Source organism: Ursus arctos, unplaced genomic scaffold (assembly GCF_023065955.2).
Source record: "Ursus arctos isolate Adak ecotype North America unplaced genomic scaffold, UrsArc2.0 scaffold_31, whole genome shotgun sequence".
Taxonomy (NCBI): Eukaryota; Metazoa; Chordata; class Mammalia; order Carnivora; family Ursidae; genus Ursus; species Ursus arctos.
In genome coordinates, this window is record NW_026622997.1 from 8,561,125 (window position 1) to 8,633,213 (window position 72,089).

General features: G+C 43.3%; 1 protein-coding gene and 1 long non-coding RNA gene across 3 annotated transcripts; both read left to right on the top strand.

Annotated features, from left to right (window-relative positions):
- The first annotated feature begins 2,947 nt into the window (after positions 1–2,947).
- On the top strand, positions 2,948–20,409 carry FAM50B (family with sequence similarity 50 member B). The gene is made up of 2 exons (XM_048225714.2): positions 2,948–3,603; positions 19,013–20,409. The coding sequence occupies exons 1-2, from the start codon at positions 3,519–3,521 to the stop codon at positions 20,116–20,118; spliced, it is 1,191 nt and encodes a 396-aa protein (XP_048081671.1). The 5' UTR covers positions 2,948–3,518; the 3' UTR covers positions 20,119–20,409.
- A 6,737-nt stretch (positions 20,410–27,146) lies between these two features.
- On the top strand, positions 27,147–37,225 carry LOC125283571 (uncharacterized). 2 transcript variants are annotated; one of them, XR_007191470.2, is made up of 3 exons: positions 27,231–27,307; positions 31,669–31,882; positions 36,374–37,225. It is a non-coding gene; the product is annotated as an uncharacterized LOC125283571 (long non-coding RNA). The 2 variants fall into 2 exon arrangements; XR_008956694.1 differs by lacking the exon at positions 36,374–37,225 and having other exon boundaries at positions 27,147–27,307; positions 31,669–36,280.
- Positions 37,226–72,089: the final 34,864 nt, after the last annotated feature.

Consider the following 72,089-nt stretch of genomic DNA (forward strand, 5'->3'; position numbering starts at 1 on the left):
GCACTTGTGCGTGCCCAGCACTGGCACTTGGGGGAGGGGTGTGCACGAGGGGGAGGGTTTCCACAAAAGCAAATACAGCTGCATGTAGGCCTTTGACCAATGCAGAAACAACTGTGATCATGTTTAGCCATTCTCCCTTGCTACATTTTTCCTCCTTGTCTCCACCACGGCATCTCCATATTCCTGCCCTCCGGGAAAAGTGTTGGTAGGAAGGGGGATGTCTAACTAAGTATTTAGACCCAGGAGTTTGAAACTAACACACTGATGACTTATAAATATGAGGATGCACTGGGGAGGGTCAGAGGCAGGAGTTACTCAGACACTCAGCTACCTGAAAGGTGCTCACCTGCTTGCAATCCCACATTGCTAAATTTATTCAGCACTCGTGTGACAGGCTCGGCTCGAAGGGTTTATTTCATCTCATCTTCATAACACCCCCATGAGGTGGATTCAATTGCTCTTGCCATATTACAGATAAGGAAACTGAGGAACTAAGAGGTAACTTGACTAGGGTCACATGGCTAGCAAGTGCCGGCACCTGTCTTGATGCTGAGGATTCGAACACCTGTGGGTGTATGTGTGTCATGTGATATGAGTGTAACAGTATAAACAAGAATATCAGCTTTTAAAAATGTATGTACATATTTCAGAAATTCCACGTATATTTTAGTACAATAACAGTTGGTGTAATGAGATTTGAGATCTAGGTTTAGAGCCACATCGATGTGGTGTGAAAATACACAACTTAGTACATACACAATGTAAATGTGCGTTGTGCACATAATGTTACAGTTTAGCACTCCAGGAGCCTCTGTGTCCCAGCCTGTCTCTGGTTCCTCTGCAAAGGCAGGTGTTGCACGTGGGGAGGGATGAGATCTTTTATCCCTGGTTCTGATTCCACACTCTGGTCCCCCTGGGCTACAATGTGACTTTGACCAAAACCTGCTATTGTCTACAAATGTTGGTTAGGTCCGGCTTGTCCACATTGAACTGGCTTTCTCGCATTCTTTGGATAATAGCTATTTTGAGAAAGGTTGTGACCCCTGAATTCTGACTCTCCCGGCACCTGCCTAGAAGGAGGAAGTATTTATTGGCCAGGAGGACTACGGAAGTCAGACAGTAGCTTACTTTAATTATGGGACCATGAGGCCCCCTTGAGTGGCTATCGGCCCAGTGAACCCTACCTCTCATCCTTCCGTTTCCCCCACCTCTCTGAAATCTGTTCCGCACCCTCCAAGGGAAAGCGAGCTAAATCCAATTTTGATGTCAAATGGGAAGCCGCACATCACAAGTGTATCTCCTGTGTTTATTTTTTGTGTTTAAATACACATAACATTAAATTCACCCTCTTTGCTTTAAATTTACAGTTCTGTGCTTTCAGTACATTCATAGCGTGCAACCGTCACCGCCACTCCAGAACTTTCACTCATCCCAACCCAAAACTCTGTCCCTATTTATCACCGACTTCTCCCCTTCCCTCCCCTGAGGCCCCTGTCAACCCCCATTCTACTTTATGTCTCTGTGAGTTTGCTTCCTCTAGGGACGTCACAGAAGTGGGGTCACCGGTATTTGTCCTTTGTGACTGGCTTGTTTCATGGAGCAGCATGTCCTCCAGGCTCACCCAGGTCCGGGCATGTGTCAGAATCCCCTGCCTTTTTAAGGCCGAATAATGTTCCGTTGTGTGTATATTTCACAGTTTGTTTATCCGCTTACCTGTTGCCGGACACTTGCGTTCTTTCATCTTTCAGTGACTGTGGATAATGCTGCCGTGAGCGTAGAGACACAAATATCTCTTCGAGACTCCATTTTTAATCTTTTTTTTTAAAGATTTTATTTATTTATTCGACAGAGATAGAGACAGCCAGCGAGAGAGGGAACACAAGCAGGGGGAGTGGGAGAGGAAGAAGCAGGCTCATAGCAGAAGAGCCTGATGTGGGGCTCGATCCCAGAACGCCGGGACCACGCCCTGAGCCGAAGGCAGACAATTAACCGCTGTGCCACCCAGGCGCCCCTCCATTTTTAATCTTTTGAGTATACACTCAGAAGTGGAATTGCTGGATCATATGGTAATTCTGTTTAATTTTTTGAGGAACCCTGTTGTGTTTATTTTTTTTAAAGGGTTACAGAAGACTGATACGTGACTTATCAAATTCCTGTGGTTAAATTTTTAAAAAAATCATAATAAAGTTCAGTTTCATTAATTTCTTCAAATCTGAAGTAATTCACTGATGGGGCTGCAGGCTTGCCTTTTCTCTCATTTATCCACTTCTTTGAGACCTTTTATAAGCTTCCTTCTCTTTAAGGATTCAGTCAAATCAGGGTCTATTACTATATTCCCATATGGTCTCCATTAGCAGATATGCAGTATCATAATTTAAAATAAATAACAGAAGCAAGCTCTACTAGACTCACTCCTCAAAGATTCTAAGCCGTTGATTTTTGCTTTGCTCTCTGTCCCCACGGCACCGTTTACCAAGACCGCGCTCCGGCCTTAATTTTCCGGGTCATTCACGCACTCGACAGAAGTTAGGCCCTTTGCCATCTGTGTGGGCACCATTACTCAGTATTTACTGTTTTATTCTGTACAGACCTGTGTCTGTGCATTACTGCTCTAACCCACACATTACAAATGCAAATGCCCCAGAAATGAGACGGTGATGAGGATGGGTCTACGAGCTGGGGAGGCCATGCAGACTTAGAGAGCCCGTATCTCACTGAAGGGGCAGCCACGCGTTACTCTGTGGGAACGCAGGCCCAGTTTTCCAGCTCTTTCTCACTTCCAGAAATGGCAAGAAATCGAGATGTTAAATGTGGAATCTCCCAGTTTTAAAACGCTAACCACTTACTCAGAAAAAAAAATAGAACACACCGCCCAGGCCAAAGAACACATTTGCCGGTCAAATGCAGCTCATGGGTCACTAACTTTGACCTCCCCTCCAGCTGAAACTCTTTCCTGGATCACAAAGCCCATACATGAGGAATATCTTGTTTTCCCAGGGTCTCTATTGAGAGGGGACGAATGAACCAAGAAATGACAATAGAGATGGATTTCCGTGCAGCTAATGCAGCTCTACTTCTCAGCCCTGTGCCTGCCTGGGCTCCTTCTCCCGGGCTATAGATTTAGTGTTTTCTGACGTAAGAAATTTCAACCACGATGGACTAGGACTGCTGTCTCTTTCCATTCTGATTTCCCTTCTGTCACATTTCCCCTTGTCTCAGGTGGCACTGAACTGACCAAGGATCTTCTTGGGAAACTATAAAGGGGAAATGAGTTGAAGATACATTAAGTTTGAGTTGAGAGGGATGTTTTTGTGTGGTTAGGACAAGTAATGCCCGTGGGCCACAGCAAGACTTCCCCACTCGGACTGTGGACTGGCATGGGGTGAGAAGTCTGCAGGACCAAGCTGTTGGACCTGCCCCTGGGCCCAAGCCCCAGATTCCACACTGTACCTGGGATCCTGCAACTTCCTGCCAACACCTGGGGACTTCATGGGCCTCTCATCTGGATCCATCCTCTTATGGATGACAAACCACTGCTGGGTGCGCTCCCCCAGGCCCAAGAAGGGCTCTGGGGTGGCTGTTTCCAGGGAGCACAGCTGGAACGTGAGTATGTGTATGTGTGAGGACCGGACAAGTGTTGGATGGAGCCTGGGATGGATAAGGAAAGGGAGGGGCCAGGCTTCAATGGGAATTCTAAATCCAAACCTAGTCTTCCCAGTCTCTTCTAAGGCATATTTTTCAAAGGAGAAGAAAACGTAACTATTCAATAGTTTATTAGTGTGATTTCTAATATTTAACTTATAAAATCTTTATTTTTTTAAAGTTTTATTAATTTATTTGAGAGAGAGAGACAGAGAGTGAGAAGAGAGCATGAGCGGGGAGGAGAGGGAGAAGCAGGCTCCCACTGAGCAGAGAGCCCGACATGGGGCTCATTCCCAGGACCCTGGCTCATGACCCAAGCCAAAGGCAGACACTTCACCGACTGAGCCACCCAGGCGCCCCTAACTTATAAAATCTTTGAATCTTTAGACCTCCATTTGTACCCAAACCCAGGACCCCACAATATTGGGGGTGTACCTGGATCACAGTAACTTTTGTCCATAGTTGTTTGGGTCACTACTCTGCTGTGTAACTATTGCTCTAAAATTTAGTGGCATAAAATAACCATCTTATTTTGCTCATGGATTTTGAGGGACAGAAATTCAGACAAGGCACAGCTTGTCTCTGCTGCACATGCCTGGAGCCTCTGCTGAGAGGACCCCATGGTAGGGGTGACTCTGCAGCTGAGGGCTGGAATGGTGTCAGGGGGTTAGTGCTGGCTGTCAGCTGGGATCTCAGCTGGGATCTCAGCTGGGCTGTGAACTGCAGCCCCCAGTGTGGCCCAGGCTTCCTTAAAGGATGGCAGCCACGGGGGAATCAAACTCTTTACGTGTTGTATCTGTGCTCGAAAGGTGAGAATCCCCGAGAATCCCTAAGTAGAGCAGTAGTATTCTGTTGGTTACAACCAAGTCACAAGCCCCCCCAAGATCCTACGGGAGGAGACATGAACTCCATCTCTCAGGGGGAGGAGGGTTAAAGAATCTGGAGGTTATGTTTTAAAACTACCACTCAGGTTAAAATATTTTTAACCATCCTCATGTTACAATGACTTCCAAGAATATATCTAATGGCAGTTCAAAGAACATTCTAAGGAAACTTAAAATCTCTTTGAAATTTTAGTTCATACAAAGAAGAGACATAGTACAGGTTTTCCTCATACCTGATAGAAATCCTAAAATTTTGTGTATCAGTGACAAATTTTTAAAGCTGAAAGATATTTTTCTAAAGCATCTATTAAAAAAAGATACTTTTGATAAACCATGTAATAGGAAAGAGTGAATTATATCTTTCTATTCTATCAAAATTATCATGAAATTGTTACCACATGAAGAGACAATACCGTGCTGCCCAAAAAGCGCAGGTGTTGTATACTGTTCGTCCTCATATATACAACTACAAAAATATTCAGGACACAAAGTGGTAATTAAATCCCAGAGAAGGAAAGACCAACACAAGCAAGTGTAGTCTAGGAACACTTCGTGAAAGATGAGGGAAAGATGGGATTTCAACAGAGAGAAGAAGAATGGAAGCTGAGGGCAGAGCTGAGTCAACTGGTCAACTCATAGTGTCAGTTACACATGACATCACTTCTGATTGTCTCAATCTCCATGCTGATTGGTCAGTGCCTCCCATAGCAGTTGGTACATGTTTTGCACACCATCCCTGTCAGTTAGAAGGGGCAACAGTAACAAAGACGCAGAGAAGGAATAATCTTGGCCTGTTTAATCAAACGGTAAGGAAATTAGATTGGCTTGAGTCCAGCTGGGACAGTTATGGGGAGGACAGCTGTTTAATTATGGTAAAACAAATTGTGAAGAATACTGAATGTTAAGAAAAGGAATTTGTATATAATCCTCCAACCAGTGGGGGGTAATGAATCACCCTGTAAAGTAATGACAAAATGGAGATGTTTATTGTATTTTAGGAAGATTGCAGCAGTAGTCGAACGAGGGGAAAACTAGAGAAATCTTTTCAGGAAGTGGTTGTAATAATCCAGGCATGAACTTATCAGATGTTAATTGGTGATTTGGGCCAATTTGTATATGACTTCTTTAACTCAAGTTTCTTATTATTAGCTTATAATGGATTATGTGTTGGAGAGCTCTACTAAAAATGCCCCACTTAAATCCTCTGGTTCCATCTCCTTCCAGCCACTGCTGCAGTGAGTAGCTTTATTCAACCAGCTTTATGCTGGAGCCCCCTTGGAGTGCCTCTTCTCCTTTCCCATCCCTGGATCATCTGATGCAGTGGCTAGCTGGGGTGTCCAACCCACCCCCTGGGCACTCACTTATGTACAACTAAGAAATGCAGGGTTATTAATACCCTATGCAGCAACCGTTGACCACTGGGGATGTGTGCTTTCCCTTTTCTCCCCATCCCACAGTGACATATTTTCATGGAGCTTCCCAAAGTCCCTGTGGGGTCAGATGGTCACTATAGAGATGGCTACCTGGACTGCATTGGCTTTCCTCTTCACTCTCCCACCTCATCTTCCCCGTGCTCCCTGTGACTACATCCCCAGATGGCCCACCCACACATAAGCCTTTGTATTTGGGGAAGCCTGGGCTAAGCTAGTTCTTTTGAAGCCACCACGGTGGGACCTCATATAATGTTCTGCTCCCATTAGGAACATCAATATAGCCAATAGCTAATACCTCCTTTTGACCTTTTAATTTTTAAAAATGAGGTTGCAGAGCTGATGCAGTCCCATATTGCAGCAGTGGTTTGAGGCATATAGGGAGGTAATTTGGAGTCCTGGGATCAGCAGAGAATTTCAGGTCATGAGATCTGGATTTGAGCTTTGCTACCTACTAGGCAAATGAGAGGGCAAATTATATCTTTTCTAGTCTTCCATACCTTCATCTATAAAATGGGGACGTTAGTAACTACCTACCTTCATAGGGTTCCTATAAATACCAAACAGGAACAATATATGTGTGGTACACATTTGCTAATTTGAGTGCTCAGTTTACATTCTCCCTTTCTCTTCGTTATGCCATCCCAACTTTTGTTTGGATGGATATTCACCCTTCTCCAACACATCCCATGTTTCACACTATCTCCACTGCTCTGCCTTGTACGAGAGTATGCTCTAATTGACTAAATCCAAGGAGACCATTTGTCATTTTCCTGGACATGTTGATGGAAAAAGCAAGAAGAAATTTGTTATGAGATTTGGGAAAGAAACTCCCTCACTCTTCTGACAGAATTATCAAAAAACCAATCTCTTTAGCCCTGAATATGAATGAGACAGCACGTAATGCCTAGAAATCACTAGACATCATCTAGTGGCCCTAACGAGGGTCAGCCTAAAGATAAAGCAGAAAGGAGCCATGGTGAGATTAGTGAACTTCTGAACCAAGCCACATCTAAAGCCCACATGACCCCTAGTCATTTCAGATAAGTGAGTCGTTAAATATTTTATTTAAGCCAGTTTTAGTCAGGCTGTCTCTTACCTGGAATAGAAGAAATTCCCAACTGATAGAGTATGTGAGTAAGCTTTGTAACTTGAGATCGCTATAAAAACATGAGTTTTTACTATTTTTACTCCTACTAGTTAGCAAGAATACCCATAGTCCATGGAGCAGGTTGAGAAAAATTCCTAAGTTTTCATTTTAATTTAGTACCAACTTTTGGAAAAAAATTTAAGCCACTGCCTTACAGTATGTGCAGAAATAGATCCTAGCTAGATTATCTGTATATATAGAAAGAAACAAATATAAAAAACACCCTATAAAACGGACTGAATTTTAAAATATATATTAAACTCACAAGTCATAAAAGAAAAGACTGTCAGAATTGGCTACATAAAAATAAAAATACAAAAACTGCTATAATTCAGGGGAAATTACCATAAACAAAATTAAAATGGAAAGACAAACTAGGGGGAATGTTTGAAGCTTATGTGGCAGATAAACTCACAATATACAAAGAATTCTTATAAATCAATAACAGGAAAGCCCTTCAATAAAAATAATAGGTAAAAGATTTCATGATGAAATTTGAAGGCCATAAGAAAAGATGTTGAACTTATGATCAAAGAAAGTCAAGAACTATCATTAAAAGAGATTACTAATAATTGTAATAACTAACACATATAATAACATGTAATAACTCGTACCAGGCACTGTAAGATTTCTCTAACAGATGTAGGTATAAGAATGATCATTATAGAGTTCAAACAAATGAAAACAAATATCAAGCAATAGAAAATTGGTAAAATATGTTATGATTTATTCCTATACTGAAATACATTGATGCCATTAAAAAGGATTCAATAAGGGGGTGCCTGGGTGGCTCAGTCAGTTAAGCATCTGACTCTTGATTTTGGCTCAGGTCATGATCTCAGGGTCCTGGGACCGAGCCCCGTGTTGGGCTCTGCTCTCAGTGGGGAGTCTGCTTGAGGATTTCCCTCCCTCTCCTCCTGCCCCTCCCCCTCTCTCAAAAATAAATGACTAAATCTTTAAAAAATGGTTAAGAACATAATTTTTAAAAAAGAATGTAAATTTAAAAGAAAAGGATGCAATAGGCTCTTGAATGTTAACATGGAAAGAAGTATGATATGTATTTTGAGTTTATCAAAGTATAGAATGATCCCATTATAATAAAATACATATTTACATATACATTTACAGTCTAGAAATAAATGCCGACTACTAATAATAGTTACCTCTCGAGTGTAGGGTTACCTTAAGATCATTTTATGTAAAGTTTTTATAAAATTTATATAGTATAAAAAAATATTTGTTTATAAAATAAATAATTAAATGAGCACAAATGAGAAATAAATCAGGGTTGGGTAATAAGTGGCCACCTTAGCGGTTGAATGCATTCCCCTCGTCCTTAGCTTCCCAACGTGATGAAGCATGTGGCCGATGATAGTGACTATCATGGAAGGCAGGAGGAGGGGCAGCATTGAGATCCACACTCCACTGTCTCAAAGTAGTGCATACAGTGGGGTTGGAGGATTAGAGAGGACATAGAGAAGGGCTTCCACGGAAGTATGAGACAAGTAAACAGAACTTCCCCAACCAGGAAACTAGGAATGGAGAAATTTCACAATCAGCTCCAGTTGAAGTAAGGGATTTCATTTCTCATGTTCACTCTCCTAAACTCCTACCTGTGGTGTTGAGAATTGGCTGCTTAAAAAGTATGAGTAGTCATTTGCCAGGTTCTGGCTATGAAGGCCAGGGGCTGCCTGATCTCCTCTGCCACTAACCAGGAATTTCTTGTACCTGATCTCATCCCTTCCTGGTCCTTTGGAGTTACCTTCGGACTAATTTGGTAACAGGTCAGCACTGCTAGGAACAGCCAAAGCCTGATACGATCCTATGAACTAAGGCCCTTGGCTAAGTTGACATCTCCCTGCTCCCACCCCCAGAGCCTGAAGTTCGGAGTTCTAGATAACAAGCACAAGGAGGCATTACACAAACGAATAAGCCTCAGGCTCCCTTTATCTCAGCCTTGGCATCAACTTTGATGAGTTACGAGAAAGTTTTCTGGTTGAATCCTAGGCCATACAACTCAAAAGGATCAGACAGTTCCAGCTTGTGATTTTTCAGATGAGAAAACTGAAGCTTAGATAAGTTATCTGAATTCCCCTGAGGCCATGACCAATTTTAGAGCTGACTTGAGAATCCAGTCCTCCTTATGTAGCATAATTTCCATTCTGCCATGCCACATCTTTGGCTGCCACATTTCCAGTGGCAGGGTTTCAAAGTTTCAGGGGTTTGTAAATATTTGGGTAAATATAATCAACTGACTCCTTTTCTTGAGTTCTTTAAACTGTGGGTGATAGTTGAAAGCAGCAACTGTAACATTATCTAATGGGATCGTCAATGCATAGAATAAAAATTTGTTTCTTCAAATAGATCAATGAAATTCAATAAACTTCTAGACAGACATAAAGAAAAAACAGAGAAGACACAATATAAAGAATAAAAAAGAGGAAATCACTACAAACTCTACAGGCAGTAAAAGGATAATGAATAATACAAAACTATATACATAAGTTTGACTGCTTAGATTAAATGAACCAAGGCCTCAAGGCCACAGTCAAGACTCGTCCAAGAAAAAATAGGCACACCTGAATAGTTCTATCTGTATCTGTTAAATAGATTGTTGTTTAAAACCTGCCAAAAAGGAAAACTCCAGGCCCAGATGGTTGTATTGACAAATTCCACCCAATGTTTAAAGAAAAACACCCAATTCTACACAATCAACACCATACAGGAGGTTTTAGTCAATGCAACAAGGCAAGAAAAAGAAATAAATGACATATAGATTGAAAAGGAAGAAATTAAATTGTAGCTGTTCTCAGATAATAGTTGTTGTCTCAGGAAACATGATGTCTATATAGAAATCTCAAGGAATCTATCAAAAAGCTTGTAGAACTAATACTAATGAGTTTAGCAAGATGGAAAGATACAAGGTCAACAGAAAAAATAAATTTTATTTTTATATATTGGCAATGAGTAATTAAATGCCATTTACAATAGCTCTAAAAAAAGATAAGTAGTTGGGTATAAAGCTAACATGCAGAATCTGTATGCTAAAAACTACAAAGTGCCAATGAAAGAAATCAAAGAGACCTAAATAAATGGAGAGCCATACAATGTTCATAGATTGGAAGGTTCAATATAGTTAAGATGGCAAATCTGCCCAAATTGATCTAAAATTTAATGCAATTCCAATAAAAATCCAAGTATTTTTTGTATAGACTAGGTGACTCTAAGAGTCTATATGGCGAAGCAAAAAGACTAGAATATCAGGAAGTTATTTAAAAAAAAACAAGAATAATATTGGAGGATACATATCAACTAATTTTAAGACTTGCTGTAAAGCTGCAGTGTGATATTAACAAAGGAATAGTTCAATGAAACAGAATAGAGTCCAGAAATAGACTCACACAATATAGCCAACTGATTTTTGATGAAGGTACAAAAAAATATTCAATGGAATAACAAATAATGTTGGAACAATTTGATACCAATATGCATACAAATATGCATACAGTCTTAACAAATAATGTTGGAACAATTTGATACCAATATGCATACAAATTAACTTTGACGTAAACCTCTATCTCAAACAAAAAAATTAATTAAAAAATAGACCATATGGGCTCTTTCCATAATTTGGCTATTGTTGATAATGCTGCTATGAGACCAAGAAACAGACTCTTAACTATAGAGAACAACCTGGTGGTCACCAGAAGAGCAGTGGGCGGGGGAGGGGTGAAACAGGGATGGGGCTGAAGGAGAGCACTTGGTGCGATGAGCACCAGGTGTTGTATGTAAGTGCTGAATCACTAAATTGTACACATGAAACTAATACTACACTGTATGTTAACCAACTGGAACTTAAATAAAAATTTGGAAGAAAAAAATATAAAGTGGGTTTCATAATTGGGGAAAAAAATAAATAAGGTGGGTTTCCTGTAAAAAAAATAAATAAATAAAAATTGAAAAATAATAGTAATGAAATTTAAAATAGACCATAAATCTAAATGGAAAATGTAAAACTGAAATTTGGAGAAGAAATCTTAAATCACAACCCAAGCCAAAATCAAGAGTCAGACACTTAACCAATTGAGCCACACAGGTGCCCCAATAACAGAGATTTTTTTTTTTTTAAACCACATATGCCCTGACCAGTGCCTCTGGAAGAAAAGGAATTTGTCAAAATTTGTAGGCATTAGTTATTTATCAAAACTCACAGAACTGCACACCAAAAAGAGCAAATTATATTTAGCATAAGTAAAAAAAAAAAAAATTAACCTTTGGGAAAAGCCTATCCTCAAATTGTAACTAAAGACAAATTTTAAGCCACTAGCTCGGGTCTTTTTATTTTGGGGGGCTCAAATTAAAGTGATGGGTGGCAAGAATATATACCACGAGGCTGGTTCTTCTTTTGTGATTTAGTTTATTACCAGAAGCAATAAACACACGTCTGCAGAGGGGTCAAAAATGGAGGGCAGGGAGCGAGTCTGATCCGTTAGGAGCCCGAGCACTGAATGTTCTGTTTACGTATTTCACAATCACGCTGTTGATCAGGTCGTGTCATCCACGCCTACAAGCTGTTTAAGGACTAAATCCTAATAGGGATGGACCAACGTATAATACATCACGGTCACCACAGGGGATGTCAAAACTCCCCTGGGGCTGCCGGAGCCCTGGAGGATCATAATGGCTTTAGGAAAATTATTACCCAGCCTGGCTTTCCATGAGATAGAAGCCCACAGAGTGCTTCACAGCCTTGGAGTGTGAGTGCGTTTTTACAGAAAGCTCCAGGACGTTGCAGGGCAGTGCTTCCCTGGGCAAGCAGAGGGGACATCCAGGAGCTCTGGCTGGTATGAGGGTCTCTAGAAAGTGGTTGCAGAAGAAAACAAGTGCACATGGAGCTAAATATTTAGTACTTTCTGTCTGTCGGTTGTGATGATGTTGTCAGTGACACCATAATTGATTTAATGAGTATATTAATACCATAGAAGATATTTCTTGGTTTCTGGTTTGCTTTTCCTTCAGGGTTCCTCAAGAGTGTGTGGTCCTTCCCTGTTCTCCCAAAGTCAATATTAGGTTCAGATATTTTCTTATCTCAGAACCTAATTTTCTGAATCTATTGGGCAATCATTTCCTGTCTACCTCCAGTGCCAAGAAGTTGGTATCTCAGGGCAATCTCCCCTCAACTGACCTCATTATCCATGAATCCTATAGGGGCCATCTTAGAAGCAATCCCAGGCACAGGTTTTCCTGCTGTAAACTCTGTCTTCCTGCGTGCTGGACCCCATGGCACTACGGGGGACTCAGTGTTGGCTGTGCACAGTGTCAGTTATGGCTGTCACTGACCCCCTGCCAAAGGTCCTGCAAAGTGGCAGGTGCTGCTCTGACTGATGAATTTTCCAACCCATGATCACTCCTAGTTGGGAGAAAATAAAGACTTTGAGATAATCAATCGATCCCACTATTGTCTCTTTGCTATGATCTGAACCAGCCACTTTCTTTTTTTTTCTTTCTTTCTTTCTTTTCTTTTTTCTTCTCCCCTCCCCCATGGGCAGCACAGGAAGGTTTATTGAGCTCTAACAAAGTGATAGTACACAGCTCTCGGGAGGGGAACCGAGGGCATCGCCCCTGAACCATCCTTTTTCAACAAAGCAAGAAGAACGGGTGGTGTTTAGATACCGGTAATCTTCATTGACAGCAGTACCAAAAATAAGAGGAGACACCGACCAAGGGCCGGGGTTGGCTCTAACACCTACACGGCTGGTGACTGAACTTGGCCTACCTCTGACTTGGCGCTGTCTTCTAAGATCAATGTAAAAGAACCACATTCACTGCACTTTCAAAAAAAAAAAAAAAGCATCCTTGGAAAAACAGTGACAGTGTGATATTGTAATGCCTTCTACATGTTTCTGCATAAAATAGCACTTTCCTTTACTACTTTTCCTTTAAGTGTTCAGTGGAATGAGAGACAATCCTGATTTGTTTAGAATATGTTCCTTTCTGGGAAGACATTTGACTTTTTATTTCTTTTTTTTTTTTTAAAGATTTTATTTATTTATTTGACAGAGATAGAGACAGACAGCAAGAGAGGGAACACAAGCAGGGGGAGTGGGAGAGGAAGAAGCAGGCTCATAGCGGAGGAGCCTGATGTGGGGCTCGATCCCAGAACGCCGGGATCACGCCCTGAGCCGAAGGCAGACGCTTAACAACTGAGCCACCCAGGCGCCCCTGACTTTTTATTTCTCACTGACTTTTTCTATAGGTGTGAGCTCCTTACCACCCATCCCTCAGCCCTGCTTTCCATCATGCCCCTTCACTTCCCTGATAATACTTCTAAAATCTGTGTTTTAAGTGACACTATGCAATTTAAAACAAACGATGTATACCTTTTTATTTTTAAAAAGATTGATTTATTTATTTGAGACAGAAAGAGTGCAAGTGAGCAGGGGAAGATGGAGAGAGAGGGAGAGAATCCCAAGCAGACTCCACGCTGAGTCTGGAGCCCGACATGGGGCTCGATCCCACGACCCTGAGATCATGATGAGCTGAAACCAAGAGCCAGATGTTCAACTGACTGAGCCATCCGGGCGCCCCACAATGTATAACTTTTGAAAGATAAAGGGAATCGGAGCTTCCTCTCCTCTTTGCCCTCACCTCCCAAGTGCCCACACAATCCTGTTTGCCCCCACCCAGCCCACTGCCAGGTAGGTACAGGCCCAAACTCACCACGATTCTATTTCTGATTAAATTGCAAAGAACATAAAAGTATATTATTACATGTGACATTTGCCATAGGTTTCTCAAAAATAGCTTTTATCAAGTTAAGGAAATTCCTTTCTAGGTCTAGTTCGCTAATGTTTTTGTTTTGTTTTGTTTTGTTTTGTTTTGTTTTGTTTTAGTTTTATCTGCAAGTATCTGAGATGTTATTAATGTGGTGAATTACACAGGTAGATATTTTAATGTCAAACTATCTTTGAATAAAGCCTACTTTCATATGTATATGTTCATAGACTGCTGGATAAAATTTGTTAATATTTTTTTGAGATTTTTGCCACTATCTTTATAATTAATTCCTTGCATTTTTAAAAATCTGGTTTGAATACTGAGAACTTCTGTAATGCCTTCTTCCTCATGTGACTCGGCCAGATATTTCAATTTATTGTAGGGAAAAATTAAATCTTCATCCACCATAAGAAGAAGTCAATAATAAAGTAAAATTGATTAGCCACAAAATATCAATATAAGAATTACTTAGGAATAAGAAAGTAAATACGAGAAGAAACTTCCAACAAGATTGAGAGGAGTTGCCTCTAGAGAAAAGAGCGACAAAACTGGGAACTGCTCGATTTGCTTTCATTTTATTTTGTTTTGTTTGTTAAAATAACCCTTTCAGTATTACTTTTCTTTTTAAACCATGAATATGTATTACTTTGATAAAAACTAAGGAACACATTTAGGTCTCACAAAACTCAGAGACGTTTCTGGTGCAGAATCTATTTTGAAATCTGTGACATCTTCTTTCTTTTTTCTAGTGAACATATATTGCAGGCATGGCTTATTTATCGAAGCTTTTTCCAACCAGTTCATTTTGCTCTTCTCTTTCTCTGAACATGTGAAGCTTCTTCCCTCCACCTTGTAACATACCCAAACACTGGACTTCTCCCAAGCAAATATTGGAAGACATTTTTAACTACACACCGTGCCCCCCCATTAGAAAGCATCTAATGGAATAATCTTAATAGTCATTTTAAAACGTCCTATGAAGGACTTTTGGTCTGGGGACATAATTCCATAGAGGTCATTCATTGGTTGGTTGAGGGGTTTTTCTGGCATCTGGTTGAGTGAGAGAGGCTATGCTTTGCTTGGACAACTAATTCAGGGTACATGATGGCTGCTGGAGGGATCCTTGAGTGATGGTGCTGTCAGGAGGCACGTCTTAGACCCAATGTGGGCTGATGGGGAAGGGCTTCCCTTTACAGACACTGGTCTGCCATCGGCAGTTCATGGCAAGGCTAACTCTGGAGAAGAGAGGATACCTACCATTTGTAGGATTATAATTTTAAATCAGGAGGCAGACTGATAGAAGGTAGGCTGCAAACCAATCATGACACAAAGTATTCTTTTTTGATTTGTTTCTTCTTGTTTGCAATGGAAACGAGAGTCTCTTTTTTTTTTTCTGTTAAAATAGTTAAGGCAGTAGCTTTTGAGTTTTGTGGGATTTTTAAAAATTGCCGCTGTTTGCTTGCATATTTGGTTTACCTTATGGCTTAGTTGGAAGGAGGTGACATTTTCTCTGAATTAAATTTGTATATTTAATCAGCATTTCGGATTCCTTGGAGCAGACTGTTGCTCCCTTCCATCTATTGTTGCTATTGTTATTATTGATAAAGTTTAGAAGAGTTGAAAAAGTAGCTTTTAGCTTGGTTCTGTACTTTTCATTGAGAATTGAGGCCACAAGCAGCTATCATCTTGGAGCCTCTGGGGGAAACTCTTAAAATCAGGATTTCAGACTCTAAGGATAAATCTGCTTCCTTCTGTTATTTGTGTTTCTTGTCAAGCTTTTGGAAGAATTTCAGACTAACCTTTTTAATTCTGGAGGCTGGCTGGCTATGGTATTTGAAGACTGTGATTGAGTTAAGAGGATGGATGCTAGATGCTAGATTATAGGAATAGGAATGATGAGGTTGGGGGACTATATTGACATTTGGCTTCTGATTAGATTGGAAAAAGGGCAATTACAGTTGATGTGGCCATATTATATTTGATTGGATTAAAGTGTGGCTGGTTGAATTATGTAATTGAAAAAGGAGGTGGCCAAGCAATCTGATTTATGTTATATCTAATAGAGGTCATCATACAGGGAGCCTGGAAAGAAGACAGTATTAGTAACTTTGCGTATCCGCAGGTGGTGGTGGCAGTGGAGGCTGCTGGAGGTTTTCTGTAGGAGATGACCTTGGAGCTGATCTTGAGGGCTGGCACCAGGAGAGCAGGGTTCCAAGAAGAGTACGTCCAAAAGAAACAGTTTATGAAAGGGCCTCCTGTAATCAGGAACATTGAAATGTTCCAGGCGGCTGCTGCGTGGTGTGGAGTATTGGGAAATGGGTGGGTGGGTTTAGTGATTAGGACCCGGTAGGAAAAATTTAACATTCCAGTTTTATCTTAAAAGAGAGAGTGGGAGGAGATTTTCAAGAAAGGGAGTGACATTATCAGGTATGTTTTAATTTCTTACGAGGATCACTGGATAGTGTATAGAAGATAGACAATAAGAATAGACTGATGATGGGGCACCTACGAAGAGGCTTTGGGGCGGGGAAGCACAATTCCTGCATTAAGGCCAGTGGTAGGAAAGGAAAGAATAGGAAAATATACGAAAGATTTTTTTTTTTAATTGGCTATGTGTGAAGGGCAGTAGTCTAGGAAAACACCTAGATTTCTTGCTTGGCCAATTTGGTGAGTGGTAACACAGTATTTTCTTCTTGGCATGTAGGTGCCATATTTGACTGTCATAACATAAAAGGTTTCTTCTTGAGTTTGTGTCCACAGGCACCACTGCTTTTAGGAGGGGCTAGCTGAAAGGCTGGCATAGAGTTCAAAGCCCGTTTTTCTGAATGTGGTCCCATGAAGCACTGGTTTTGAGAAATGTGAACAGATACTTTGTAGAGAAAGAAATGTTGAATAATCCAAACTTTTGGTAAACGTTAAATACTATACCCTTCTTGGAGGGTCACCGTGGAAACATAGAGACTCCCAGTAAAGAGACTCTTCAACTTTCTTTAACTCAGAATTTCCCATAGTTACTTCAGTGTAGAACCCTTTCTTCACAGGACACATATTTGGGGGGATCTAACTAGACTGAATGCAGTTTTTATGTTACGAAATTTGGGAGGGGGGAGGATTCGATTATCCAAGAATCACTGTGTTTGAATCAGAAGACAGAACTATATCCAGTGGTGTGCTGTAAAGGTTTACCCACCAGCCTGGGGGATGTGGGGGAGGTAGGAGAAAGCAGAGGTGTTCGAGACACAGGAAGAAGCACGAACTAGTTGTCTTGGAGAGCGAGACAGCAGACTCGCTGGGGCAGCGTGCTAGAATTGCCAGACAGTTTTGAGTCCCCTCTGGAGGTTTGAGGTCATGACTGAAAGTGAGACTAGCCAGCAACAGCAGCGCTATTTCCTCCAGCTGCCTGGCTTTAGGAGTTGAGAAGACGGGGGCTAGGTTTAACCACCATGAGAGCTTTTCCAGGCAAGAACAACAGGAAGGAAGGGAGCGTGAGAGATTGGGAATCTGGGCAACCTGTGGTGGGTAAGGAAGCAGTGAGCACAGGGGGGTCTGACGATAAGGGACAGGTGCTGGGTCTTTGGACCAGAGGTCTAGAGCTATCAGAGGACACTTGGAGTTGGGGTACTGGAGTGTTTTGAAAATAAAGGAGGTGATAGAGTTCCCATTTGGGGGATGGGGCACTTGCTGGTAGTGAGAACTAGGGTGTGGCAAAGGAAGAGGTCATTACAGGAGGTTTGGTGTCAGGTGTTTCCGCGGATGGCGCCCAGCATTAGGATGGATGGAGGGGGGAGGGGGGAGGCAGCTGAGCCAGGTGCTAATCCTCAAGGGTTCAGGAGGACAGGGAATTCCAGAGATGACAGCAACAGCTGGGGTGGTGTCACTGGGTTGCATGAGCTTCAGGGGAGCTGGGAGTTAAAAAAAAAAAAAGTAGAGGAAATGTTCTGGGAACTGCAAGACACTCATTGCACTTTTAGACTTTGAGGTGATATGGATGCCAGAGGAGAACAACCTGTACTTTGGGGAGCTGCAGGGAGAAACGGCCTTCTCGGGGAACAGCAGGCTGCCGGGTAAAGGGAAGTTTCCCCGAGGTGGCAGAGGATTTAGAAGAGTTTGCTGATGAGGGGCTGCCTTCTTGAGGGCAGAGCGCAAGAGTTTAAGGGGCGGGGGGGATGGTTGGAGGAGACCTTGTCTGGAGTTTATAGGGGTGAGGGTCCAGGGGATGATGGAGCTGCGGTGCCTCAGGCAGGTTGAGACTGGTCCCGAGGGAGGATGGTCAGCTCAAGTTGAGTCCAATAAAAGTAGGGGGAGGCCTCGCTCCATTCAGCGGCAACACCAGCAAGGCAGCTTTGTACTTAGGTCTCTTCTGCCTTCTAGTTTCCTAGATGGCCTGTTTTCCGCCGCAAGCGGGGCTGCACCCACACTGCTTCTGCACACCTCAGCACCAGCATAAGGCCGCCTCAACAAATACTCTGCAGACATTATTCTTCAAGAAAGGACAGCAGCTACCATGCTCCTGCCTCACTGCTAACTTATTAACAGGAACTTAGCTAACATTACCACCCTCTGGGAAAGCACTAAAAGATGCTTCTGTCTGACCCCTCTCCCCTCACTCCCTTGTATCCCCAAGAAGAGGTGTGTGTCTGATTGAGGGGATAGCTGCCTACCCCCCCAGGGCCAGCATGGACATCTTCCTCTCAGACCCTGCTTTCCCCTGGTCAGCAGCCGAATCCAAGCCACTGCAGGCCTGCTTTCTTGGTGCCCTGACTCGTGCATGTCTGTGCTTGACAGGGTACCTGGACGGATGAGGGGACCCAGACAGGAAAGAGTTTGCTATGTAAACCCACCCTCTCCACGTGCAGCTCTCAAACCTGGCTTGCACTGTCCAGTATGGGAGCTCCTCGTCACAGATGGCTATTTAGATTTAAATTAATTAAAATAAAACGAAAAGCCAGGGCCTCGAAGGCAGTAGCCACATTTCAAGGGCTCAATGGCCTCATAGGGCTACACACTGGGTCAGCACAGCTAGAGAACATCATCATCACAGAAAGTTCCATTAGAATCCGCCGCCGGGAAGTATTCGAGTACTCATCATTTTGGTCCCTTTCTAACTCCGGTGTTTCTCATTGCTGCAGAATCCATAAGCGAGCCCCGAGACCCCCAGGCGTTGGGAAGGACCTGGAAGCGGGCGTGTCTGCGCGTGTGCGGAGCCGTGAGCATGGCTCAGTACAAGGGCACGATGCGCGAGGCCGGCCGAGCCATGCACCTGATCAAGAAGCGCGAAAAGCAGAAGGAGCAGATGGAGGTGCTGAAGCAGCGGATCGCCGAGGAGACCGTCATCAAGTCCAAGGTGGACAAGAGATTCTCGGCTCATTACGACGCCGTGGAGGCCGAGCTGAAGTCCAGCACGGTGGGCCTGGTGACCCTGAACGACATGAAGGCCAAGCAGGAGGCCCTGCTGAAGGAGCGGGAGATGCAGCTGGCCCAGAGGGAGCAGCTGGAGGAGCGGCGGCTGCAGCTGGAGGCGCTGCGGGAGAAGGAGCGCAAGCAGGAGCAGAAGCGCCAGATCTGCAGCCTGTCGTTCACGCTCGACGAGGGCGACGAGGGCGGCGAGGGCGACCGGGACGCGGACGCGGCGGCTGGGGAGCGGCCCCGGTCCGCGGGGGCGAGCAAGAGGAAGAAGAACCTGGGGAAGAATCCAGACGTGGACACGAGCTTCCTGCCCGACCGCGAGCGCGAGGAGGAGGAGAACCGGCTGCGGGAGCAGCTGCGGCAGGAGTGGGAGGCCAGGCGCGAGAAGGTGAAGCGCGAGGAGATGGAGGTGACGTTCAGCTACTGGGACGGCTCGGGGCACCGGCGCACGGTGCGCATCCCCAAGGGCGGCACGGTGCAGCAGTTCCTGAAGAAGGCGCTGCAGGGGCTGCGCAAGGACTTCCGCGAGCTGCGCGCGGCCGGCGTGGAGCAGCTCATGTACATCAAGGAGGACCTGATCCTGCCCCACTACCACACCTTCTACGACTTCATCGTCACCAAGGCCCGCGGCAAGAGCGGGCCGCTCTTCAGCTTCGACGTGCACGACGACGTGCGGCTGCTGAGCGACGCCACCATGGAGAAGGACGAGTCGCACGCGGGCAAGGTGGTGCTGCGCAGCTGGTACGAGAAGAACAAGCACATCTTCCCCGCCAGCCGCTGGGAGCCCTACGACCCCGAGAAGAAGTGGGACAAGTACACGATCCGATGACCCTCTTTCCGCTCCCCCGAGGCTCCCGGTCCTACCCCTCCCGGGTCCTGCAGAGCCCTGGCACGTGTCGCCTTCGCAGCCCCCTGGTGGCCTCCCGCCCGCCTCAGGGCAGCGACAACCAGCATAGGCAACTCTGTACCCTCTGTACCCGGATCTCTGTACCCTGTAACTTCCAGCTTAATGGGGTGACCTTAATTTCTTGCCCAAAATTTAATAAAGAGCCGAGGTTTCGCATTATTTTCGAGTGTGGGGGCGTTCTATTGCTGATGTTATTTTGGGGTGTTTGGTTGTTTGGGGGGTGGGTGGGTATTTTTAATGTTACTGTGTGGATTTATTAGGTGACTCTGTTGCGCTATGTTGAAACCATCACTGGGCACACTGTGGGACAGAATGAGAACAACGCGTGCATTTTTAACCTGGGTCAAAAAAGTGTTAGCAAGTAGTCACAAGCATGGACTTTGGAGCTAAACTGTCTGGGTTTGATTCCCAAGTCAGCTTCTTTACTTGCTGTGTAATTTGGGACAGATTAATTGAACCTCTGTGCCTCGGTTTCCTCTCCTGTAAGGAGGGATAAGAATAGCACCTCCTAAGATCCATGGGAAGATTAAATGAGTTAGTATGTGTAAAGCACTTAGAACTCAATAAATGTCTGCTGTTATTCTTCTGATGGTCTTGGTTAATTTATTTAAAGAACTGCTATGACCCATTTCAGAACCATGTGAGAACAAAGTTTGACCTGCCCATAACTTTTCCCAAGATCAGGGGAGGGGGGGTGGCTCACTAACTGGGGGGGCAGCCCCCTCTTGAGCGGCCCTTAGCTGGGTTGTTTAGCCCCAGGGGTTAAGGGTTGGTTAGTATAGCCCAGAGATGAGGATGACTGCTATGTCTTGCGCCTCAAGCTCCAATATGGCTCTGCGCATAAAGATCCTGTCAATATTTAAAATTTTGAGATTTTCTTCATGGTGTATTTCCTTGCGTTAATGTTGATTTTTAAAAAAATATTGTGTTGAAATATTTATCTTAAAATTTAATTTTTTTGAGAGCTGGGGTGGGGAGGGGCTGAGGGGGAGAGAGAGAGAGAGAGAGAGAGACTCCCAAGGAGGCTCCATGCTCAGTGCAGAGCCCAACACGGGGCTCAATCCCATGATCCCAAGATCATGACCTGAGCCAAAATCAAGAGTTAGAAGCGCAATTGACTGAGCCACGTAGGTACCCCTAAAATATTTAATTACTGAGCTTTGGGGTTTTTCCACCCCACTCCGACAATCTCTGTGTTTTAATTGTTGCATCGGGACCACTGATGTTCAAACCGATTGTTGATATAGTTGAATTAATGGCTACATATTTGTTATTATTTTCTATGTGTTGCCTCTATTTTTGTCTTCCACTCTTTTTCTGCATTTAATGGTTTTTAACTGAGCACTTTATATAATTCTATTTTCTCTCCTTTCTTGGCATATCAGTTATAGTTTTTTTTTAAACTTTTCTTAGTGGTTGCCCAGTTTGCAATACACATTTACAGCTAATACGAGTCTACTTTCAAATAACATTATATTGCTTCACAGGTAGTGGAGGTAATTTACAATAACTAAGCAATCCCAGTTCCCCCTTCCAGGCCCCTGTATCATTGCCGTCACTCATGTAACTTATACACATATATATGATATATACATCATCAAACACACGGTTGCTATTATTTTGAACAAACTGTTACCTGTTAGATCAATTAAGAATAAGAGAAACAAAATATTTAATTTTACCTTCACTTATTCCTTCAACACTCTTCCTTTCTATATGTAGATCTGAGTTTCTGTCCTATAGCATTTTCCTTCTTTCTAAAGAACTTCTTTTAACATTTCTTACAAGGCATGTCTACTGGGAAACAAAAATTCCTCAATTTTTGTTTTGTCTGAGAAAATCTTTATTTCTTCTTCATTTTTGAAGGATAATTTTGCAGATTACAGAATTGTAGGGTGATGTGGGTTTTTTTTTTCTCTCAACATTTTAAACATTTCACTCCACTCTTTTCTTGACTGCAGGGTTTCTGAGAATTAAGATGTAATTCTCTGTTCCTCTATAGATGAGGTGCTTTTTTTTCCCCTTTGGCTTGTTTTGGGATTTTTTTTTATCTTTGATTTTCTGTATTTGAAAAATGATACACCTAGGGGGTATATACATATATATATAAGGTTTATCCTTCTTGGTGTTCTTTGAGCTTTCTAGATCTGTGGTTTGGTGTCTGACATTAATTTAGAGAAATGTTCAGTCATTATTATTTTAAATATTTCTTCTGTTCCTTTCTTTTTTCTCCTTATGGTATTTCCCTTATGCACATGTTACAGCGTTTGTAGTTGTCCCACAGTCCTTGGCCATTCTATTATTTTCTCTTTTTTTCTTTATTCCCTTGATTTTCAGTTCTGGGGGTTTCTATTGAGATGACTTCAAGATCAAAGATTCTTTAGTCAGCCATGTCCAGTCTACTGAGTAAGCCCATCAAAGGCATTCTTCATTTTTGTTACAGTGTTTTTGATCTTTAGCATTTCTTTCGGGGTCTTTCTTAGGATTTCCCTCTCTCTGCTTACATTGCTTAATCTGTTTTCACATGCTGTTTACTTTATCTATTAGAGACCTTAGACTATTTAAATTCCCAGTTCCGATAATTCTAACAGCCCTGTCATATCTGGTTCTGATGCTTTCTCTGTCTCTTCAAATTGTGGTTTTGCCTTTTGGTATGGCTTGTCATTTTTTTCTTGAGAGCTAGACATGATATACCAGGTAAAAGTCGTTTGGTGAGACTGTGCCCCTGGATTGTGAACTTCAGAAGTGTTTCTCAGTTTTTCTCTCTCCCCCCTTAAGTGAAACAGGATGGCAAAAGTGGGCTGGAATTGGGTATTTCCTTTCTCTCAAGTCAATAAGCTCTGATAATATCCCAGCAAATTAGGCTCTAGTTAACTAGTTTCTTCTGAGGGCAGACCTTGTTAAGAACAGAGTGCTCTGTTGTATTCAAAATTGTTTCCTTTCTCCTCTCCTTGCAGGAAGCAGGAAGGAATTTTTCTCTAATATTTACTGTGGGGACCTGGTTGACCTCCTGAAGGTAAAACAAAAGTATGAGGTCCTTGGAGTTCTTAAGAGTTGACCACACTGAGCCTGAAGTAATTGTCAACTACAGTTCGGGTTTCTGTACACCAGCAAGATTCCTGCAGGGGTTTCTGCTCATGGGTTTCTGCTTTGGTTAGTTGGAATTCTTTTTATCTGTCTGTTTCTCTAGTTCTGGGGCAGCAGTCTCTTCTGTGACCTTACTTCTCCAATGGTTCCAATGAGAGTTGTTGATTTTTCAGTTTGTTTGACTTTTTACTTATTTATTAGGATGAAATGGAGATTTCTAAGCTCTTTACATGCCCAAACCAGAAACCAGGAGTACTCCTAGCCCTTCAATATTAGGAAGCATTGAGCATTCTAATAAGTTTGGCCTCTTGAAAAAGAGATCCTCTGCAGTCTTCTGATTTGTTTCAGTCAGGGTTGGTTTCTCTCCGTGGTCCGTGGCTGACATTCTGGAACCTCCCTTCACCATTATCCTGGAAATACCCTCTACCTGCCTTATATGTTAAATTCCATGTTTCCTATATCTTGGGTCTTCTTGTCTTCTTTCTGGATTTACTTTCTCTTTTTGACAAAGTACATTCTCCCATTGCTTGTTGATGAAGGATGTTTGAGAAGTATTTGTTTTTAGAGCTTGAATATTTATTTTTATTTCCTTATTATTTTTTTAAATAATCTTTTATTATGTTATGTTAGTCACCGTACAGTAAATCCTTAGTTTTTGATGTAGTGTTCCATGATTCATTGTTTGCGTATAACACCCAGTGCTCCATGCGATACATGCCCTTCTTACTACCCATCACCAGCCTATCCCAATCACCACACCCCTCTCCCCTCTGAAGCCCTCAGTTTGTTTCCCAGAGTCCATAGTTTCTCATGGTTCATTCCCTATTCTGTTTAGCCCCCCTTCATTCTTCCCTTCCTTCTCTTATCAATCTCCCTGCTATTTCTTATGTTCTATAAATGAGTGAAACCATATGATAACTGTCTTTCTCTGCTTGACTTACTTCACTTAGCATAATCTCCTCCAGTCCCGTCCATGTTGCTGCAAATGTTGGGTAATTGTTCTTTCTGATGGTTGAGTAATATTTCATTGTATATACGGATCACATCGTCTTAATCCATTCGTCTGTTGAAGGGCATCTCGGCTCCTTCCACAATTTAGCTATTGTGGACAATGCTGCTATGAACATTGGGGTGCATATGGCCCTTGTCTTCACTATGTCTGTATATTTGGGGTAAATACCCAGTAGTGCAATTGCTGGGTCATAAGGTAGCTCTATTTTTAACTTTTTAAGGGACCTCCACACTGTTTTCCAAAGTGGCTGTACCAACTTGCATTCCCACGAACAGTGTAAGAGGGATCCCCTTTCTCCACATCCTCTCCAACATTTGCTGTTTCTTGCCTTGTCAATTTTTGCCATTCTAACTGGTGTAAGGTGGTATCTCAATGTAGTTTTGATTCAAATTTCCCTAATGGCTAATGATTTTGAACATTTTTTCATGTGTCTGTTAGCTGTTTGTACGTCTTCATTGGAAAAGTGTCTGTTCATATCTTCTGCCCATTTTATGATTTGATTATTTGTTTCTCGTGTATTGAGTTTGAGAAGTTCTTTGTAGATCTTGGATACCAGTCTTTTATCTGTAGTGTCATTTGCAAATATCTTCTCCCATTCCGTGGGCTGCCTCTTAGTTTTTTGACTGTTTCCTTGGCTGTGCAGAACCTTTTTATCTTGATGAAGTCCCACAAGTTCATTTTTTCTTTTGTTTCTCTTGCCTTTGGAGTTGTGTCATGAAAGAAGTTGCTGTGGCCAATATCAAGAGGCTACAGCCTATGTTCTCCTCTAGGATTTTGATGGATTCCTGTCTCACATCGAGGTCTTTCATCCATTTGGAGTTTATCTTTGTGTATGGTGTGAGAGAGTGGTCAAGTTTCATTCTTTTGCATATAGCTGTCCAATTTTCCCAGCATCATTTATTGAAGAGACTGTCTTTTTTCCACTGGATGTTTTTTCCTGCTTTGTCAAAGATTAGTTGCCCAAAGAGCCGAGGGTCCGTTTCTGGGCTCTCTATTCTGTTCCATTGGTCTATGTGTCTGTTTTGTGCCAGTGCCATGCTGTCTTTGTGATCACAGCTTTGTAGTATAGCTTGAATCAGGCAACGTGATGCCCCAGCTTTGTTTTTCCTTTTCAACAATTCCTTGGCGATTCGGGGCCTTTTTTGGTTCCACACAAATTTAAGGGCTGTTTGTTCCAGTTCTTTGAAAAATGTCATTGGTATTTTGATCGGGATGGCATTGAAAGTATAGATTACTCTGGGTAGCATAGACATTTTAACTATGTTTATTCTTCCGATCCATGAGCATGGAATATTTTTCCATCTTTTTGTGTCTTCTTCAAGGTCTTTCAAGAGTGATCTGTAGTTTCTAGAATATAGATCCTTTGCATCTCTGGTTAAGTTAATTCTGAGATAACATATGCTTTTTGGTTCTATGGTAAATGGAAAGAGCTTGAATATTTAAAATTTTTCTTCATTTTACCCTACTACATGATTGAAAGTTTGGCAGATGGAACTCACTTTCTGTCAGAAGGAATTGTTCCATAGTCTCATAGTTTGCTTTCTTGATTATTCCATTTAATATATTTAGCAGAAGGTCAAGTGTAGGGGTAGTTACATAAAATCCAGGGCGACTATCCCAGAGCCTCCGTGGGGGAATGGCTGAGACGAGGCTTCCTCCATTTTCTTGTCCCTCACTTCCTCTGTATGTTTCAAGATGCTCTGCTCCTGCCTGTCCAAAGAGGACTTCTCAAAGGAAGAAATCCCTCCTTTGTTGGGTCGTTTGATTTCCCAGTCCTCTCCCTGGCAAGTCTCCAGAGTAAGTCCTCTCCCTTTATTGTCCAAATCACTTTGTACTTGTTATATATTCTGTATTGTGCTATGCTTTCCCCCTTCATCTCCATGTATTCCCTTGTAAACTCCTTAAGCCCATGGGTCAAGTCTTTATGATTCCTGTCTCCCCAGAGTGACTAGACCACAAAAACTTTGTTTACTTGCCTTGGATGGAGATGAAATTTGTTCCAGGAATCAAGTGTACATGCACAGACATCAGCTGGCCCAAATCTTTCTGGATGGAATTCAAGACTGAAGTAGACAGAATGCATTATTTTGGAGGCTCCCATCCAAACAAATTTAGGAGAAAATTGTTACCTCCTTGAGTGGTACAAATGGTACAGAACACGAGAGACAACCCAACCCCCTTCTTCTGCTGCTGACCCCAAGCTAACACCATGGGGACACACTTGTCATTGCACCACCTCTAAGATAAAGTCTGTGTTCTGACTAAAGTGCTGCATTTCAACATCCTCTATTATTGGCCTATGTATTATTAGCCAACTGCCTATTATTCAGCCTGGAAAACCTTGTAGAAGACTATTCATAATGAGAGCTAACATTATGTGATTATGCTGGAAACTGTCCTAAGTACTTCAGCTATTTTAACTAATTTAATTTGTATGGGGATCCTATGAGACAGGTTGTTATTCCCATTTTACAGATGAGGAACAGAGAGACTTAAGTAATTTCTTCAAAGTTAAACATCAGTGAGAGCAGAGTTGGGCACTGCTGTGTTTCTTCCCTTTGCCAACTAGAAAGCACTTGATTTATTGTCACTTGCTTTTGGGGATAGACAACACGATCCTCACGCAATGAGGGCAAATATGCTTTTATGCAGGTTCAATGTGACGACCACTCAAACTTCTACATTTCCCTATAAAATCACACGGGAGAAAGCCAATGTACAAATAAGCTCTTGGGGATCATCACGCGATCTCCCATCTTCTTTGAACACCCTAATTGGTTGAGTCACTTAGGAAGGTGTTAATAAATGAACAGGAAAGAGCGTCAGCTAGCTTGACACAAGCAGGTGCCAAGCAGGTATATTGATTTGAGAGCCATTACACGGATCTCAGGGTCAGGGTCTCATTTGTGTTTTTCATTATTTCTCAGAATGAGGGACCAGAGTTTCTGCATTCCTAACTGGCGGATTGCAGCAAGGAAAGACATTTCTTATGGATTCATATATTTTTGCCAGGTAAATATAATAATAAATGATATTAAGATGAAAAAGAAAAGCCAGATGAAGAAAAAACAATCCCATGCTGGAAATTTATAGACTTTTTGAATAGTAAGATATATTTATATTTATATTTGTGTGTATATATGTATCTGTGCATGTACATGGCGTGTGTGTGTGTGTGTGTGTGTGTGTGTGTGTGTGTGTGGTGTGCATGTGTGTATGTGTTTTTATTTGGATCTCCAACAGAAAAGAAATGCTCCTTCACGGGCCTCAGGGATCACAAGATACCGAGTGTATTTCATTAGGGCAGTATTGAGTAGTAGTTATGGCTAATGAGCTGGAGAAGCTGAGGTCACTAGGAAGGCAATGGGATTTTAATCTCCACATGTGGGAGCCAGTTTCCAAGAGGGCCCCCAGTGATTTTTCCTTCTTGATTTCATACCCTTGTGTAACCAATAAGATTTTGATAAAATGACAGTGTGTAACATTTAAGACTGGGTTATAAGAGGCATTGTACCTTTTTTCCACTTACTCTTTTGAATAACTCACTCCAGGGGAGGCCAGCTATCACTTTGTGATATTTAGGTAGCTGTAGGAACAGGGCGACCTGGCAAGAAATAAAGAACCAAGGCCTTCTGCTAGCAGCCAGCAAAAACAGAGCATCCAACTTGGAGTCAGATCCTCCAGCCCCAGTCAAGCTTTCAGATGACTGCAGTCCAGACCAGCAACATGACTGATCTCATGAGAGATCCTGAGCCATATATAACTAATATAGATGTATTGAGACATATTTTATATACCATAAAATATACTCATTTAAAGTTCCGTGATTTTTAGTATATTCATGGTTCTGTGCAAACATTACCACAATATGATTTTGGAACATTTTCATCACTCTCAAACCACACCCTGTACACATCACCCTCCTTCCCAGCCCTAAACATTTACTAATTACCTTCTGTTTCTATAGATCTGCCTATTCTGGACATATCCTATCAATAGAGTTATACACAACGCAGTTTTTGTGTCTGATTTCTGTCACTTATCATAATATTTTCAAGATTTATCCATGTGGTATCATGTATCAGTGCTTCATTCCCTTTTATGGCCAAATAATATTTTAGTGCATGGGTACACTACATTTCCTTTATCTATTTATTGGACATTGATGGACATTTGGGTTGTTTTCATTTTCTGTTTTTTTTGTTTTGTTTTGTTTTTACTGTGATCATTTGTGTACAAATTTTTGTGTGGACATGTTTTCACTTCTCTTAGGTATGTACAGAGGAGCAGAATTACTGGATCTTATGGTGACTATATGTGTAAACTGTTGAGGAACTTCCAGGCTGTTTTCTAAAACAGCCACACCATTTTATGTTCCCATCAGTGATGTCTGAGGGTTTCAAATTCCCCCACATCCTCACCAACACTTATTATCATCTATCTTTCAGATTAAAGCCATTCTTTTAGGTGTGAAGTAGTATCTAGATTATGTTGGTTATGACGTGCATTTCCTGGATGGCTTTTGACATTGAACATCTTTTCCTATGCTTATTGGCCACTTGTATATTTTCCATGGAAAATTTTCTGTTCAGATCTTTGGCCCATTTGTAATGGGATTACTTGTCCTTTTATTATTGAGTCTTAAGAATTCTTTACATATAATAATCCAAGTGCTATGTCAGGTATATGATTTGCCAGTATATTTTCCATTCTGTGGGTTGTCTTTCCACTTTACTGATAGTATTATTTGAGCACAAAAGTTTTTAACTTTAATGTAGTTCAGTTTATCTACTTTTTTTATTTTGTTGCTGGTTCTTTTGATATCATATCTAAGAAACTGTTGCAGAATCCAGGCTTATATAATTCACTCCTGTTTTCCTTTGAGAGTTTTAGAGTTTCACCTCTTACATTTATGTCTTTTGATCCATTTTAAGTTAATTTTTATATATGGTTTGAGGTAAGGGTCCAAATTAATTATTTTGCATGTGGCTATCTAGTCCTAGCACCATCTGTTGAAAAAGCTGTTCTTTCCCCCATAGTCTTGGCACTCAAATGACATAAATCGGTTGAGTATAGACACATGGACATATATCTGGACTCTCAAGTCTATTCCGTTCATCTATGTGTCTGTTGTTATGCCAATACTACTCTGTCTTGGATACTGTTGCTTTTAGATAGTTTTGAAATAGGGAAGGACGTGTCCTCCAACTTTTTCTTCTTTTTCAAAGCAATCATTTTCTCAGTTTTTAGTTTACCTGGGAGTGTCTTTATTTCACTTTTATTTTTAAAAGATTGTTTTGCTGATCATAAGCTTCTTGATTCACAGGTTGGTTGGTTTTTCCATCATATTGGTTATGGTCTTTGGCCTTCCTTATTTTTTTTTTTAAGATTTTATTTATTTGCCAGAGAGAGACACAGCAAGAGAGGGAACACAGGCAGGTGGGGCAGGAGAAGGAGAAGTAGGCTTTCCGCTGAGCAGGGGGCCCCCTCCCTTATTTTTGATGAGAAGTCAACTTATTGAGGATTCAGTCAGTCTTATTAGTGTTCCCTTGCGTATGATGAGTCACTTTTCTCTTATGGCTTTGAAGACTGTCTCTTTATTGTTGGCTTTCAGCACTTTGACTATGATGTGTCTGGGTGTGGCTCTGTGCTTTAATACTACAGAGAAATAACTGAGCTCCTTGTATGTGTAGATTAATTCTTTTCAGCAAATTTTGAAGTTTCCAACCATTATTTCTCTTAATATTTTTTTCAGTTCCTTTCTCACTATCTTCTCCTTCTGGTACACCCAGTATGCATATGTTGATGTTGCTTAAAGATGTCCTATATTTCTCTGAGGCTCAATTTCTTTCTTTTTTTTATCATTTTTTTTCTCTTTTTTCCTACTGCATAATCTCCATCTCTCTGCCAGTTTGCTTATTCTTTCTTCTACCAACTCATACCTGTAGTTAAGTCCTCTACTGAAATTTTCATTTCAGTTATTATATTTTCAATGCTAGAATTTCCATTTGGTTCTATTTTATAATTTATATCTCTTTTTTTATATTTTCTATTTGTTGAGACATCATCATCACACCTTCCTTTAGTTCTTTAGACATGCACTCCTTTAGTTCTTTGAATATATTTATAATAGCTGCTTTGAAGTTTTTGTCTGCTATGCCCAAAATCTAGACCCATTAAAGGTAATTTCTGTTGTCTGCTTTTCTTCCTGTGCGTTGGTCACACTTTCCTATTTCTTTGCATGTCCTCATATTTTTTGTTGAAAACTGGACATTTTAGATAATATGTTGTAGCAATTAGGGATACTGTTTTTCTCCCTTCTGAGGACTGTTGCTGTTGGTGTTTGCTTAGTGAGTTGTCTTGGCCAGTTCAGTAAATCTATTTTCCCTGCACTGTGCAGCCTCTGACATCTGTGCTCAAACTTTTCCCCCTCAATTTTATCTTTAAGCCTAGTTTCCTACCAGTCACCCCTGGGTCAGCATAGGTTATCAGTGAGTCTCTGATGGGTCAGAGGTTGTAATTAATCCCCCAAACCAATGATTTTCACTTGTTACCATGGGGTCTGTGTGTGGCTTGGAGACTGCTTTCACTTCAGGGCGTTTATAGGTTGCTCCATTTTCAACCAGGGACTAGTGCAGAATTTCTGTTTCCATTTACTATTTGAAGGACTCAGCCTTGGGCACACACGGAGTTCCCGATCACCAGGGGTGACTGCAGATTCAGCTGAGCTCCATCTGACTGTCTCTTTCCATGACCTCCTCATTAAGCTTCTGGCTAGTCTGCCTCTATATGTATCATACCAAGTTGTTAGCCTCCACTAATTGCTGGTTCATTGCCCCATTGTTTTCACTAATGACTGGGGCATAAATTGTTCCACAGTCTGATCCAGTGAAAGTAGAACCCCTTAGCAGGGTCAAGGTATTGCCAGTCTTAAGGCTTGCTCCAACATTTTTCCTGGGCAGAATCTCTGTGCTTTGGATGAAGTCAGGGAGGTGGGGAGATAGGGAACTCACTCTTTACGAGCTGCACCGTCCTTACCAAGCAGGAGCTGTGTGTGGGGAAGGTAGGAACAGGTGCCATCAGCAAGCTACCACAGCCCAGAGGTGAGGTTTGGGGGTTGGAGTGGGAGATGGGATTTGCCAGTATTCACCAGCTGCCAAATCTGTCTGCAATAGCTCTTCCACCCCAGGAATGTGATCTTGTATCTCCTCCATCAAAATGTGATGTTTATTTCCCCACCTCCTTGGGTGGCTGGCGGGCCCTGTGTCTGCTTTGACTAGTGCAATATTGGGGAAATAATGCTGTTCCCGTGGATGGAGTTTAAACCGGCCTCACATCTTCTCTTCCTGCCTCTCACGATACTTGTTCCCAAGACACACATAAGATCTAGCTGTCACGCTGTGAGAAGCCAATCTTCGTGCAGAGGCCATGTCGAGGTGCTTCAGTTGGTACTCCAAACCGAGCTTCCAGCCTATAGCAAGCATCAACTGCCAGCCGTGTGAGTGACCCATCTTGGATGTTCCAGCCCAAATGAGGTCCCAAATGACATCAACCCCCACAGATAGCATGCCCAGGAGAACCACCCAGGTAAGCCCATAGAGCCACAGAATCATCAAAGGTAATAAAATAGCTGTTGAATATTGTTGTTTTAAGCCATGAAGTTTGGTGTTCACCAATCTGGAAGTCCCCAAACCCCATTATTCAGGGGTTTTCATGGATGTTTCATTACATAAGCATGATCGATGAAATCACTGGCCATTGGTGATTGAAATCTATAGCCCTTCTTCTCTCTCCAAAGGTCAGAGAGTAGAGATGAAAGTTTTAACCCTCTAATCACATGGTTGGTTCCTCTGGCTGCCAGCCTGCATCCTAAAGCTTCTAGAGGACCACCAAGAGTCACCTCATTAACATAAAATCAGGTGTAGTCTAAGGGACTCATTATGAATAACATACACTCTGATTACTCAGGAAATTCCAAAGATCTCAGGAGCTCTGTGCTCCAGGGACAAAGACCAAATGTATATTTTTTTCTTATACCACAGCCCTATATAAGTAACATCTACCTAATAATCAGTAACTTCCAAACTTTTTGGCCATGACCCTGAAATACATCCTACATCCTAACCAAGTATGCAAACACCGCAGACATATATACGTAGGGGCATATATAACACATATGTAGCATATATAAAACCAAAGTTTTACTCAATTTCTAGGAAATCATATTCACCCTCATTATATGCAATATACTCTGATATTTTCAATTCAGTTCAATTCATTCATGTTCCTTTCTGTTTCTCCTTCTTCCTTTTTCTTTCAAATGCTGACTCCAATGCATGAAATGGCTTTCTTGACCCACTAATGTGTCTTAAGCCATAGTCTGAAAGATACTGTGCTCTCAATAGCCAAGACTTGCTATATCTCTAGATCTCTGAGACTTTAAGGAGAAGAGGGAGAAACAAAGACACACTTTGCCAAGGGGAGTCACCTCCTGGACCAGCAGGTAAAGATACAAATATGCAGAGTAAGAGAACAGAGACCAGTGAGTGTCAACATAAAGAAGAATGAGAACAAGTGATAGACGCCAGAGGAAAGACGTACAGACAGCTCTCCCTCTTGAAACTACTGAACACGTGTTTTTCCACCAGTCACTTATTTCAGAAACCCAAATTGGTGCCCTAGGACCCTCGTAGCCCCATACCTGCCCTCAAGCTTGTACTTGAGTCTTTGTGTCCCATTCTGCCAATTGCTCCTCCGCTCTGAGCCTTCGGACTAGTCCTTGAAAAGGCTGACTTCACAGAGTCTGAGTGACCTCATCACCAGACACCAATAGCCAGTAGGCTGACCACTATAGAATCTCTTCCAGAGCTGTGAACATAGTCGGAAAGGGAGTCCTAGCCCAGCACTGGAAAAGGGATTCTGGCTAGAAGAACCAAGTATGTCCCAGAAAGGATGGCAAAGGGCTTTGTTCTTAGAGATGTCATACCCAGCCTCGTGAGTTTAAAGACAGATGTTCTTTGTGATTCTAGAGAAGCATATGGCTGTTTACGCTTTCTTTATTCTTCCCTGGGTTAAATTGCTATGGCATTGTCTCACTTCTTCTAATGGACCGTGTCTAACATCTGTGCAGTTACAAATGGGGCATGCTCATTTGTGGGTTTATGGAGCTTGAATAACCTCAAGTCTGCCAGGGACCTGCTGCCTCTTGCAGACAGAGGGAAGCAGGGGGCACTGCTGGAGGGTGAAGTAGGTCAGTTCACAGGGCAAGGGAAAGTAACGAAGCAACGGGTGTTAAGGACAAAAAGAATCCTAACTTAACTGTCCTGTAATATTGTTTAACCTGGATTCATTTGCCCTCTCTAATGCTTGTATATGATATTTAAATGGCATTTATTGGGTTTTATTTTTTATATTATAAATGTAACATGCATATTATGGAGAACTTTTAATATAAAAAAGGAAACAAATCACTCATAATTGTGCCACTCAAGAAGACCAGTTACTGTTGTGATTTTTTTCTTTCATTTGTTTCATCCCAGGCATATGCATGCTTGAGATACATTTGAATCATTAAGCCATATATGCAATTTTGTAATCTGCTTTTAAAACTTCCCATTATATTCTCCATGTTTTCTTCAAAAGCATCCCACAGAATATATTTTTAAATTTTTTATTATGTTGTGTTAGTCACCATACAGTACATCCTTAGTTTTTGATGTAGTGTTCCATGATTCATTGTTTGCATATAACACCCAGTGCTCCATGTGATATGTGCCCACCTTACTACCCATCACCGGCCTATCCCAATCCCCCACCCCCCTCCCCTCTGAAGCCCTCAGTTTGTTTCCCAGAGTCCATAGTTTCTCATGGTTCATTCCCCCTTCTGTTTAGCCCCCCTTCATTCTTCCCTTCCTTCTCTTATCAATCTCCCTGCTATTTCTTATGATCCAAAAATGAGTGAAACCATACGATAATTGTCTTTCTCTGCTTGACTTTTTTCACTTAGCATAATCTCCTCCAGTCCCGTCCATGTTGCTGCAAATGTTGGGTAATCATTCTTTCTGATGGTTGAGTAATATTCCATTGTATGTATGGACCACATCTTCTTAATCCATTCGTCTGTTGAAGGGCATCTCGGCTCCTTCCACAATTTAGCTATTGTGGACAATGCTGCTATGAACATTGGGGTGCATGTGCCCCTTCTTTTCACTATGTCTGTATCTTTGGGATACATACCCAGTAGTGCAATGGCTGGGTCATAGGGTAGCTCTATTTTTAACTTTTTAAGGGACCTCCACACTGTTTTCCAAAGTGGCTGTACCAACTTGCAATCCCACCAATAGTGTAAGAGGGTTCCCCTTTCTCCACATCCTCTCCAACATTTGTTGTTTCTTGCCTTGTCAATTTTTGCCATTTTAACTGGCATAAGATGGTATCTCATTGTGGTTTTGATTTGAATTTCCCTGATGGCTAATGATTTTGAACATTTTTTCATGTGTCTGTTAGCCATTTGTATGTCTTCATTGGAAAAGTGTCTGTTCATATCTTCTGCCCATTTTTTTATTTGATTATTTGTTTCTCGTAAACTTGACCACCCTCTCACACCATACACAAAGATAAACTCTAAATGGATGAAAGACCTCGATGTGAGACAGGAATCCATCAAAATCCTAGAGGAGAACATAGGCTGTAACCTCTTGACATTGGCCACAGCAACTTCTTTCATGACACAACTCCAAAGGCAAGAGAAACAAAGGAAAAAATGAACTTGTGGGACTTCATCAAGATAAAAAGCTTCTGCACTGCCAAGGAAACAGTCAAAAAAACTAAGAGGCAGCCCACGGAATGGGAGAAGATATTTGCAAATGACACTACAGATAAAAGACTGGTGTCCAAGATCTATAAAGAACTTCCCAGAATATTTTTATCTCAATTTCTCTTTCATTCTTATAGAAAAAAGTATGTGTGCTCCACTGATATATTCAAAGATAAGCAGATTTAGAACATGCAGTATTTTGGTGTTCTAGCTTTTTAAAATTAGTGTCCTCAGTAATGACAGGCCAAAGTAAAGAAAATACAGGCCTCTTTTATTTCTCTGCAATTGCTTTGAAATTAGGCTTTCTCTGTATGGCGGCAGCACCTCTCATGCATTCCTTCGTGGTAACTGAGATGTGCAATCGTAAATCCTGGGAAAGAGGCCTAGAACCCATTTTGAAGGATTAAAATCCTACTTTTTAAAAAGTTGAAGGTCTACTAATCTAAACACTGAATCTTTTAGAAGGGGGAGAGTAACAAAGTCTCTTTTCAAATCAAGTAATTATCAAGTTAAGTTTCTCTCTGGGACCATTAAAACACAGTTTGTAGTCCCCTAACCCTGAGGCACAGCCTTTTCAAACTTGCAGACAGAGGGCTCTAGAACCCTCCATAATTCCATAATGAAATGGAAATTCTTCTGAACTCGATGGATTTTACTGGGGGTGGGGGGAATATCTGATTTCAATTTAGGCATAGAAAGTGGGAGGGGGGAGGAAACTTTTAAAAAATTATAAAACTCTTCCCTGTCCCCACCCAGCTCCCTTTGTGCGCTTACAATACTGTTCTGATTTTTTTTAAAGAATTTAAACCGGCTCCCCACCAAGTCACACCTCTTTTCCCAAGAGCCCATTAGAAGCCTAGTGTGGGGCCCAGACTTGATTCCCTCCACCTGCAGAGGACAGAGGGCCTCCCTGCTCAGAAATTGCACCGCTGGCTTCCTTCCTGTTAATGAGGCAATAAACTGCAAATGTCTCATTTATCATTTATTCTCTGCGTCCTCCCTATCAATCTAGCCACCTTTTCCAGCTACCCTTGAACGTAAAGCAGCTTTACTCCTGTCTCTCCGACATGAAGTTGACTTCAAATAAGAGAAAATAGACACTAAGTCCTCTGGGCCATTTTATGGCACCCATCAGAAAGCTGATGGGGGAGAATAAAACGCCATTCAAACGGGTCCTTTGTGTGGCTTCGAATGAGTGTGTTGAACAAGGCGGTACTTGGGCAGCTCCGGGATCACGAGATCAATTCCTTCCGTGTTTCTAGGGATGCCGAGGAACCCAGGGCCTGGGACTGCTTTTGAGAGCTGGTGCAGAGCACCATCCTCCGAGGACGTTCTTGTCTGATCAGGGCTGCAAGATACCAAGTCTTCCTCCCTCTGCTGGCACCTGAGGACTAGGCTATGGCGACATTGCTGGGGCCTGAGCGACAAGGAGACGAGCTGGAAAAGGCTGTTTGCAGGGAGGAAAGGCAACCCAGAACCACCAACGTTCTGCACACAGGACCCTACCTGCTCGGAGTCACAGGGGACTCAGACGAGGACACGGCGGCCGGTCCTGGCAGAGTTCCCAAGCATTGCTTCCGAGAGAATAGTGACCCCAGGAATCTGTGTTTTCCTGCCAATGCTGACCTCGGGCTCAATCGGCCTCCGGGTCTCCACCACAACTGCATCCCCGGCTCTGTCAGCCACCAATCCAGCCACCAATCTACAACCTACAGATTTAAGAAACCTTTACCCAGGAGATAAGGGCATTGGTTTGGTTTGACACGATAGTTTAGTTTTGTCTTCTCAAGGAAGCTGTGATTTTCAAGACACCAGATCTGTAACTGTATCAACCATTTAATGTCACTGATGGAAGTCCCATGCTGTAGGTTATGAAGTGACAGACAAGAGTTAAACACCTTGATCTTCCAAACCTACTTCCTTCCATCTTTGCACCATTGCTCCCTCCCCGAGCTACACTCCCTTGTGCCGAATATTAGGTGAGTCATTCTGGTCTGTGTTATTTCGTAGAGATTCAAATCTCCTCCACCTCCGTCTTCATACTGAAAGTCTAAAGAAGCCAAGATGAATCTCAATTTCAATTGTAAGTAACTAGGGGAAAAAAAAAAAAAGGAAATGAGATCAAGCTTTAAAATTTTTCTCCAGACCAAAAAAAAAAAAAAAAAAGCGTGTGTGTTTGTATTCTCTTTTTCCTGTCTCATTGTATATGATTTCACGTCACAAGAATTTCTGTTACAAGTCAGACCCACTTCTGCCTTTGAAAAAGGCACCACAATGCAGTTATAGAAAGGAAGGTATTTCATGTACGAGGCCAGAGTTGAGGGATGAACTGTGGCTCTTAAGCTTTGGTGAACATGGGTCACAAGAGCTTCTTAAAACTGTGAAGTCCTGCCGGATCTCCGCTCCGAGAGATTCAGCTCAGTACACCTCCAGGGGGTTCTGAAGCAAATGAGCAGAGGTGGGGGGAAGTCTCCGAGAAACACTGCAGAGTAAAGCAAAACACCTCTGGCTTTAGCAGCCTGTTGACCTTGGGGAGGACCAGAAGGTTGGGGGTGAAGAAGTGAAAGCCGTAAGTACAGACATCCTTTTAAAGATGTTTAGAAAGGGAAAGGAAGAAACTGAACAGTAGCTAGCGGTAGATGTGGGAAAGCGGGAAGATATTGTGTGTCCTTTTCTTTTCTTTTTAAAGAATGAAAGATTTAAGTGTATTTATGTGCTGAAATGAAAGTGAGAGAGGTTGAAAAAAAAAAAAAACAGGAGAACAGAAGATGACCGGAATCTAGGCCCCAGAAGAGGGAGGAAGACCTCAGATCAGTGCCTCACCAGCGTATGACCAGCCAGCGTTGCAGAGGAAGAAGGGAGTTTATCCTCTGAGTCAGGAGGCAATCCCAGTAATAACCTTCTGAGATGAGAGAAAATAGATGGACTTCTCAAGTTTCTCTATAACGGTGTTGCTTAGTAGTTTGAATTTACTTGAAGTGCTGAAATAGGGAGATAGGACTTACAGACAAAATGCATACCAAGGAGAGCTCTCATTGTCAAACCCCAAATGGTACTCTCTCCTAAGAAGAAGTGGTCCCTAGATGTTCGGGAGAAACAGCTCTATCGTCTCACCATAAAGGGGACGATTGGAATCTTAACTTCTCCTCGTGGCTGCTGTCTAACCCTTATTAAAAACATCCTGCAATGTTCATTGTAACTTGGGGCCAGTGACCCAGTGATTCTCAGTGGACAATATCTGACAAAGCACTAGGTGGTGGTAAAGGGATCTGATACATTGTTTTCTGATGTTCATTTTGCATTATATGCAAATTTATGTGTATTTATTATTATAGAAATGTACATTCTTATTCCAGCAAATAGAGACATGCTGAAAATGGGGGGCGGTGAGTCACAGTCACACAAAGATGTGACTTTAAGACTTGGGTGCTGTATTAGCTAACCCCCAGGAGGCCCCCAATAATCCTTGCCTGCCAGTATCCCCACCCTTACGCTGTCCCCTCCCACACAGAATCAGAACTGGCCCTGTGCGCCAATAAAACACGGCAAAAACGTAACTTCTGAGGCTAGGTCAGAAAGCACATTGCAGCTTCTACCTGTAACCAGCGGTTTTCAGTAGCAGCGCTATTAACATTTTGGACCAGAGAGTCCTTTATGCTGGGCGGCTGTTCTGTGCATTGTAAGAGGTTTGGCAGCAACCCTGGTCTCCACCTGTTCGATGCCAGGAGCACCTCGTGCTCAGCTGTAAGAATAACAAATGTCTCCAGACATTGCTGAATGTCCCTGGGGTGAGGGGGCAAAACTCCCCCCCAGCTGAGGGCCACTGACCCAGATTGTTGACCTGCTGGCTCTGGGGGAAAGCAGCTGCCAAGCATTGTGACACATTGTGTGTGACCTCCACACTGTGGAGGGAACAGAGGCCTCCCCCACCCCCCGGCTAATAGCAGGTACCAAGTGGCCATCACTGTAAGAGAGCCCCCTGGAGAGTGGATCAAGTCACCAGAAGACTGTTGACTTGGCCAAAACCGACGGCAAACTTCATGGGAGCCAGAACGACCCAGGTGGACCGCTCCCAAATTCTTAACCCATGGAAACCAGGAGAGAGAATCATGATTATGTTTTTAAAAATCACTCAGTTTTTGGTTGATTTGTTCAGTTGACTTCTTTGTTTAGCAATTATCCTTGATGTTTGAATACCGAGTACATATAGAGTAGATGGGCATTATTCTCAATCCTTTGTCTTTCTTGAGAACATTTCCCTCAGGTCTAGGTGAAAAATGGAGAGCAGCATGATTGTTAACTTACTACATAAAATTATCTTGTGAACTTGAATTATTCATAAAATTTCAGTTAGTGGGTAGAAAATATGTTACAAACACAAGCCCCAAGGCCCGTGGTGAAATGAGATGCTGGCTCAAGAGAAAGTCTTAGCTATGGCATCCTAATTTTTGTGAACTCAGTTCCTGTCTCCAAAGTGATGACAGTATAATTTGTAGGAACCCCCACTCCCTGCATGGCCAGATCTGCAGAAGAATTAATAATGTATCTTATGGGGCCTCAGTTCCTTGCTCAGGCATACATCATGAGGCGAACTCAGGAGTCATAGCGGTGATTATGCTAATTCAGACTGATTGTAGACGGGTCTACCTCCCTCTGCAAGCTTAAAGAGAGCATGAATATCATTTACTACTTAAAAAAACAAATCTAGATGTCTTTCCTAAACAGGCTGAATGCACTGCTCCCACAGTGAGGCACTTACTGAGGTGGGAAATCAAATTTGTCAGTCCTGGGAACAACGAATCAGAGGCCCGGCTCTTGCTCGTCCTGTTGTTTTGATATTAAGCTCTGGGGCCAGTGTGTTGCCCTGAGATCTTGGCAAGGTAGCTCGGGGTTTTTGTTTTTGTCATTGTGTGTTTCCCATACGATTCTCATTCTTGACAAGGGATTAAAGTCCCTGTATCTCCCCCGCCTTTTTTTTTTTTTAGCTGCCATAGGCTTGAAAGGGTTACTCAGTTTGGTTTTCAATATTGTTAACAAAAATGTATACTCCACTTTTTACTACAGTCGACAATTACAGATATTATTCCATTAGCAAATTGCAGATTTTAGATTACTGAATCCAGTTATCCAGTTCTAGAAATATAAATGCCATGCCAGTGATTATCCTGAAAATTTATTAGGGGAGAGAAAACTGGAAATTAGGGAGCAAAGAACTATTAAATTCTTATTTCCTTGGCTTGATTTTAAAGTTCTACCAGCCGGGGCACCTGGGTGGCACAGCGGTTGAGCATCTGCCTTCGGCTCAGGGCGTGATCCCAGCGTTCTGGGTTCGAGCCCCACATCAGGCTCCTCTGCTATGAGCCTGCTTCTTCCTCTCCCACTCCCCCTGCTTGTGTTCCCTCTCTCGCTGGCTGTCTCTATCTCTGTTAAATAAATAAATAAATCTTTAAAAAAAAAATAAAAAAATAAAGTTCTACCAGCCAACAGATCACCAAGGATTTATTTGAGGGAAAAGGACAGAAAGGAAGGAAAGAAGAATAAGAAAACCTTTTTAGAACCTAAAATGAGCCAGATACTTTGTAAGACTCTGCATTTTCTCACTTAGGCTTCATTAAGAAGGTAGATACCATTCTCCTCAGTATCAGATGTGGAAACTGAGGCATTCAGAGCTGTAGCAACTTGTCCTGATTTTTAAGTGGTCGAAGCAGGATTTGACCCTAGCTCTGCCTTCTTCTTAGCCACTAGGCTAAGCCAGATAGATGACATTTCTCTTTGTGTCAGAATTATTGACTCTAAACAATGAAAAACAGCTCTGATAAGCAAAGAGGAATTTACTGGATGGAAAAGGGGTTGGTGGGAAGTGGAGGAGGATATGAGTGTGGCTCACCGGATCAATAGGAGAGGGAAGGACCAGACTTGGGAAACAGTAGAAAAAAGGAGTCTGAAATCCTAAGATACAGCAATAGTGTCCCTACAGAGGCAGGTAGCCAGGCCTGCTGGCTCTGCTTCTGAGAATGACCCAGCCCTTTCCCCCAAGAGTCAGAGTCCCAGACAGTGTGTCTAATTGGCCAAGCTTAGGGCTCATGTTCACCCATACAGATGCATCCCAACATGAGGAAGTCTCTGAATTCACCCTCTACCAAGACCTCATATGGTAGGGGAGATTTGGGGTCATGGACACCAGAGAGTAAAGCATGTCAAATGTCCACCAAGCTCTTGAAAACTAAATGTCTTGTCTTATGAAAAAACAAAACAAAACAAAAAACCCTGTAGAGTTGCAATATGACAGATCAACGTGGGATGAACGGGTCTTCCTGGTTAGAACATACCCTCCATGAGGGGTGGGACTGTATCTGCCCTGGTGTCACCCAGAGTCTGGGACATGATGAGTATCCTGGTAAATATTCCTGAATAAATACTGATAAATAAATCCTGAATTTCGTGAAGAAATTTTGCTTACTGTTTCTCCCACTACTTTTTCCGGGGACACCACACTTAGAATTCTGGACAGATGAGAAATACTTTACTCTATTTGCAGACAAAATATTACAAACCAAGAGAAAGAAAACTCCCCAGGATTCTTGCACAGCATTATGACGAAATGTCATTCAGGGCATACGCAGTAAAGCTCAGGATCAACCTTGCAGGTTACACTTTCCTGCAGAAATTTCACAAATCGTGTTTCTTTTTTTTTCATTTAAAGATAATGTATCATCAAAATTAAATGCGTTTAAGAACATTCAAAGCATATCCCGCCATGTTTGCATATTATCTTTACCTCTTTCTCCGATACGTGTTCAGCATAGTTATAATCCGAGTACACATGCCTTTTAGTAGGTATTATTTTTTTCCACAAGATATTAATGACAATGTTCTAGGTTTCAAAATCAACTACATAAATTACAATGTTAGTGGTGGCATCATATTCCATGATCTTGATGTACCATAATGCAATAAGCCATTTCCTTATTGTTGGACATCTGGTTCATATGAATCAGACTTTTAACAAGATCTGTCTTCGGAGAAGATCAAGAATATGGCCAACAGATGGCTTGTGAAAGTGATTTTGATATTACAGTATACTGATGAGTGTAGTCAATAAAACGTAACTAAGGATTGCTCACAAATTGGCTGGTGATGCGTGCATTTCATACACAAACAGAGTTTAAGGCAAATTAGAGGGATATGTGAAGTTCAACAGGATGACAAAAATTAGATGTAGATGAGAGGGAAAGAGCCAAATAAGCATGGAATGAAATGGAGCCAAATACACAGAAAAAGAGATTTTAGTCCCATTACTCATTGATACGTTAGAATTTTCACGCGCCAGGGGTTTCTCTACTTGAATCCATGATTCTGTGTAATCATGAAACATTCGTGTTTGAGTGTACTGACCTAACATCCTCGGTAATGATAAATCCTTTTATCATTATCATCAGGTCTCCCTAAGATTATTTTAAATCCATATACTTAGATTAAAGCAGCAGTTTTTGGAGTCAGAGGCAGGAATGGACAGCAATGGGAAAAAAAACAAAAACAGGAATCCCCGGGGTGAATTTTGACTGATGGGCTTGTGGAGGTTTATGAAGATATTTTGAAGAGAAATAGAAAAAAAAATTAAAAGAACTATTTCTGTAGAGCGTGTTTTTATTAGGAAAAAAATTAAAAAGCTATATCAGGCCATTTATGCCTTGTACCAGACACACTCTCTCACGCATTCAGACTATGTCTTAGGTCTTAAGGGGCTGAAGTTGTCTGTTTATAAAAACCAGATCCTCATCCCTGCCCACACTGTTCCCAGTTAAGCAATGGGTCAGATTCCATGTTCCTGGAATGTTTTAGCACTTGGAGCGACAAACTGGAAAATTATTCACATTGATTTGGCTCTGATAGGAACAAATATTTCTTCATCTTTCTTCCTTCTTTCCCTGGGCCTGCTGCGACGTTGCACCAACCTTGAAAATTCACCCAAACTCTGACACAATGAGACGATTCTGTCTGATGGAAAAGAGTCTTCAGAGACAGACAGCGGCAGCTCCTGTGACAGTACAAACCCCAAGTCCCAGTTCTTGGCAGGGGAATGGCCCATGTCATTCTAGGTCCCTTGGAGAATGTGTCTATAATAGAAACTACAGCCTGATTCCTCAGGCTTTATCTGCTCTTTAAATGGCAGCTGCTTCAGCTCCTATGCTAAGGAAGTGACCGAAGTCTATCATGCAGATGAATAGAGGTAATTACATAACTGTGTATGCTTAGTAATGTTTCAGACTGGATTGATAGCTAGATGATAGATAGATACATAGTCCCCATCACCCCTTACACACTCCACCATGTACCTCCTAAAAACAAGAACACTCTCCTATGCCACGCTCTCCAAGTCAGGGAATCCACACTGACACACACAGTTCTCCAATCTGCAGACCTCGTTCAACAGTCTCGACCGTGTCCCTTTTCCTTTGTCATGCAGGCTCCCCCACAGGGCACACGTTGCATTGAGCTGTCCATCCTATTGGCGTCCTTCCGTCTGGAATAGCCCGTGGTTCTGCCTGCCTCTAGTGTCCTTGATCTGTCTTCAAGAGCACGGGCTTTTCATTCCATGGCTGGCCCTCCACCAGCAGGAATACCACCAGCGTGATGCCGGGCTCTGCTCAGCACATCACCTCAGAAGGTTCGCGGCGCTGTCCTTTCCCACCTGTGGTGGTGTTACCTTGATCCCCGGTCAAGCTGTCTGCCACCCTTCCCCTTGCATTTGACTAATATTTTGTGGGCAGATAGTCCCGTGTTTTGCCAATATCCTATTTCTTACGAAGTCTCCACCCACCAGGGACATACACATGTATCAACTACTAATATTATTGTTGCCTAACGGTCATGATGTATTTCCACTGTTCCCCCTACCTTTATTAGTTGGCATTCTACTATAAGGAAGAGATTTCCCTTCGTCACATTTGTTTGTTTATTTATTTATTTTAGAGAAAGAGAGGAAGAGAGAGAGTGTACATGTGTGGGTGGGGGGAGGAGCAGAGGGAGAGGGAGAGAGAATCCCAAGCAGGCTCCACACCCAGCAGAGTCCAACGCAGGGCTCAATCTCACAACCCTGAGATCACGACCTGAGCCGAAGTCGAGAGACCATCTGTTACAACTGAGCCACCCAGGCTCCCCTTTTTACTAATTTTTTCAGTATGGACTCATTGATTCCTATCTCATACAGTGGGTAATCCAATTATCTATTTTGATACTTAAATTATTCCAAACTTGGCCAGTGAGAGCCCCTTCAAGCCAGCTCTTGTGTCTTTCTGCCATGTTATTCTAGACGTGATGCAGAATCCTGGGGAAGTAGGGAAACCACGTTAGGTCTGTTGACCCGGGAAGGCCTCTCTGAGGAGGTGAGTCCGGATGACAAGGCCACAGGGATGGCAAGGGCAATGCCTCAGGAAAGGGCAGGGGGTTAGGAACAGAGGAGAGGCCCGTGTGCCTGCAACACAGACCAGGGAAGGAGTGGGGGGTCATGCTAGGCGAGATGGGAAGACACTGGAGGGTTTTAAGTACGGATGTGCCATGATTTGGTTTCTATGTCCAAGCATCGTGTGGGCCGCTGTGAGGTGACGCGCTGCAGGAGAACAGGAACGGAAGCAGACAGCAGGCAGCAGCGGAGCACATTGCGTGTTCAGTAAGCCACAGACCAGCTTCCCCTCTCCAGTCTGACTTCTCGCCCTCGAAGCTACGATGCCTGATTAATCAAGAATGCGTGTTGGCTTGCTCACTCGTTCAGCTTCTGTTCTGTACGAGACACTGTCAGGTGACATGTGGGGTTTGATTTCACAGGCCTCTCTGTCCAGCATCCCCCCCTCCTGGCTCATGGCCCAGTCCCTTCTGGATGAGTCATAAGCATCTGTGAGCACCTCAAAGTCTGTATGTGGGACGAGTCCCTAGCACGGAAATGCGGGCGACCTCAGCATTACGCATGCTCCGTTTCGATCCTCTCAGGTTCTGGGTGACCTGCCTGGGGTAACAGGCGTCACCCCTGTCCTCTTGCTCCTGGCTTCCACCCTCCATGCCAATGTCTCCCAGCTCCAAGCACTCACAGCTCAGCTCTCTCCGTTGTCCTTGGCATGCCTCTTAACATACACACAAAATTAAAATTGCATGCCTGGCCACACCAGGAGAAAAGATCCATCCCTGTGGATCCACACTTGGAAGAGTTAGTGTGATTTATTAAAGTTGGATTTATTAAAACCCACGCCTTTGTCTCCCTAGAGAGGCGAAGGTGTTTCCTAGAACACAAGCTCTGAGGTCCCTGGGGCTCTTCCTCTGGCTCCCCTCAGCTCTCTATCTAGTGAATCGAAATAAAACAAGGTCATCTGCACTTTGTCTGCAGCACACTGCTTCCCTCTCGCCTTTGGCCCTTCCCCGATCCCAGTCCCCAGCACAGAAGCTACTATGACATGCGCACACGGACGGTGCACCACGGCAGACGTCTGGTGGAAACATTCCAGGGACCATGAGGTTGTCTTCGTCTTCTCCTGCCACCAAATTTACCACAAACTTAGCCCCTTACGGTGACACAAAACTTATGAACTCGTGGCTCCTGTGGGTCAGGAGACCAAGTACGAGGTAGCAGGGGCCCCTGCAGGGACTCCCCAGGCTGAAATTCAAGAGTTGGTCTCAGGCTTTAATCTCACTGAGATCCAGGGTCCCCTTCCAAGCTCATTGGTAGAATTCAGGTCCTTGCGATGATTTGAGTGAGGCCCCAGGGGCCACCCCTGTTCCCTGACATGTGGCCCCTCCAGGATAGAGCAGCTCCGGGCCAAAGGGAGCTGCTGTTTCAACTCTCTCTCTTCAGGCTGTCCTTCTCTAAGGGCTCAACTGGGTTGGTCAGGCCCACCCAAGACAATCTTCCTGCTAAACTCAAAGTCAACTGGTGAGGGACCTTAATCACATCTCAAAAATCCCTTTATCTTTACCATAGAAGCAACTCCATGCCAGGAGTGAAATCTCATTGTATTCACAAGTCCTGCCCACACTCAAGAGGAGATTATATAGAATGTATGTGTGGGGGAAGGACTCATGGGCCATCTTAGAATTCTGATTACTTGAGGAGACTCTCCCCCTAGCTTGTTTACATTTTATTTTTAATTGTAATAAAATACACATAAAATTTATTGTTCCTCCCAGCACCCCCCGCCACCCCCAGCTTCTCAATGTAGTGATGGCAGGAGGAAAATCAGGTAAAATGAAAAATTTGCCTGTCTCACTTCAAAGGCTTGCAATTTCATCAGAGCTTAGTTTTGTGTGCGACTCAAATTAAAAATGCCTCTGGGCTGCTCTTTGAAAGCCTTGTGTCCTCAGCCCCAGGGCTGGGACTGTAAACTCTGATCCCTTTGCTGGGCAGAAAAGAGAGGAAGAGAGGAGTCAGATGATAGAAATAGGACCCACTGCCTGATCCCATACTGCCCACAACCTCAAACAGAGCATGCGTTAAAATCAAAACTTCTCACAGTCAGCAGTGTGGTCCATTTTCTTTGGTTTGGAGAAGGAACTGAGTCCAGACCAAATGAGGAAACCTCGTGCCTCTTCCGTGTCTCAGTTTCCCAGCTAACAAATGGGGTCTGCAAAGTCAACTTTTTTTAAATCACATGGCCCCTGTATAGGTAGAAGTAACACACTAGAATAATCTACAATGCTTCCACCACTATGAGAATTATGGCTTTTAATTTCACAATAAAAGATAATTCTTTAGTTGTTTTTTTTTTTTTTTTGAAGCTTTCCTACTCATAAATCTGCCAATGGTTAATAGGGTAACAAACATGACTTTGACTCTAAGGTTTCTCATTGAAGCAGTGGGTTGTGGGTAAAAACCTGCATTTTACACCCCAGGAGTCTTAGGCACACCTGTGTCCAGAACACAGGGGAATTTCGTTCCCTTCATTTAGGTATGGACGTTTTATTTTGTACACTGTAGTCTTCTACAGCTCTGTTCACAAGGCATAATTATTTCCAGACAAGATGCTGGCTCAGACGACTGCCTCGTTGCTAATGTGGCTTTTGAGTTTCGCAAGCAGCAAACTCAGAGCTTTCCTCTCACTGTGCTTTCTGTGCACACTGGTAACGTGGCAGAGAGAAATCATAACTACACAAGAGGTCATAATTTTAAGCTATGATAAAGTGTTTCCAGAACAAAATAACTTGTTGTTCGAATTCCAAACCCACATGTGTAGAAACTATAATTTTCTGTGTGGATGGCAACTCTCTTCTACTAACAGAATGAGAGCGATGATGCTAATGGCTTCTGCTTTTGAAAGAGGCCTTCATCCGGGGCAGCAATGGAACATTCAGTGGCCCCTCTGCGTGGTCAGCCCTGCAGGTGAGTGCAAAACAGCCAAGTGCAAGCAGTTGTGAGTCCTGACACAGTGAAGAGCCACAGCAGCGGGTTTCGGTTGCCCAGGTCCTCTGCACAGCTGGGAAGGGGAGTTAAGTGGAGTGCAGGCCCCTCATTGGGAACCATCAGTGGGAAGCCTTGGTGTCTCTGTTGAGCGACCACAGAAATGTGTTGAGTATCGCAGAACTTGTATGTGCATTGGTTTCCCTTGGGGGCTTGGTTTTAAATAGCAAAACAAACACCAATGCAAGAGACTTCTCACTTAAAAAAAAAAAAATCGGGTTCATTTACATTGCCCCGTCAATATCTTGAATGTACTTGAGGGTGCAAGGAAACCCCATGGAGTGGAGAATTCCAACTATCAGCTCCTAAAGGGTCCTTTCCCACCTCCTCCAGAGGGAAAGGAATTCCAGCTCCGTGATGTCACTGCATTAGCTGATGCTTCTGAAGGACGCAGCTATTCAAATGTGCACATGTTCTGTTTCTGTGATTTCCTCTCGTGTGTCCCACAGGCATGGGAGGTGAACGAGCCACGGCGACACGCAGCAAGCTGTGTCTGACCCCGAATGCTCCCTACACACACCCACGCACGGATGCACGTGGTTATTGGTGCCCTTCTGGCCCTGCCTGGTCTCCCTCCACGGACTAGCTTTGAGCCTCGTTTTTGTCCCGGAACTTCCTCTTGTCTCCCCTACACCCTGTTGGAAAAAGTGCCCCAGCCTCGTCGTTGTTCCATGCAGAAGTGCCCCGGCTCCTTCCCAGCCCCCCCGCCTGCTTTTCCTCTCGCTGGTTCTTGCAGAGGTTCCCAGCTCTGACCTCACTCCTGCTCTCCAAAGCGCCAAGGAGCTTGGTCTCCAAGGAGCTCCCCCTCACCCACCCGCAGCGGGCTCCTCTCTTCACACTTCATCGCAGAACTGAGGCAGCAGCCCTTGCATCACTGGTCCTCGCCCTGGCAGACGGATCTGCCTCCGAGCTGGAGGCCCCACTTAGCTGTGTCCTCGCCCTTCCTCCCCCCACATCCAAATAGTCTCTAAGACTTCCCACTCTGCTTCTCTCCAGGCCCTTCTGATTCACTTCCTCCTTTGTCTTCCACACAAGCCCACATCTCTCCACTGGCCTGACTTCAAAACTATGATTAGGGTCAGACAGAGCCTTGCAGAGACAGGGAAACCGATCCAAAATCATGTAAATAACTGTGAGTTATGGTTGCGGCACATTTGTAGAATATGAAAAGAATTTAGAATAGAAGTCAGCCAGAAGTAGCATTGCAAAGTCCAGTCACGTGGTACAGAGACCTGGCAGGAAGAAGTAGGTAACACGTAACCGAATGCGGGAGGCCAGGCTGTGCACCCAACCAACTGCAAGACATTGACAGAGCACTCATGGGACCAGGCTCAGTGTGGCATCGAGAAAAATCATCCTGACATCTTGACCTCTAGCCCACACTTCCTCCCTACTATCCTTGCACATGATAAAACCTCAGCAGGCTGGTAAGGAGTCCCCCCAAAATTCACTGAAGAATTCAATCCCAAATGTATTTGGAATGATGTAATTGTTACCTTAGTGGACACATGACTTTCAATACTGAAAAAATTGCAGAATAAAGTATAAACATGAGAAAGATAAATCAAACCTATTTTTTATATATTAAAGTTGAGAAATAATTTGCAGCTATTTGGTATTTTTCTTTATGTTAGGTTTAAGAAGATGCTGTGTGTTGGAATGTCAAATCAAACTTGTAATTCTAATTTGAAGTGTGCAGGTAAATAAATAGTTGACTTAGATTATGATTTTTATGTTGACATTTTAAGAGAATATAAAAGTCATCCTGGGTCCAGATTTTCTTTGTTATCAGGAATAATAATTACTTAAGTGTTTGGGAAGATTTGTTTGTTTATCAGGCAATTAAGGAAGTCACATGATTATAAATACTGTTTAAAATGTTATTTAGCTTTTGTTAATAGAACCAAGGATTAATCAAAGGCCCCCTTTTAAAAGGTTTTTAATATTACTAGATTCATTGTTTAAAAATAAGATTTTCAGGCTGAGTAACATGTACAAATGCCATTGTGTTAAACAACATTTAAAATATTCACCGATTTGGGGGCCCCTGGGTGGTACAGGTGGTCAAGCATCCGACTCAGGGTTTCAGTGCAGGTCATGATCTCAGGGTTCTGAGATGAAGCTCTGCACTCAGTGGAGAGTCTGCTAGAGATTCTCCTCTCCTCTCCTCTGCTCCCACCCCTGAAATAAGTAAATCAATCTTAAAAAAATTTTAAATAGTCACCAATTTTTATTATAAGAGGATTTCTTATAAAGCACTTTGGCAAGGATCATGTTTTTTTCTACTGAAAAAGTCATTTTGGCCACTAATGATGGGCACACGCTCACAAGAGAGGTAAGAGAGGGTGTAGTTTAGGCTCAGTGAGCCTGTGAAACTGAGCCTCGGGTTTTTTCACCCATAAAATGGCATAATGACAATTACGCCATGCAGCCATTTGCAAGGATGGAATGAAATAATGTGGATAAAGCAGGCCCCTTGCCAAGCACCTACTCATAGCTGAAGCCCAGCAAACAGTACTTAATATTGTTATCTCCTTCAGGACGACCTATGGTAATAGTAAATGTAATCATCTTTTCCTGTGTCACTGTTTGCTTGGATTTTATTGGAAATTTATGTTGTAGGGGAAACTTGCAGAGTGACCCTGGTAGCATGTAAGAAATACATCACTTGCTGGCTTGAAGCCTTCCCATGGCTCTACTCGTTTCCATTGCCATCTGACCTCACCACCCACCACTCCCCTGCCTCCCCACAGGGCTGTTCCCAGGACACGCCCAGCCCACCTCCATGGCAGGCCTCTGTGACCCTCCTTCCCTCCGCCTGGAAGCTTCTCCTCCAGAGCTCTGCATGACCCACCCCTCCAACTTCCAGGCCTCTGTTCCAATGTCACCTGAGCCCCCTGTTTAGAACCACACCCCACCCCTCCCACCACTGTGTGCCCCATTTCCCTGCTTTCTTTTTCTCCAAAGCCCTTCTCCCCATTTCATAGGACATCTATTGCCATCACTGGCCCATGTATTCGCACCCCCCCCCCACTAGAATGTAAACGAAAGCAGAGATCTTGTCGATGTCACTTGCTGCTGTGATCCTAACAGCTAGAACAGTGCCTGGCACCTAGAGACAGCAGAGCAAGTAAAGAAAAGCAGGAGCCAGGATTCAGGCAACATAGGTTTTTATTCCAATTCTGGGACTCCCCTGTTCTGTGACCTTGTACAATTCGCTTGGCCTGCCTGACTCCTCCTTTCCTTCTGTCTGCAATGGGCACGGCTGTCTGCCTGCTGACCGCCTGCTGGGATCGCTAGAGGACTCATCGCAGTGTGAGGGCACATTTACTGCAAGGCGGCGCAGAGACATGACAGACTGTTGTCATTAGTTGGTGACATTTGGAAAAATCGCCTACACGCACCCTGTTTCGAATGTTTTCAACTTGGGAATTGTTTTCCCTGTAGCATTCACAGGGAAGAAGATTGCTCTGTCAAGTAGGACCTCCGCCTCCAGCACCCCCGAGCCTGCCCTGCCGCGAGGCGGAAGCAAGGACAAAACCCGGGTTGACCTGAAGATTCCAGAGCTCTGTCGAGGTCGGAGTAGCATCTTTGGAATTTGTCTCATTGTTCTATGAAATGCCTGGACACCGCTCCCTCGGGGGAGTTTGAAAAACTGTATGAAGGGCAGACACGTGACGACATACGTTATCTCTGATAACGGAACAATTCTACTCGTGCTCCCCTTATATCCAAAGGGGTGGTATCACAGTTCAAGGGGTAGTAGGGGGACTCCCCTCATTGGTTATGCTGGGTTGTTCAGTCTGCATGTTTAAAAATTCCTCCCATGACGTTGGGAGACCCAGGATCTTTCTCTTGTAAATGGGCACTCTTGAGCAGGTGCCACAGGCGTGTTTCTGGAGACAGGGTCAGTGCGAGAGGTCATGCTGGCAGCACCGAGGAGTAACGACTGTCCCACCAGCGGAGGCCACAGCATCCAACAGAGCTGGTCACTCTAACCAGTCACCCTTGCCGGCGCCTACAAACACCCGTGCTGAAGCTAACTGAGGGTCCAGGCTTAATGGTTCTGCGGCAATTTGCAAGTGCCAAGTTCCTCACGGATGGGAAGGAAGAAAAGAGATGAGCGCCATCTTGTGGAGAGACCCGCAGGTGCGCGTGGTCTCCTGCCCGCCCCTAACCTCTCTTCCCAGGAAGCACCTGCCAAACTCACCCCATCTTCACCACCTTCTGACTCAAACACGTTAGGGACAGATATTGGACAACATTCCTCAACTTTTCCAAAATAATAGTCATGTAAAAGCAAATAACTCTAATTTCCCCTGCTACGGTCTACCAGAGGCCGTGTGCCAATTCGTTCTCCAGGAAGGTTGCACTAGGCCACTTCTATCTTCCCACAGACTCCTTTCTCCTCAGTTTGTTGGGGTTCCCAGCTTGGGACGAAAGGAGTGACTGTTCTTTTGCTCATGCAGCCCATCCCCCACTTCACTGTCACAACGTTTGGTTTCATGCAGAAATATTTATTATATACTACAAAGCACCCAGGCACCGGGGACACTCAAACAAATAGGGAGAGCCATTGGCTTTGAGACACAGGCAAATGCATCTATGTGGTAAGTGCTATGACTGTCGCACAAAAAGCAGTAAGTACAAAGGAGTTGGAGAGAGAAGAAGAGAGACCATGGCTGCTGTCAACGCCTCCAGTGTCCACCTCCCTCGACCTCGATGCCCCTCTCCAGACTCCTCAGTGCCACGTTGACAAGCCCGTCCTCTGGGGCCTTCTGCCCTCCCTGGCTAGCCTGGCCTGGGTGTGGACACGTTGCTTTTCCTCTTAGCTCATCCAAGGCAAGGTTGGAATTTTCCAGTAGAAATGTTTACTAGGCAACTAAAGGAAAAAACAAAAGCAAAAAAAAAAAAAAAGAAAAGAAAAGAAACAGCTTGCTGAGAGAAGGTGCCTTTTATCAATGGCAGCCACCTCAACTTTAGAGCAGACTGGTCTGGGGAGAGCAGCTTCTCAGCACACAAGCCCCTCTGGCCCCTTCACGTCACATGTGTTTTCAGGGATGCAAAGCCAGGCTGAGGCAGATTGGCTCCCGGGCCTACTGAGATCTGCAGTACCTTCCAGAACCTGCCTCCTAAACTCTGCTCTTAGCTGAGCTCATGGCCTGGGGATACCAAAGCACAGAGAGTTTAAGCAACTTGTCTAAAGTCACACAGCTGGTCATTGGCAGAGCCAAGCTCAGTCCCAGGCTCTTGGTTCCAGACCCCGGACTCTTAACCACAATGCTCTCTGTTCACCAGAGTCATGTCAATTTTTCCAACCCCCAGGCAACTCTCAAAATCAGTGTTTTCGGGGTGCAATTTTTGAGCATCAAGTTCCCAGGGCCCCGGGTTCTGTGGTGGTCTACCTCAGGTCCTCAGGCAGCTGCACAAACTCAGCAATGAGGACACGGCCTCCTCCCAGACCGTGGGGGCAGATGCTCTCTACCGGGCTCTGGGGCCTGTCCTCATCCGGGGTTCCTGCCAGAGTCTTGTCTGCACATTTTGTAATGTTCCTTGTACAAACTTGCTTACCTGACTGCTTTTTTAAATTAAAAATCTAGTTATTTTGAAGAGGCAGGGCTTGAGTTTTCTTCCTGGCATGCTTCGTTCCATAACCCACGTGACGGCCAAGACTCTGGGTTTGATTATTTCATCTCCGCGCCCTACTAGAGTTTTACGCACAGCTGCAAAGGCTGTAGGCCCACAATACGGCCTTCGCACATTCTCTTTGTATATTTTATCTACAAAGAAAATTATAATAGCAATTGCCTGCTTACTACCTTTTGAAACTTATTAAGCAGTACTGATAATGCTTAATTATACACCGTTAGTTAGAGTTGCAACACCTTCTGTTACAATTCTCACCCAACTGAGGGAATAAAAGCCAATTTTACCGAGTTAACATGAAAATGATAAAAATTCGTTTTCGCCTCATTCTGAAATCTTCAGCTGGAAATGGAGTGTGTCAAATTATTTTAGTCAGCTGTGGCTTCCTCCTTCCTTTTGGAAGAGGACTAAATATGCCTCCTTAGTTAGGTCCATTGTTTTGTAAAATCACATCTATTTTCTCCGACTATTATTGATGTGAAGCGCGAATATAGCACGCTGCCTGCTGGGCTGGAAATACACTCATAGAGCCAATCCCATACTTCATTTATGATCTATTATTCCCCATTATTCCTGCAGAGTTTCTGATTGCATTCTTATTAATCGTTCTAATTTGCCCTTCATTGTGCCGACTACTTGCCATTCAGCGCTGGGCCTCTACTCAGCTGGTTTCCAGCGTTTAGTAACTTATGCCTCGATGCAGCTTCTTTCGACTGGTGCAGCACGAGGAAACCCAGACACTCAGCATCTCTTCTGCAGCCGAAGAGGACGTAGCAGCGGCCTCATATGCCCACATCTTAGGTGGCCTGCACTTAGGTCCCTTCTCCTCTAACCAGTACTCATTCCCTCATCATGCCGCTATTTCTTGAACATCCATTGGCTGCTAGGCCTATGCCAGGAGCTTTGATACTAGGCCTGCCCACGCTCACGGCCTGGTGAGGGTGGAGGGCCAGCAAAGCCATCCACCACAGCAAGCAGTGCCAAGACCCAGGAGCCCATCCTCCTGGGGTCCCCCAAGGCCCCTGTACTGGTTAGGACACTTTCAGGTGTGGGTCACAGAAACCCACTCTCAAGGGATCAGCAGCAGGGAAAACATCATCTCTTAAAATGAGAAGTCAGGAGACAGGGCTCATGACACAATAGTGTTAGAGGCTCACCACGACCTGGGTCATTTTCATCTTCCTGCCCCTCCCCCTTGGCATGCTGGCTTCCTCCTGGGGCTGATTATCCCCATGTGCTCACCGGACAGCTGCAGCACTTTCAAGGGACACTTCCGGTCATGACTCCTTCACAGAAAGAGGAAAGGGGCTTTCTCTTCCTGTTGTCTCTTGCTAAGAGTAAAGAAATCATTCCTGAAAGCCCCCCCCCAATTATTCCTTGGGTCTTCTTGGACAAACTTGCGTCATCCCACTCTCGTGTTTAAACCAGTCACTGGCCAGGGACATGGGGTCGCCCTGATTTTCTCAGACCCATCAGGACTTTGGGGTGATGAAAGTACCCATCCTCCCTAAACACATGGCTGCATGGGAGGTGGAATACTAAAAAAAACTTAAGGTTCTGTTAGGAAGCAGAAAGAGAGAGGTAATGGCTGTTGGGTAGACTGCTACTGTCACTTTCTCTCAAACTTGAGGAGTGATCAACTTCTTCTTCTAAATAAAAAAAAAAAATTCTTAAATGGGTGTGGACTTTGTTATCTTTATTATAATGTTCTTCCTCCTATAATCCTATAGCTGTAAAGCTAAAGCCAATTTATAAATTCAGTGCAAACATACAAGACCAATGAAGTTAATGGTCAACATTAATTTAAGGGGGTGGGCAAATGACGTCATTTTACTGAAGCTGATAGCTACCCCCAACCTGAGTAAGCTGCTAGAGAAGCATGTGTTGTATGATAACCAGTCCTCTCTTCACTGTCCCTTCACTCACACCACTGTGGGGTTCTGTTCATCCTTGAAACTGATGCCACTTAGCTTATGGCCGGCGTGAACAAGGTCTACATCTGTCCCTTTCCCATGAGTCAGTGACTATGTAATGGAGTGTTACTTGATGCTCACAGACTACATTTTAAGAAACACTGGCTTAGAAGGCTTTGTACCTAATATCCTACCTGTGATCAGAAATTCTGGGAATTGAACAATAGCCAAAATATGGAAAGAGCCCAGATGTCCTTCGACAGATGAATGGATACAGAAATGTGATAATGGAATATTCCTCAGCCATCAAAAAGAATGAAATCTTGCCATTTGCAATGACTTGGATGGAACTAGAGGGTATTATGCTAAGCGAAATAAATCAGAGAAAGACAAATATCATGTAATTTGTCTCATATGTGCAATTTAATAAACAAAACTGATGAACATAGGGGAAGGGAAGGAAAAATAAAATAAGATGTAAACAGAGAGGGAGACAAACCGTAAGAGACTTTTAACTATAGAGAACAAACTGAGGGTTGCTGGAGGGGAAGGGGTGGGAGGATGGGGTTCCTGGGTGATGGACATTAAGGACGCACTTGATGGAATGAGCACTGGGTGTTGTATGCAACTGATGAATCACTAAATTCTACCTCTGAAACTAATAATACACTACATGTTAATTAAATTGAATTTAAATAAAAAATTTTAAAAATAAAACAAAATATAAAAGAAAAAAATTCTAGGAGTAGAAATGTTATTGGGTTGTTGGTGAAGATAGCAAAAGGGTAAAAAGAAGAAGAAAAAATTCAGAAGAAGAGAGAATTGTGCATTGCAATTAGAAATATATGAAAAATGTGATGAATTTTTTTTCACCAAGCCCATACAGATAACCCCATATCACCTCAGTTTACTCACATGTGTGACTCAGACTACCTTTTTCTGTGTGTGCCATGACATGAAAAAGCTATGTAGCATTGCTCTAGAGGCTCCTGTTCATGTGCTTTAGGAGAAAAGATGTTCATAGCAGTGTTATTTATAACAGCAAAAAAGTAGGAACCATTTTTTTTTTAAGATTTTATTTATTTATGTGACAGAGAGACAGCCAGCGAGAGAGGGAACACAAGCAGGGGGAGTGGGAGAGGAAGAAGCAGGCTCCCAGCAGAGGAACCTGATGTGGGGCTCGATCCCAGAATGTTGGGATCACGCCCTGAGCTGAAGGCAGACGCTTAAGGACTGCACTACCCAGGCGCCCCAGTAGGAACCATTTGAATGTTAATTGGTTAAATAAATCGTGGTAAAGTCATACAATGGAAAATCACACAGCAGTGAGAATTGACGAACCACAGCTACATCCCCAAAATATGGAAGACATCTACACAACTGCACAGACCTTCCATTGCTCTACAGATGGAAGGCATCATTAAAACTATATCTCCAGGCGTTCTGGGTGGCTGAGTCAGCTAAGTGTCTGCCTTCGGCTCAGGTCATGATCCCGGAGTTCCAGGATCGAGCCCCGAGTTGGGCTCCCCGTTTGGTGGGTTGTCTGCTTCTCCCTCTGCCCCTCACCGTGCTCATGCTCTCTCTCTCCCTCTCTCTCTTTCTCTCTCAAATAAATAAATCCTAAACAAACAAACAACAACAACAACCTATATCTCTCAGGCTGCCACTTGCTGAAGCTGTGACCACTTAGGCGTCAGTAAGAACAAAAGCCAAAACGGACTGAAACCACAACGGACTGAAACACATGTCTGTGTTCAAATCTGTCTGATCTTTCTGACACTCAGAAACAACAGCAACAACTACACAAATTTGCTGGTTGCTCCTATAATAGGAGACCAACTTAATATTTTAAAAACTAGTAAGTAAAAGAAAGCATGAAACATTTCTCTGGCCTTTCCTGTCTGAACTGTAGCTAAGATAATCATATAGTTGATGAGGAAAAGTTTCCCTTGTAGAAGCATTCCAGCAAACAAAATGAAGGGGAAAATGATTTAAAAATTAGGAAATCACCATTTCGCAATCTTTAACAACACACTCTAGGCATGAATAACCAGGCATTCTGTGGTTCCCAGTTGAGGTACACAACACCATCTGTGAAGTATTCTGGACTCCCCCCCCAAAAAATAAAAACCAAACAAAAAAGAAAAAACACCCCAAAAGAACCCAAGATCTAACTACCAGAAAGCCTGAGGACAGAGACACAGGCTAAAAGATATCACATTCATGCAATTAGCAAAATCCAGGCCCTACAGGACAAATAGTTTGGTTTCTTCCACAAATATATTCCGAAAGGATCAAGAAAAGAAAAGGAGCAAGTACCGATCATAAAAGATATAAGAGGGCAGCCCCTGGGTGGCTCAGTTGGTTAAGCGTCTGCCTTCAGCTCAGGTCATGATCTCAGGGTCCTGGGATCCAGTCCCACATGGGGCTCCCTGCTCAGCGGGGAGCCTGCTTTTCCCTCTCCCTCTGCAGCTCCCCCAGCTTGTGCTCACACTCACCCCCTCTCTCTCTGTCAAATAAATTTTAAAAAAGAAAAAGGATGTAAGAGGCACATCAACTAATTGGACTGATTTGAACTTCTTTGGATCCTGATTTGAAAAAACCATAAAAAAAATATATGAAACAGCAAAATTTTTAAAATCAATGCACATTTGATGATATTAAGTAATTGTTGTTAATTATTTTAAGTAGGACACTGATATTATGTTTATTTTTTAGAGAGTTTTACTATTTCAGAGAGCTATACTGAAACATTTATAGACAAAATAATGTGATATATGAGATTTGCTTCAAAATAACCTAAAGGGAGTGTCTAGATGACAAAAGATTGGGCATGAGTTGATAATTGTTAGGCTGGCTATTGGATACAGGGGGATCTATTATACTATACTATTTGTCTTCTCAATACTTGTGAAAATTTTATGACATTTTCCATAATAAAGTTTATCTCCTAAAATCTGTTATTTCTAGGATAATTAGTGTCTATATTCCACTCAGCAAATATTTTATTTAGTGCAAATCCCTGTACCAGGGATGACAATAAGACTAGTCAACCTGTCTGGACTCTGTTTCTAATCCTAGGTCAGTGACTCATTGGCTCCTCTTAGAGGTGTCCATGAAATAAGCACATTTCAATTCAAAACTCTATCAAGGATGAAAGAGGTGTAAGAAGTGATTTTTGACCACAAGTATGTTACCATCCAGTTTGTAGGCAAGAGACAGCATGTATGTGGTGATATTCACCCACATCACATTAACTAGTGGTTTTATACAATACTGCTCAGGGGCCATCTCTGCCACGTGGGGATGACACACCCGTATCGTCATAAGCAGGTCATAGAAGAAGTTCTCCTGATCAAATGGGCCAGCTTCCCTGTCATACTCCCCCTTTCTATCTAGTTAATTCTGATATCAGGCTTGTTTTAGGTTAAATTTCATTACAGATAGACTAGAAAACTATTAGTTGAGCTGGGGTGCTGGAATCCACATCTTATTCCCACAGTATGCGTCAATAGTTATTCCCCTGCTCTCTCTGTCTCCTTCAGGGGTCAGCAGACATGAAATGGGTGCAGACACCTCACAGGAAGGAGTCAGTGGACGGTGGCAGGCACTCTGTCCAATTACAATTGTGCCAGCCGCAGACCCACTGGGAATAGCGCCTTTGCCGCAAAATGGGGCCAAATGATGAATTCTTTCAAGTCCCACATCTGCTTCACCTTGTTTTATGGGAAAAGGATGTAAATAAGAGCTAAAGTAGCAGCCACAGAAGAAAAGCAGGCAGTGGAAATGCACCACTGGAGAGTTCTGAAAAGTAAACTTAAATAGAAATTCTGTGTTCTTGCGGCACCTGACTGGCTCAGTCAGTTAAGTGGCTGACTCTTGGTTTTGGCTCAGGTCATGATCTTAGGGCCATGAGATCAAGCCCCAAGTCAGGCTCCATGCTCAGCAGGGAGTCTGCTTGAGATTCTCTCTCCCTTTTCCTCTGCCCCTCCCCCCTCAAATGCATAAATAAATCTTTTTTAAAAAAAGATATTCTGTGTCCTTAAATAAATGTTCTCTCCTCTAGCACTCACTACACTTTCCTATACTGGGTAATTAGTGTTTGGAATGGTGTCCAACCCAACTGAGAAGCATCAGAGTCCCCCCTCCCCCACTGCTGCCATTTGGAGGGAAGGCTGCTGTACAGGGATCCACTTCCATACTGGTCTTGGGGTCGTTGGGAGGACCAAATTCTGAGGACTTGATAGTACTTTCTCCCCCACCCCCCCCCACCCTCATTTATTTCCTTTCTTAGGACACCTCTTCCAAGTGTCAGGGCACTTTTAACTGCTTTTAAGAGAGTATTTCAAAGATTAGAAGCCCCACATTCCAGAAGTGGTCCCTTGTCCCCCACTGGCCCCTGGCTATGGCCACCCCAGGGCTGTCCTGAACCTACAAGTGGAGAGGAGATTGAAGAAAAACTAGTTCCTTGTCTTAATGAGACAAACTCATGGAGAGAAAACCAGACCAAGGAGGCTCCAGCCTTGCCCACCCTCGGTGCAATGATCATGCGTATGTCCCCTTCTTCCCACGGCTGCGGGAGTTCACTCGTCCTCAGCCAGAGCCACGGCCCCTTCTCATCCTGACCCCTTGGGAATGGTCTCCGCTCAGGTCAGGGCTCTGGGAGGCAACGGGGAGTTTCCGATGCAGCCCAGGCGATGCCTCTAGGTTCGCGTGGGAGCCACGTGTTGTCTCAGCCCAAAGTGAAGCCCAAGGAAACCTGGAGCTCCGAGCTGTACCAAAGTCTGTCATAATTTATTCCGTAGATCCCCGAGTTGGGTTATCCTTTTTCCACTCGACAGGCTGAATAATTGCTGTGGGCCAAGCACTGTGCTGGGCAGTGTTTGCTCACAGCGGGCTCACTTCCAAAACAGACTTCAGGCTGCATCGGCCCTGTGGGAAGGCCTCTCCTTCTTCCAGGTATGGAACTTTTTTTGATAAAGGAGGCCACTTAGGACACAGAAGTTTCTTGCAACAGCTCCACCTTCAGAAATCAGCTCCCTGCTCGGCTGGACGAGGACTCCAGGGTTTTCCTGTTTCGAATGTTCTTTTACTTCCATCTTCAAGAGAACACAGCCCTCCCTCTGTCCTTGGCCAGCAGACGGAAGCAGAGTCGAGACCCCCCCCCCACCACGCCCCTCCAGAAGCTGCTGATTGCTCTGGGGCCCTGGGGCTTCTAGACAATCGGAAACTGCCTCCGGCCTGTGAAATCAGCCTGAGGAGACAAAAAGCCAGTTTCAGAGACGTGGCTATTGAAAATTCTGCCTCTGTTTCCAACATTTTGAGAATTTAAATAATCTCTTTAGGTCATACAAGGCCTTAGATATCTCCCCCATGCCACACAATGCCTGCAAAACTTACTGCTGTGTCACATATTTCACACTTAGCACAATATGGGTCAATTTTGTTCTGGATATTTTATGGTCCCCGAATGACATTATCAAGGGATGAGGCCAGTTGGCAGCACTGTGGGACGGGGTGGTGACAGTTTAACTTCTGCGGCAGAATTCCACTTAGCGTGGAGAATTCCTTTTTGACACACCCTTTGGGGTATCATTTTGTTGTGAAAAAAAAATAGCCCTGGGGGCAAAGCCAAGAAGGATGACCAAGAGGCTATATGAACCGAAGTTTCCGTTTAATAAAATGTCTTGAGGGTAACCCAAGGGAGAAAAGCCGGCAGACCCTAGACCAGGAAAAAAAAAAAACCAAACGTAGAGGTAGACAGAGGAGTAAAAAGCAAAGAAGTACACAGGGTTCTGCTTGAAGAAGAGCGAGCGAGAAGTTCCCGGGGGGAAAGAGAGCAAAACACTTACAACAACAAGGATTCTAATTATCAGCAATATATGGTCATTCGGGGGAGGTTTTGGGAGCAGTAATGTAGCCACCTGTATGACCCCCACATACACCCTATTTCCTCAAACCTTGAGGGGAGGTGGGGACACGGCAAGTTCAGGAGGAACAACACGGTGAGACGATCAATAATTTGGAGAGACAGAGGATTCCAGAACAAGAAGGTAGAAGTGATTGGGAAGAATGTTAGAACACCCGCACTTTCCTGCAAATACGGGAAGGTTGCTGGTTTCCCCAGCATTGGTGAAATAGGGGTCTGAGGAACTTTATTTACATTTCAAACGGGTTAGTGACCCCAGCAGCGAGCCGGGCGATCTGTGCAGCTGTGGATTGGGCGCGCCCTCTCCCGCAGGCCCAGAATCTAGCTCAGCAAAACTTGTGCTGAATTACTGTTGGTTACCGTGAAGATACTGGTTTTAAATTGGGCAAGAAGAACCTGAATACAAGTCTGTCTGTCCCTTTCCAGGCTGCAGTCTGGCTAATGAACAAGATCTTTTTCACTTGGTACAAATAACACATTCAGAAAGATTCCATCAATTCAGGCCTGCGGAAATATTGGTGTCAGAATTAGCAACACTGTGCTCTTTGTACGATGTGAGCCCTCTCAGAGAGAACCCACTAATGCCCTCCCCCGTGGCTTTTATTAATCGCACCTTTACAAAGGGTGCTAAGAGAATGACACAAAGAGGCAGTCCTCAAGAACTATACCATAGATTTCTCTTCAGTTTTTCTTTTCCACATAATCACTTTAAAGAAATTAAAATAATCATCTGTAATTTTTTTATTATAAATATGCCATAATCATACAACTTGGAAAATCAAGGGGAGCAAAGAATCACACAACTCTCTCCTGCTGGCACAAGCAACGGTGAACATTGTAATTTATTCCTATGAACACTTTGATACATTGCTTTGCAATTCTTCATTGTTTCGTTTTCTTCGAAAACAGAAGATAACGTAACAGGCATCTATATACTCATCACTAAATAAAAAAATATGTGAACATCTTACTATGTCATTGCAGATAGCTCTCTTTTTAAATAAGTAAATCATGCCAGATACAGCAAGAGCTGCCACCCTGGGATCATATGGGCCCCCACATACCCACACGCTGAGGCCACATTGTACTGAAGGCGGCCAGGTCTGACTTTGTCCTTTGTACTGTGTATTATTTGTATCCATAAACATCTACTGCTGTTTTGCTCCATTTTTGCATGTACCTAAATGATCACCTATTGTATCTTTCGGCTCTTTATTTTTCCTTTCAACATTACACTGTTGAAGCTGGCCCAGACCTAATTTACTCCTTTCCACTGCTGTACTGAGGAGAGTCTGGGGGGTTCGTTCCCCTGCCAGAGAGGTTCCTTGTTGCCACTTTGTTGCTTTTGCAAACATTTTGCACAGACTCTTTCCTGTGGCCGCCTGCATATAGATGGATTACTGGATCCTACCACATCTCCACCTTCACCTTTAGTAGAAAGTGACAGATTTCTCCCCCCAATTTTGCATAATGTGTGCTCCCATTTTTACAAGTTCCATCTGCCTTATTTTCTCCAACACTTGGGAATATCAGACATTTATTTTTTCAATCAGGATGAGGTTGTGTCTTTTTCCTTTTTTTTTTTTATTGACCTGTCAGCTTCCTTCTGTTCAGTTTCATATTACTTTCCGTTGGATTGTTTGTCTCCTGGTAGATTATTTGTATGGGTGATGAAGATGAATTTGGAAGGTTCTATAAGCACTCAAAACATTCTCTGTTCTTTGTGGGAGTGGTTGCTGTGCTGGTATGCCAGTGGGAGACCTGTGCTTTCAGTTGTTTTTGTCGGGGGGGGGGGGTGTCCCCTGCCAATTCCCACTGGTAAAAACCATCCCAGAATGGAGAGAAGCAGTGGAGAGGCTGAAAGGGAAAGCAAAGAGAAAGGGAACCAGTCCTCTGTGGGGGGCTCCTGTGCCATTTTTGTCAAAGACTCAGCCAAGGTGTGGTGGGTGAGTGAGGTTCAAGCTGACTTTGGGGAGTTGGAGAAAATGAAGAAGGTTATAAATTAATTCACTGGGGGTGTTGGGGGAAGTAGAGAGTAGGATCATGACCACTCAGGTGGGCCAGGACACAGGAAAAGCAGACCCAAGACACTCCTCAGGGGGGGTTGTCAGCGAATAGCTCTGTCTGATCCACACGCTCCTTGGGGTCAGGTCCATGCTGGGAGAAGGGGAAGGCTCTTCGTTGTTAACCCCGCCCTTGTACTCATCTCTTTCATTTATCAAAGCGATGGACTGAAATTCTGCTTACCTTTCTCCTGTCATTCTTAGGCGCTTTTTCTCCTCTCCGTCCTACAGCCACCCTGTTGACTGAGGGGCTCTCTTTGTGCACTTGGGTGGCTCAGCACAGTCGTCTCCTAGACAGCCCACACACTGTCCTAAAGCAGCCCACTAAAGCACACTGACCACATCATGTCATTCCTTCTCACTCCTGGACCCACTGGACTCATCTCCTGCAGCCTATCTCCCTTCTCCTTTGGATACCTCATTCATATCCACCTCCAAACCTTTGCTCATACTGTTCCTACAGCCTGGAATATTCTCTTCCCTTTACTTGTTCAATCTTTCACAACGGTCTCAAGCCCTCTCTTGTCCATGAAGCCTTCCCTTGCCATTCCAGCCTTCTCCGCTGCTACATTTACTTTGCTCTCTGGCCAGAGCTACAGGCGGTCTCCAGGTTAGCGATTCCTAAATCCAGAGAGACTGAACACTCTACTCCGTGGTGACTACAATCCACTGAACTCATTATGTACTAGACGGCGTGTCTGTTTCCACTTCGATCTCTACCACAAATCCAAGAAGTACATGCTATTACCATATGTCTGGGATTCACAGTCTAAGATCTCTGAATTTGAAGCATCTCAACCATGGATGGCATCTCACAACTGCAGTTACTGCAATGGAAGTCTGATGGCTTCCAGGGAACACCTGAACTTGCGTCTGTCAGAACCTGGGGCCCTACCAAGCAGAGGCTACGTTAAAATGAATCCTCTTCTTGCTAGTGGGAATTCGATCCACCATCTGATCAGAATACTGTTTTGTGGTTCAAATTCTCATGGAAGGTTTATTTTTCTCTCTCCCCCCTGTCCCCAGATAGAGGCAGGCATGTTCCTCAGCAACCTTTCTGCGTGGCAGAGTTATTTCTCTTTACTCTTACACAGAGAATGACTTTGATGTCCTAGTTTTATGGGAGGTCTCCTGTTAGACAATCCATCTTGGGCATTTTTTATTTCTTAGTTGTGTGTAACACAATGCTATATAAAATAATGGCTTGCGCCTTATCTCTATGATACAGTAATCCCATTCACATATTTAAAAAATGAAGGAATTAGTCCACAGCCTGTGGACAGAGGTATGTGAAGGAAAAGTACAAGAGACAATTACAAATGCTTGTTGGTTAATTCACTGGTTGATCAGTTCTGACCCTACATCTCTTGGAATTAGATTCTGCATCGAGCCACTTTACTCTGAATGCAAATCTCCGGTGAGTAGTCTTTCAATGAGGTACACATAGCTTGATATGTAAACTCGCTTAAGCAAACAACTGATATTTAAGTTGCCATCATTCCAATCATCGCATCAGGGATTAAGAGAGAGCAGAAGCTGGAACTGTCCTGGGAGCACATCTCAGAGCAGACCAGGGGCTCTTCACCTTCCACCTCAAGCTCTGCTCAGCTCACAAGGCCAGAGGCCCTCAGATCTCCCATCCACACTCACGGTTTTAAAAATCCTTTGCACTTGTTATTCTTTGAGGGTTCTTTCAGAGAAAACCACAGATATGAGTCCTTTTCAGCAATTCCATGCTCAACAACATGCACGAGTCCCACAGAGATTCTGTTGCATGAGTCCATTTCAGTAAATCTGAAAACTAAGCAAAATTGATGTACAGTAACGAGGTCATTTGAGGGTTACTCTTGTGGGAGTGGAGTGACTGGAAGGGGCACACAAGGGGCTTCTGGGATGCTGCCCATATTCTGTTTCTTCATCTGAGGGCTTGCTACACTCATCTGCTCGCTTTGTGAACATTCTTTGAGCTGAACCCTCAGGGCATGTGTGGTTTTCTGTATGCACGTCATGCTTAATTTAAAAAGATTTATTTTTAAAAAAATAGAAAATTGAAAGCACCCTGAAAACTTAACTGAGGTGTTTCGAGATTACTCCTAAGAGAAAAAGACTCATAAAGGGAGGAAGAGAGTGGTGGAAATAGAGAAGAGAGGAGGTGATTTGAATCTTACAGGCTGATGGAGCTGCTGGGAGTCCGATGGCTGGAGGGGACCCCTGGACAGAGCCCCAGCTCGCCTTTCTTATTTTAAAACAGAGTCAACGCTCCAGTGAACTACAGCTATGATGGCAGGGTTCTTAACACACTTCTAAGATGCTATTTTAGCAAACACTCAGTGGGAAAACTGGAAACCAGGCTGGCCACATCCAAAAACAACTCCCAGTGGCTTCTCTCCTGGCCTGGGGGCTCCGTAAGCAGAGGCGCTGAAGGTGCAGTGAGAGTCACCAGCGAGGCACCCTCCCTCGCCCCCGCTGCGAATCCTGCCCTGCTTGGCTGGCGGAGCAATCAGAGGGGTCCTGCCTAGGACCAGCGGCTTAGGAAGGCATTTCGGGGAGCCCACCCGGTCTACAAAAGGTGCAGGGCACCCTGTGCTGTGACTTACCCTGGAAGCGCTCCATGTCTGGCCCTGGGCCATCTCCGGGCATAAGGAAGCCGTTTCCGACTGACGGGTTAAAGAACTGAAGCCTTGCAATGCTCACTGCATTGCTGGTAAGAACCTTTATGAATCAGCTAGGTCACCATCTTTCTGGGTCGGTTTGTGTTACGTACAAGTGTGCATGCAAACACGCACTGACCCACTCGGTTCCTGTGGAGATTTAATATCAAGTGTTGTGGAGGGACGCCTGGGTGGCTCAGTCGGTTAAGTGTCTGCCTTCCGGTCAGGTCATGATTCCAGGGTCCTGGGATGGAGCCACACATCAGGCTCCCTGCTTAGCGGGGAGTCTGCTTCTCCCTCTGCCTGCCCCCCAACTTGTGCTCTCTCTCTCATTCTCTCTCTGAAATAAATAAATAAATAAATAAATAAATAAATAAATAAATATATTAAAAAGTATTGTGGACTGTGTCTCCCACTTACAAAGCAGCCTATGTAAAAAGGAACGAACCCAGAGAGGTGATGGTTTACACTGGGTGCAGCCCGGCAGGAGCGGGTAAGGTGATGCAGGGACCCAGCTGCTACTGAAAGCAGAACTGTGTTCGCGGCGTTCTGGGAACATGTATGCATCTTTGTGTTCTGCATAAGGAGAGGAAAGGGACTTCCTGCATGAGCCCTATGGCCCGAGGCTTAAAGAGAAAGTCTTTTTCCTGTTTCCAAAGGGAAAGAAAAAAAACATCTATCAAGCAAATGATTCAAGGTTCAACTCCCACACACTCACTGGGTAAACTGCAGGATGGTGCTTTATATGCAGTACTGGGCAGGGATCCCGAGCCACTTTGAGCTACTTACTAAGCACCCAGACTCTAGAGGCAACAAACAGTCCTGTAAATAACAACATGTCAATGAGTTACTGTCATCTATGTCATCCATGGGTTTTGGAAAATGACTTCCACTTACATTAGCATTTTCTTAAATTTTTTAATTTTTATTTATTTTATTTTTTAGGATTTTTTATTTATTTGAGAGGGAGAGAGAGAGAGAGAGAGAGCGCACATGCAAGAGCAGGGGGAGGGACAAGCAGACTCCCCGCTGAGCAGGGAGTCGGAGGCCGTGCTCATGGATCCCAAGATGCTGGGATCGTGACCTGAGCAGAAGGCAGACGCTTCACCGACTGAGAAACCCAGGCGTCCCACATTAGCACTTTCTAAAATGTCTTGACCCACCAAGAAAAAGGTGTGAAACTGCTCATTACCACCACGTTGAGTTCAGCAATAATAGGAAGATGCTGTTTTGCTGTACCATGTTGCGGAACGTGGTCCCCTTTGACCCTGCTCAGCTAGATCTGTGCTCCTGGGCACAAATCCTGAGTGCAGAGTATGTCCCTGCCCGCATGACGCCATCTTCTGCGAGGAGCCTGTGGTTCCTCGAGCCAATGAAGCCCCAGAACAAGCAGGGCCAGGGCAGCTATGCGAGTCAGAGCAGGGGCATTTGTGGAGTTTCTCCTCCGTGTTGAGGAAGGGTCCTTCTGTCTCTGCCTAGGAGACTGCAGAGCAGACTGCTGCTGCGTTTGAGATATGGCTTCTTGCTTCTTCCTGGCTAAGCAGTTGGAGGAAAACCAACTATTTCTTCCTTTCAGAGCAGTGTGTGTTTTCTGGGAAATATGGAGCACCGTTCCTGCCAACTGTTCTGGAAATCCGACCCACTGCAATGCTCATGGATGTGCGGACGTGCCCCTCGGAACACGGTCATGCTGCTGCTTCATAAAGTAGAACAGGTCTACCTTGAATCTTGCCCTCCCACCACAGGCAGGCCAAAACTTTAAAAATCGACTTTTGGACCAGGTTTGCAAAAAGGGCAGCTCTTCGGAACATCCACGTTTCACCCACATGAATTTAATATGCCTCCCCAAGACAGCAGAACTCTTCCCTCCTTCAGTGAATGATAGAAGAAGCAAATGAATGATGGGAAGCATGTTGACTTCCTAAATTCTTATCTGGGCCACCGTGGAGGGACTCAGGTGTTTATATTTTCACAGTCCCTCCCTGACGGACAACATGGGCTTGAAGACAAGCACTTTCTCAACACTGGGGCCCAGTGCCTGGGTCCACAGCAAGCAGGAGCTGGGCTTCCATGACCCGGGACTTCCATGGCCAGCTGCTGAAAGAACTGCAGGGCACACTGGAGCAGGTGTCAGGTGACCTCAGACAACCACCTGTCCCTCGCTTGTGGTCCCTGCTCTGCAGATCAGGTCAGATGCTTCAGTCCAGGTTGAATCTTCAGAGGGACACAGAGGGTCCGCAATGATGACGTCTGGTCCAGTGGGCAAGTCTGCCCGCTACTAGAAAGAAAATGCCCTCAGGATCAGCTGATCACAGAGTCCAGAGCACAGTTTACTCTTTGTCTTATCCCACCTAGTTGGCATCCATTCCACAGGGATTTGTGTTTAGAGGTCCCTTCTCTTGCTACTCTTACTCTCTCTCTTTCCTTTGCCTACATTCTCCTGGGCTTTTCTGCCCCCACAGTTCTCCTGAAGAGTCCTGGCTCCACAGCAAGGTCCTGGAGGTTGCTTTGAATATGATCTTCAAATTTCTCCTCACAGGAGACCATCAGGAGGAGCATAGAATGTGTTCCTGCTATAGTGATGCCTCTTATAGCAAAAGTCCTTTGGGGATCAGAGTAACACATTTCTGTCTCAACTCCATCTTACCATGTACCTCCTCTCCCGCTAGATGCAAAGAGGAGGGAAAAACCAATCTCACCACTTGGCATTTCTCCTTAAACATTTCTTGTAATTGTAGCATCAGACTTTGTCCCCTTTCAAGCACTGGCAAATCATTTTTTTGAGGCAGGGCCCCCCTTCTTAAGTCTACAGAATCCTAAAATATGAATGCTGCCAAATTCACCTCTCCTGGTGGCCCATTGCCAAGGAAAAACAGGGTCTATTTTTATTTAGAAGTCTTTAAAAATAGTGTAGGAGGTGGGAGGGTGGACGAAGTGACCTCTGAAGTCCAGCCTAGGCTCAGGAAATTCTGACAAATTTGGAAATGTAGGTTTTAAGAGACTTGGGTGAGGGGGAGCTTCACACAATGAGGCCCTTTTTAGCATGTGCTGCTGCAGTCTGATGAGCTGAATTAATCACTGTTCTTCACAATCAACTAAGGAAAATGGCCTTTCCTTCAAAAACCAGCTGTCAGCAATGACTATAAATTGGTTCATTTTACATGGAAAGATGCCCTGTGATAGGTTGTCAGCTAAATGAATGCTTACTTTGATGTAATTTAAAACAGAGTGTTAGAAGTGACAATATATGAATAGAACAAGACAGGGTAATAAACAGCAATTTCTTCAGTCCCACTAAGGCACCACGAAGAACACCCAAAGGGTAAATTTTTAAGCTGACAAGTAAAAATCACAATCCCAACAATGATGCCTAATGTTTATTGAGCACTTGCTATGTACTAAATGCATTATTTGCCTCATCTTATCTACCATTAAAATATATCCAAGAAGGACTGTTTGCTATTGAGAACTGCCAGGGCTTTATCAAAATCACAGGCCCATGTCAATGATCTAAAGGCATCGATTAAAAGAGATTGCCAAACAAACAGGTAATAAATAAATAAATAAATAAATAAATAAATAAATAAATAGTAACAGAGATCGCCAAAGTGGATCAAAACACATGATCCAACTATATTTTGTCCGCAAGAAACCTACTTTATTATTTTTTTCATTCAAGATTTTAAGTTAGTTCATATTATAGTGCAGTATTAGTTTCAGGGGTAAAATTTAGTGATTCATCAGTTGCATCTAACACCAGTGCTCATTCCATCAAGTGCCCTCCTCAATGTCTATCACCCAATTATGCCTTCCCTCCACCCGCCGCCCCTCCAGCAACCTGTGGTTTGTTCCCTCTAGGTAAGAATCTCTTATAGTTTGTCTCTCTTTCTATCTTTATCTTATTTTATTTTTCCTTCTCTTCTCCTACGTTCATCTGTTTTGTTTCTTAAATTCCACATATGAGTGAAATCATATGATATTTATCTTTCTCTGACTGACTTATTTTGCTTAGGATAATACCCTCTAGTTCCAACCATGTCATTGCAAATGGCAAGATTTCATTCTTTTTGATGGCTGAATAAAATTCCATTATGGATACAAAGATATAGATATAGATATGCCACATGTTCTTTATCCACTCATCAGTTGATGGACATTTGGGCTTTTTCCATGTTTTGGCTACTGTGGAACCCACTTTAAATATAAAGATACATGTAGATTTAAAATAAATGAATGGAGAAGATATACCATGCTAACACTCATCAAAAGAGAGCAGGAGTAGCTATCTGATTTCAGACAAAACAGATTTCAAAGTAAGGAAAGTAATCAGGAATGAAGAAAAGCATTACATAATGATAAGGAGTCCAATTGTCCAGAAAATCATAACAATTACTAATGTGTATGTGCCTAACAAACTATGTGACGCAAAAACTGGTAGAACTGCAAGGAGAAATAGATAAATCCACTATGATAGTTGGAATCTTTAACACCCTTCTCTCAGAAATGGACAGATCCAGCGAACAGGAGATCAGAAAGGACACAATTGAACTTTACAACACCATCAGTTAACTAGATATAATTGATATTTACTGACTACTTTATCCAATAACAGGAGAACACACACTTTTCTCAAGTTCACATGGAACATTCATCAAGACAAACCACATTCTGAGCCATAAAACACACCTTAATAATTTTAGAAAAGTAGAAATAATACAATGGCTGCTCTCAGAACACAGTGGAATTAAACTAGAAATCTATAACAGAGAGCTGGAAAACCCCCAAATATGTGCAGGTTAAAAAGCATATTTCTAAATAACACATGAGTCAAAGAAGAAATCTCAAGGCAAATTTTAAAATATTTTGAACTAAATGACAGTGCAAACACGATATATCAAAATTTGTAGGATGCAGTGAAAACAGTACTTAGAGGGAAATTTATAGCACCAAATTGTATATTTTTAAAAAGAAGAAAGATCTAAACTCAACAATATAAATTTCTACCTCAGGAAACTAGAAAAAGAAGAGAAAATAAAATCCAAATTGAACAGAAAAAAAGAAATTATAAAAATTACAGCAGAAATCAATGATATTTTTTCTTTTTTTTTAATTTTATTTTAATTCTAGTATGTTAACATCCAGTGTTATATTAGTTTCAGGTGTACAATATAGTGATTCAACACTTTCATACATCACCAGGTGCTCATCATGACAAGTGCACTCCCTAATCCCCATCACTTGTTTCACCATCCCCCCACCCACCTCCCCTCTGTCTCTCTCTCTCTCTCTTCCTCCTCTCTCTCTCCCTCTCTCTTCTTTTCTCATTTGTTTTGTTTCTTAAATTCCATATGTGAGTGAAATCATATGCTATTTGTCTTTCTCTAACTGACTTATTTCACTTAACATTATACTCTCTAGCTCTATCCATGTCATTGTAAATGGCAAGATCTCATTCTTTTTTACAGCTGAATAATATACAATTGCATAAATGTACCACAACTTCTTTATCCATTCATCTGTCTATGGACACTTGGGCTACTTTCATAATTAATCTATTGTAAATAGAGAAAATTAACACAACAAAAAGCTGGGTCTTTGAGAACATTAATAAAATTGATAATTTTAGCCAGTCTAACTAAAATAAATAAATAAATAAAAATAAGAAAAAGGATGCAAACTACTAATATCAGAAATGAAAGAGGAGCATCACTACAGATCCCATGGAAATTAAAAGGATAATAAAGTAGGGGCACCTGGGTGGCTCAGTCTAACTAAAATAAATAATAGCCAGTCTAACTAAAATAAATAAATAAATAAAAATAAGAAAAAGGATGCAAACTACTAATATCAGAAATGAAAGAGGAGCATCACTACAGATCCCATGGAAATTAAAAGGATAATAAAGTAGGGGCACCTGGGTGGCTCAATTGGTTAAGCATCTGCCTTCAGCTCAGGTCATGATCCTGGAGTCCCAGGAATGAGTCCTGGGTCCCTGTTCAGCAAGAAGTCTGCTTCTCCCTCTGCCTCTCACCCCACTCGTGCTCTCTCCCTTGGTCTCTCTCTCAAATAAACAAATAAAATATTTTAAAAACAGGATAATAAAGGAATACTATGAACAACTTTATGCTCACAATTTTAATAACCTAGAAAAAGGGGCCAATTCCTCGAAAGACACAATCTGCCAAAACGCACACAAAAATAGTCTATCTGAATAGGCCTTTAGCCATTAAAGAGTAAATGGCATTCCCAAACAGAAAGCAACAAACCCAGATAGGTTCACTGGTGAATTCTACCAAACATTTAAGGAAGAAATTATATCGATTCTCTGCAATCT

Excerpts from the sequence above, each read along its gene's own strand:
- FAM50B (XM_048225714.2), top strand. The coding sequence starts at position 3,519 with ATGGATGACAAACCACTGCTGGGTGCGCTCCCCCAGGCCCAAGAAGGG. Across the intron at positions 3,604-19,012 it reads CCAGGGAGCACAGCTGGAAC|AATCCATAAGCGAGCCCCGA; the intron begins GTGAGTATGTGT and ends TCATTGCTGCAG.